At 44.3% G+C, this 72089-nt stretch overlaps 3 protein-coding genes across 3 annotated transcripts; 2 read left to right on the forward strand and 1 right to left on the reverse strand.

The window, feature by feature from the left end:
* Positions 1-3238: 3238 nt before the first annotated feature.
* SMIM14 (small integral membrane protein 14) lies at positions 3239-53582 on the forward strand. The gene is made up of 5 exons (XM_040335113.1): positions 3239-3371; positions 21490-21591; positions 29629-29677; positions 48797-48951; positions 53149-53582. The coding sequence occupies exons 2-5, from the start codon at positions 21517-21519 to the stop codon at positions 53185-53187; spliced, it is 318 nt and encodes a 105-aa protein (XP_040191047.1). The 5' UTR covers positions 3239-3371; positions 21490-21516; the 3' UTR covers positions 53188-53582.
* Positions 53583-65669: 12087 nt separating this feature from the next.
* LOC120924255 (protein ALP1-like) lies at positions 65670-69789 on the forward strand. Its single transcript, XM_040335114.1, has 3 exons — positions 65670-66079; positions 66164-66265; positions 68461-69789. The coding sequence occupies exons 1-3, from the start codon at positions 65865-65867 to the stop codon at positions 69338-69340; spliced, it is 1197 nt and encodes a 398-aa protein (XP_040191048.1). The 5' UTR covers positions 65670-65864; the 3' UTR covers positions 69341-69789.
* Positions 67129-68469, reverse strand: LOC120924264 (pollen-specific leucine-rich repeat extensin-like protein 1). Its single transcript, XM_040335116.1, has 2 exons — positions 68257-68469; positions 67129-68180 (listed from the first exon to the last, which is right to left on the reverse strand). The coding sequence occupies exons 1-2, from the start codon at positions 68361-68363 to the stop codon at positions 67190-67192; spliced, it is 1098 nt and encodes a 365-aa protein (XP_040191050.1). The 5' UTR covers positions 68364-68469; the 3' UTR covers positions 67129-67189.
* Positions 69790-72089: the final 2300 nt, after the last annotated feature.

Consider the following 72089-nt stretch of genomic DNA (forward strand, 5'->3'; position numbering starts at 1 on the left):
CAAATCCCTTGCGCTGTACCTCAGAAAAGGAAAGAAGGGGCCAGAAATTTGAAGTCCAGCAGCCTCAGATACATCTGGATGAGAGATGCTGACTGCCAAGGGGTGAGTGAGCTCACCATCCATCCCAGTCTGTGACTGTCTCCCCCCTTCTCTCTCCTGCCTCTGAGTCAGTACACTAATGTAAATCAGGGTTCACAGAGCACCCCTTACATTAGAGTTTCCCTTTTTTTTACCAGAAGCCACAGTGTTCCCCCTTACAGCAGAGTTCTCTCCGTGCATCAGAGTTCTCAGTGTTCCCCCTTAAATCAGGGTTCCCAGAGCATCCTTTATGTTAGGCCCCGTTCACACTGGGGCGGGAGCAGCGTCGGCGGTAAAGCGCTGCTATTTTTAGCGGTGCTTTACCTCCAATTTTGCGGCGCTATTCAGCCGCAATGCGAACTATGAGGATTCAGATGTAAAAGGGGAACTCTGGGGATTCAGATGTAAAAGAGGAACTCTGCGGATTCGGATGTAAAAGGGGAACTCTGAGGATTCAGATGTAAAAGGGGAACTCTGAGGATTCAGATGTAAAAGGGGAACTCTGCTGATTCAGATGTAAAAGGGGAACTCTGCTGATTCAGACATAAAAGGGGAACTCTATTGATTTAGATGTAAAAGGGGAACTCTGCGGATTCGGATGTAAAAGGGGAACTGTGGGGATTCAGATGTAAAAAGGGAACTCTGAGGATTCAGATGTAAAAGGGGAACACTGCTGATTTAGATGTAAAAGGGGAACTCTATTGATTCAGATGTAAAAGGGGAACTCTGCGGATTCGGATGTAAAAGGGGAACTGTGGGGATTCAGGTGTAAAAGGCAAACTCTGCGGATTCAGACATAAAAGGGGAACTATATTGATTCAGATGTAAAAGGGGAACTCTGCGGATTCGGATGTAAAAGGGGAACTGTGGGGATTCAGATGTAAAAGGCGAACTCTGCTGATTCAGATGTAAAAGGGGAACTCTGCGGATTTAGATGTAAAAGGGGAACTCTGCGGATTTAGATGTAAAAGGGGAACTCTGCTGATTCAGATGTAAAAGGGGAACTGTGGGGATTCAGATGTAAAAGGGGAACTCTGCTGATTCAGATGTAAAAGGGGAACTCTGCTGATTCAGACATAAAAGGGGAACTATATTGATTCAGATGTAAAAGGGAAACTCTGCAGGGTTCGGATGTAAAAGGGGAACTCTGCGGATTCGGATGTAAAAGGGGAACTCTGCTGATTCAGACATAAAAGGGGAACTATATTGATTCAGATGTAAAAGGGAAACTCTGCGGATTCGGATGTAAAAGGGAAACTCTGCTGATTCAGATGTAAAAGGGGAACTCTGCGGATTCAGATGTAAAAGGGGAACTCTGCGGATTCGGATGTAAAAGGGGAACTGTGGGGATTCAGATGTAAAAGGGGAACTCTATTGATTCAGATGTAAAAGGGGAACTCTATTGATTCAGATGTAAAAGGGGAAGTCTTTTGATTCAGATGTAAAAGGGGAACTCTGCGGATTCAGATATAAAGGGGAACTCTGAGGATTCAGATGTAAAAGGGAAACTCTATTGATTCAGATGTAAAAGGAGAACTCTGCTGATTCAGACATAAAAGGGGAACTATATTGATTCAGACATAAAAGGGGAACTGTGGGGATTCAGATGTAAAAGGGGAACTCTGCGGATCCAGATGTAAAAGGGGAACTCTGAGGATCCAGATGTAAAAAGGGAACTCTGAGGATTCAGATGTAAAAGGGGAACTCTGAGGCCCCGTACTCACGACCAAACATGTCTGCTGAAACTGGTCGGCAGACCAATTTCAGCAGACATGTTCCCTCGTGTGTACAGCCGCGCGGACAGGATTCCAGCAAACAATTGTCTGACAGACCGTTTCTGAGCAGACAACTGTTTCCCGGACTTGCTTTAAAACAGTCCGCTGGAAACCTGTCCGCCCGGACATGTACGGTCGTCTGTACAGACCTACCGTACATGTCCTGCCGCCCGCCATCCCTCGCATGCGTCGAATGACTTCGACGCATGCGTGGAAGCATTTTCAAGGCAGGCCGCCCACGCCGGCGCGTCATTGTCGCGGCGACACCGCGTCATCGACGCGTCGACACCGCGGACACGCCCCGCGTATTGTTTACGCGCGGTCTTCTGTTCGATGGTGTGTATAGCCATCGAACAGAAGTCCCCGGGCAGTCCCCGGCCAGACATGTCCGATGGAAACGGTCTGCAGACCGTTTTCATCGGACATGTCCTGCCGTGAGTACTCGGCCTGAGGATTCAGATGTAAAAGGGAAACTCTATTGATTCAGATGTAAAAGGGGAACTCTGCGGATTCAGATATAAAGGGGAACTGTGGTGATTCAGATGTAAAAGGGGGAACTCTGTGGACTCTGATGTAAAGGGGGACTCCTGTGATTAACTTCATATGATTAGAAATGTTATTTAATTGCAAAATATATATATATATGGTGTATACTATAAAAGAGAATTGCTGTGTGCTGCTAAAGTGTTCAGGTTTGACTTAAAGCGGTTGTGCCATGAAAAAAAATATGAAAAGCCAGCAGCTACAAATACTGCAGCTGCTGACTTTTAATATTAGGACACTTACCTGTCCTGGAGTCCAGCGCCGATCGCAGCAGAAGACGAGCGATCGCTCGTCTCTCTGCTGCTCCCCCCGCCATCCACGGTGAGGGAACCAGGAAGTGAAGCGCTCCGGCTTCACTGCCCGGTTCCCTACGGCGCATGCGCGAGTCACGCTGCGCCTGCCTATTGGTGCACATTGGGGGGGGGCAGCGGGAGGTGACATCATGCCCGCAGTCTGCCCGAGACTGTTGTGGCCGGAAGTGGGTGCAAATACCTGTCTTTAGACAGGTATCTGCACCCCCCTCCCCCTGAAAGGTGTCAAATGTGACACCGGAGGGAGGGAGGGTTCCGATCAGTGTGAGTTCCACTTTAGGTTGGAGTTCCGCTTTAAAGAAAAGGTGGCAACCCCACGTACCAATGACAGCCCACACACATCAGGACAAGTTTCCTTTAAACATCCCAGAATACTGAACACATAGCAACACATAACCAAAACCATTCTGTCCCAGAGCCCCTCCTCCGGAGGTGAGTACACGGCGCTCAGCCGACTCTGGCAGCTGCTGATTGGCTAACCTTTGCTCCGCCCCGCTTGCCCCACTCATACATTTCCTTGGCTAATGTGAGCAGCGTGAGCGCGCTTGGGCTGGAACGGCCAGAGGGGAGATCCGGGTTCTGTGCACGAGCATGACGTGTACAGCCGAATCAAAACAGAGCAGGTGCTGCACACTGGAGGCTCCCAGCTGGATCGTGCACCGAGGTGAGGGGTCCGGGTACTCTGCACTGACACTACCGCTACCCCACTTCCCTATAGGAGTCTATGGAGGGCTGTGTGTCTGGCCTCTGGATGCATGGCGTTTACTCGGCTTGTTTGTTATTCTCTCTTCCTGTGTGGTCTTGTATTGTGTTGTGCAGACAGATTGTATGAGTGCATCTTCTTCCTATGTGTCCTTATCGCCCCTCATCTATAGAGACCCCCCCCCTACATCTGTATGATGTGTCATGATCCCCCCCCCCCCCTACATCTGTATGATGTGTCCTGATCACCTCTCATCTATACAGACCCCCCCCCCCTTACATCTGTATGATGTGTCCTGAGCACCCCTCATCTATAGATATCCCCCCCTACATCTGTATGTGTCCTGATCACCCCTCATCTATAGAGATCCCCCCCCCTACATCTGTATGTGTCCTGATCATCCCCTCATCTATAGAGATCCCCCCTACTGATCACCCCTCATCTATACAGATCCCCTCATCTATAGAGATCCCCCCCCCTACTGATCACCCCTCATCTATACAGATCCCCCCCATACATCTGTATGATGTGTCCTGATCACCCCTCATCTATAGAGATCCCCCCCTACATCTGTATGTGTCCTGATCACCCCTCATCTATAGAGATCCCCCCCCCTACATTTGTATGATGTGTCCTGATCACCCCTCATCTATAGAGGTGCCCCCCCTACATCTGGATGATGTGTCCTGATCCCCCCATCTATATAGAGACCCCCCTACATCTGTATGATGTGTCCTGATCACCCCTCATCTATAGAGCCCCCCCCCTACATCTGTATGATGTGTCCTGATCACCCCTCATCTATAGAGATCCCCCCCCTACATCTGTATGTGTCCTGATCACCCCTCATCTATAGAGCCCCCCCCTACATCTGTATGTGTCCTGATCACCCCTCATCTATATAGAGACCCCCCCTACATCTGTATGATGTGTCCTGAGCACCCCTCATCTATATAGAGACCCCCCCTACATCTGTATGATGTGTCCTGAGCACCCCTCATCTATATAGACCCCCCCATACATCTGTATGTGTCCTGAGCACCCCTCATCTATAGAGACCCCCCCCATACATCTGTATGATGTGTCCTGAGCACCCCTCATCTATATAGAGACCCCCCCATACATCTGTATGTGTCCTGAGCACCCCTCATCTATATAGAGACCCCCCCATACATCTGTATGTGTCCTGAGCACCCCTCATCTATAGAGACCCCCCCCCCCATACATCTGTATGATGTGTCCTGATCACCCCTCATCTATATAGAGACCCCCCCCCCACATCTGTATGATGTGTCCTGATCACCCCTAGTCTATAGAGATTCCCCCCAATACATCTGTATGATGTGTCCTGATCCCCCCCCCCCCTACATCTGTATGATGTGTCCTGATCACCCCTCATCTATAGAGATCCCCCCCCCCATATCTGTATGATGTGTCCTGAGCACCCCTCATCTATATAAAGATCCGCCCATACAGTTGTATGATGTACGCGGAGTGCTCAGCAGCTGTCATTCTTTATGATGCTGTTCCTGGTCATTCGATCCTATGGGCTCAATTCGCTAAGCGAACACCACCCATAGATACACATGTTTATTTACCAAACAAAGTCATTATTTTTCAGTTGGGTCCAAAGAATGTAAAAATTACAGTAATGTGATAAAAATAAAGATTTCAAATGCCTGTATGCTGATCTAAAATCTGAGGCCTCTACACCCCCCCCCCTTAAGCTGCAAATGGCAGCAGACACAGGAGGTTTTTAAATACCATGGTCACTGTGCTTCGCAGCTGTGGGCAAAGACTACCCAACAAGCTGCAAGGTAAACCGGGAAGCCTTTGGATGCTGGTCCTTTAAGTTGGCTGTGACAGGTGGGAGGAGCCATCAATCATGCAAGACTGTGATTGGCTGCACATTAATTTCTTCATTGACAGCTGAACATGAGCTGTTGGTGTGAAGCCAGCCATAGACTGCAATTTTCTTTCCTGCAACCACAGGTTGCAGGAAATAAATTCATTTTTGTTATTTTCCTCCCTCTTGTGAAGCCGTTGTGGCTATAGCCGCTAGCAATAATCATGTTAAAACTCTGGCAGGATGGTTGTACCCAAGTTGAGCCTGCCCATTCATGGTTTGAATCTCAGCTGGTCCCTGATGAATTGTCAAAGCTTTGAACCGTCTTAAAAGAGAAGTATTGTGTGTGTGTGTGTGTGTGTGTGTGTGTGTGTGTGTGTGTATATGTATGATAAAAAAAAAAAAACATCTTGCCTAGGTGGGTGCTGCTTCTGTCCCATGCCAGCTCTAACACTGAGAACCAAGCGACCAAGCCCTGCCAGACGCACTTGCGCTCTGCGCTGCCCTGTTCACGCTCACTGTATCGCTGGGCTGTGGAGGGAGCGGTCGGCTCAGGCTCTCAGTGGTTTGCTGAGAGGCTGAGCCGGGTACTGGCCCAGACATGTGGGCAACCATATGGTAGAGATCTTTCCTGGCTCTGACGTCAGCCCAAGTGTGCTGAAACTGGGACACAGGAGTGCAGAATGGACTGCACTCCTGTGATTCACAGGGAAGTACAGCCAAACTCCACTTTAAGTTTGCTCATGACTCTGGGTTGCTGATGGAGCACACCCTAAAACGGCGCATATAAGCAGTAGCTGAGCGTTGGGGCCCACCCACCGTGCTGCCTCATATATGCATACGGCTAAGCTGCTGTTCCTCTGAAAAGTGATCTGGATTGAAGTGATGCCTCCTCACCACCAGTTTTAACCCCATAATTGCCCCACAAATTTGCTGCAACCATGTACGTTGCAGGTTGTTTGTCGCTTCCTCATTCGCTTGAGTGGGTTACATCTGGCGAGTTTGTTGCCAGCCAAACGCAACACGGCCGTGGCATGTAAATACCTCTGTCTGCTGCCGTTGCAGCATAAAGGGGGCATTTGGAGCTGCTAAAAATGCAGCTCAGCCAAGCATTTTTTTTTAATGCCCCCCAACAGCAAGTTTAAACACGCTATAAGGGTATTGTAAAGGGAGTTGGGGATTTTTGCTGTTGCATACATTTGTGTCCTCACTTCCTGTTCTGTAGGCACTGAGGCTGCAGCCTTAACCCCATGTCACCAGTGCCCGCCAGGGAAATCTCATCCCCAACATATGGGCTTTTGTGACATCCTCTGAGATCTCACGTGAGGAGAAAGGTGGCTGACCTTGCGTATTCTTCTTGTAATTGTTTTATAGGTTGCCATAGTTTCAGCAACAATAATGCAGGAAGCCTAAGGCCTTGTACAAGCCAGTAGTGTCATTTTATTTTTTTTTCTCGTTGAACCCTGCAGGGCTGAACAGGAAAAAACCTGTACTAACTATCTGATTTTAGTACAGCGATCTCCCCTGCTTTTCTATTGTGTTCTAAAAATCCATTCAGCGCTCTCAGCCATTGACCACCTGTATGGCGTCATTAATGAGCCAGCAGAGACAATGTGGCAGAAGCTGGTCACCAATTATGTCTCCAGCACGGCAATGCAGGTTGGAAGGAGAACCGGCACATTGGGTATGTAGAAACAAATTTGGCAAGTACCCATTATTAAAGTTAGTATTAAACGTGTCAAGTTTCTTGCACGACTGCATTCTATTTAACCAAGGAAATGTTCCCTAGGACATTTAGAACATATGTTTGAAACGCCTACAATCTGTGCCCTTCAATGCCTCTGGCTCCAGATTGCAGAGCGTGGCTTCCCCCGAATGCCTGGATCAGGGAGCCTCCACTTTAGGCATGCATGCCACCTGCAGTGGGACTAAATGTCCCAGGATCCCTCGGGCCAGCCCATACTGTGCATGTGTGTCTGCTCTGTCAGCTTTGGGGGCCTCCTGTGTCCTCTCACCACACTGCGCATGCCTGACTAATCCTGGCCAGCGGAATGTACATCAGGGTGGCTCCAGGGAGACAATGCGTGGCAGCGAAGCCACCCTATAGGAAAATATTCCAGGGGCATAGACTTTAGTGTATAGTGCTAGATATTACATGCTTCAACAATGGTTTATTAACCCTTTAAATGTGGTTCATTTGCAATATGTATTACACTAATATTGACAGATTAAATTGAATTTTAGGGGGGAAGTTCACTTTGTGAATTGAGCCTTTTGCTTGGAAAGGGTTTTCAAAAAGTGTGAGATTTACATTTGTTTTAATATTCTTTGAGTGTTATGCAGACTTTTTATTTAAGAATTGGTTTACAATCGCTTTCTTGCTAGTACACAGTGTGCTTCAGACCCCATGAACACGAGACGCTGGTAAACGCGTGTTCAGAGGCATTTGGACAGCTTTTTCAACTGCCCCTGAACACATTCAATGTTATCCTATGTGTCCATGCACACAGTCACATTTTTCGGCAGTTGCGTTTATGCTAGTTTTTTCAGAAGCAAAAAAATGGGTTCAGACGCAAAAATTTTCGCGTTTCAGACGTTTTTCCATCATTCGTTTTGCCACGATTTCGTTTATAGGTGTTTTTAAAGGTGACCTTTTTTTTTTACATTAGAAATCTCAAAAATGACGGCAAATGATGAAAAACCATAAAAAAAACATAAAAAAAATGTAATTGCTTGCATTGTGGACAATCAACAACTTGTGGCAGGTGACGTGGCCAGTGGACAATCCACAACTTGTGGTAGGTGACGTGGCCAGGTGACATGGCAGGTAACATGGCAAGTGGACAATCCGCAGCTTGTGGCAGGTGACGTGGCAAGTGACACGCTAAATACACGTACACTGCTGCTCTCTCAGCTGCTACTTACTCTGGTCTCACAAAATGGCTGAAATGGTTAAATAATACTGTTTTTTTTTGAGCTTAGGGAGGGTCTTATGATGTTTCTTAACTAAACGCTTATAAATGCAAACGCGGTAAAACGCAGCGAAATTCGAGGCAAAAACAGGCGTTTTAAACGCTGGTTTTTGTGTTTAGATGAGTTTGCATCTGCGTCTCGTGTGCATGGGGCCTTAACATATGGGAAAGACTATGAAATGTTACAGGCAATGGATGTGTTGACATATACACTGTATTATGCCCAAATATTGCATAAAAGCTGAACTCTGGGTTTGTTAAAAATCAAAGGGGGGAAAAAAATAATAATAATTCACCGTGTTTGGTTAATTGTTACATCCCCGTGCTGCTGATCTCCTGTGGGCATGCACTTTAAACATTGATTGTATGTCACTTCTTGGCTTAGATTTACTGATGGGGCAACAATGGACTATCGTTGCATAATGTCTGTTTAAGACTATGGCTGAAACAACTTATTCGATTAATCGGCCAGTAACATAATGGGGTTAAAATAACTAAAATTGGCCCTTTATATTACAAAAAGCAAATAATCGCTACCTATAAAGGGCTAATTTTTTTTTTCTTTTTTTTTTTAACCCCATTATGTTACTAAACTTCTTAGGCCTGGTTCACACCTATGCGTTTTTTGCAGAAGCGCACTAAAGTTAATTTAACATGGTTTCCTATGGGACACATTCACATCTATGCTTTTTCCCGATGCTGGGTATTTGGAAAGGGTCAAGGACTTTTTTCAACGCAAAACGGTGCTTTTTTTTTTTTTTTTGGTTCAAGAATTGGCTCAGGTGAGGGCACTGCTGGATGCCTGGTCAGTTAAAGTGGAGTTCCACCCATTTTTTTTATGTTTGTCTGTGCTGCATGCCCTAATCTCATAGTGTTCAGAATGGACAATTTTTATTTATTTTGTTGCTTGTAAATACCTTTATTTTGTAGTCCTTCATTACTTCCTCCTCATTAGCCTAGCCCTAGGCTATTAAGTCACTAGACTTCATGTATCCCAGTAGTCCTTGAAAATAGCCTATTTGCATAGAGAAGGGGCGGCAACTTCCTCTGACACTCCCATTGCTATGGAAACCTGACTGAAACCTATTACATCGCTTGTGCAGCACTGAGCATGTGCAAGATCTGCAAGGCTGAAATCCAGGAAGTCATACAGTCTGGCTTCATGATGCCCACACTTAAGATGGCCACGGTCTATTTCTAGATTATAAACGAATTAAATGCTCTAACAACCTAACAAAACGGACCTTAGTTTACAGACTATCTTTACTAGACTACATTAAGCTTGTGTATTACAGGGGTATTTATATTTAAAAAGTGAAATTGTGGGTGGAACTCCCCTTAAGTGCCTTAATATTAAAAGTCAGCAGCTACAGTGTTTGTGCTGCTACTTTTTAGATTTTGATTGTGGGGGGTTGTGGAATGCCGTCAGCATAGGGTTCCACAAGAGACGCCTAGAATCATAGGTTATAGAAGTACTCCCCCCAAGCAAGTGATTGACATCAGAGAGGGCTTAAGTTGTCCCTAGTACATGCTTACTGTGATTTAGAAGTTTGGGGAAGCTGCTCTTCAGGAACAGAAGCCAGCAACGATAAACCAAATCATGAGGACCAAGAGGGATGAAAATTTTACAGGAGGTGGTTTTACAAGCTTCTTAGGATGCATTATGGTAAAGTAAAGCCATTAATACTACTTTAAGGTGTGTTGATGCATTTGTGGTGCATTCACTTTGCATCTCATGAATTGCTGCCAGGAAAGAATTTAGGCTAAGCAAAGCATAACAGGGTCTGGACATTTTGTACTTGACAAAGTACAATACAATGCCACCTATGCACCTATAATTCTTGTATGTCATGCCAGTAATGTGTGCATTTATCCTTGTAGAAAAAGTATATGGGGGGATGGAACATTTTTAAATTTGCAGAAACAAAAGTTTATTTTATTGTAGGAAGTTCTACTCATAAATGAAAGATGCCTGCAAGTGCGGTCACCTTGGTGGAGTGTGTGTGTGTCCATCGGACTAAAGTTCAAAGTACAAACACGCATGCTTAGAACCAGTGCTAAAGATCAGCCAACAATAGCAGAAGTTGCCCAAAGGGTGGCGGTAAAGAGCTGAAAAACCACATGATTTGGTTGAAGTTGGCTGAAATAGTCCTGCCGTGTGTATGTATACCAAGTTCATGGCCAATGCCCATTCAGAGAAAAATCCACGGAAAAGTCAGATGGAAGTCCGATCGTGTGTGAGGCTTTAGTGTGAAGAAATGGGTACGTTGAATTGCATGAGACCCTCATCATTACCCTGTAGGTAGTTCAGATGTGGCTTGATTGTCTTAAACTAGGAGCTGAGTGATTCTGCAGAAGTGTTTTTTTTTTTTTACGCTGAAGTTTAATTTTAAAATCGGACTTGGTGGAATTCAATTTAATAGGAGAGAGAGTACAGATAAGGAGGATGGTGTTGTGTAATAGAACATGCTGTGTGTGTGTTTTTTTTATTTTTTTATTTTCCCCTAGTGTTTTGGCAGGATATTTTATCTTCTATTCCTTTGTGTATTGCTGAAGTGGAGCCAAAGCCATATTTTCTTTAGTTGTCCATCAGTAATACATATATGAAAGGCTAGGAGTGCCAACATGCCTCAAGAACAGACAACTACCAAAAAGTAAACTTCTTCATACTTTTCATGCATTCCTTAAAGGGGTTGTAAAGGTTCATTTATTTTCTAAATGGGTTCCTATAAGCTAGTGCATTGTTGGTTCACTTACCTTTTCCTTTTGATTTCCCTTCTAAATGGTGTTTTTTTTTTTTCTGAATTTCTTACTTCCTGTTCCTCCTCCAGGCTGACTAAACACAGCTCGGATGATGGTGTGAAGTTTACTGAGGAGAAACGGGGAAGTAAGTGAGAAATTCGGACGGGGGGGGGGGGGGGGATGGAAGGAAAGGGTAAGTGAACCAACAATGCACTAGCTTAAAGGAACCTATTTAGAAAATAACAAACCAACCTTTACAACCCCTTTTTAAATTGAACACATATGAATACATTCTGAAGTTATTACAAAACTAGGGCCCCTCTCGCACATGAGGACAATTTGTCTATTTTTCATCTATCTGACGGATGAAATACGGATATCAATGCATCTCTATGGAAAAACGGAGGTAAATTGAACATCATCCATTTACACTTGCTTCATCAACATCATTATTTTTTTTGGAACACATCACATTTTTTTTTTTTTTTTTTTACTCATTTTAGTTTTTTCTAACCCCATTTATGTTACTAAACATCTCAGGCCTGGGTCACACCTCTGTGTGTTTTTTGGTGCATTTTGCAGAAACGTACTACAGTTACATGGTTTCCCACGTTCACATCCATGATTTTTTTCAGCTGCTGTGTATTTGCAAAGGCTAAGGACTTGTTTTTAACACAAAACGGTGCTATTTTGGTTCAATATACTGCCCAACAACAAATTGTCCAAAAACAAAAATACCATATATACTCTAGTATAAGCCGACCCTGAATATAAGTCGAGGCACCTAATTTTACCACAAAAAAACTAGGAAAACGTATTGACTCCAGTATAAGCCTAGGGTGTCCATCTGCATGCCTCACTGTGACCATGCCTCACTGTGCTCCTCGGCCGTAGGTCCCCCAGACAACAAACTGCACACACTTGTAGAGGAACAGTGGGGCTACATGTGTGCCAAGTTTGTGGTCCAGGGGACCTACGGCCGACTGGTACCGGGGTCCCCAAAGTCGGGGAGATCAGGTGCAAAAAGGTAACTTTTCCCGCAGATCCTTTGACAATTCTTTTGTTTTCCCCATGACTCAGAATCCAGAAAAATCAGTACAGTACTGGATCAAAGATGCAAGGGTCTGTCAGGAGTCCAGAAACTCATTGAATTTTTATATACACGCTGTTTACAAGCAAACGGATCACAGGTGAGGATGGTTACATTTTAATAGCCATTCAAACCCCTTTGTGTCAACTTGTGTGCATGTTATCGGCTAAAATCTACAGGGTATGTTAAAGTGGTTGTAAACCCACATTTTTGACCTTTGCCTACAGGTAAGCCTATAATAAGGCTTACCTGTAGGTACGGTTAAGGAGATATTCCCCTCGCAATGCGCTGCCGATTGCAGCGGCGCATGCGCAGGGGGGATCCTCGGCTGAAGGGCCGGCCCATGCCGGAATGAAATCTCCCGCGCGACGTCATCGCCGCTCCAGCCAATCACAGCGCTGGAGCGGCGATACCCGGAAGACATGCTCGGCTCGGACCAGGTAAGTTCCCTACACCTCGTTCCGAGGTAAGTATTTCATAATGAGCTAATATGCGGTGCATACTAGCTCATTATGGCTTTTGCCTTGCAGGTGTAAAAAAAAAATGTATATGTGGGTTTACAACCGCTTTAACTTTTTTGATCAGGGTCATTTGGGTAGTTTCTGTTGTGATTAGGATTTAAAGAGTAAACACAGTTGATTGATAATTGGCTTCAGCCAAACACTAACCATGAGTGGGAGAATTTTTTATTTTTTTGTGTGTTGTTCTTGTTCTCTTAAAAATGGCCAAGCAATCATAACTTCTGCCACAGTATGTAAACTTATGAGCACAACTGTATACAGCCCAAAATGGCTTGATCCCAAGGCAGACGCAAACAATAGAACAATGGGATACAGGCACTTAACAAACACATAGAAACCCTCACCTTAAACCAGCCAAGGATCCCATGCACATCGCTGGATCGAGAGGGGCTCAGGTGACTGTTAGGTTGGGCTGTTCTTCTTTTAACCCCTTTAAGAAAGAACTTTCTTGTTACCCTGTGTTCTTTGCAATCTTAGGTTTATTTTGTTATCTAACAACTTTTTGAGTTTAAGTAACGTTGCGGAATTGTGGGATTTAGCTGAAGTCTATCAGAAAAAAAAAATAAAAAAAATATTTACCTTATTTTTTTCGATATTAAAACAAATGCTGATCTGTTTTGTCTGATGTTTTAAAAGTTGCAGTTAAAACATGGTCCATCACGGATGAAAACCTCTCCATGCAAATAACTTTTATGGTACATTGACTTATGCAAGTCAAGAGTAAATATAATTATTGGTTTACATAACTTTGCCTAACCATGAATCCTTTGTGTGTGGTTGTTTTTTTTTTTTTAAACCTGTTTCTGAGCTTTGTTGGCTGATTTTAAATTGGAGCGAGCTAGTCCATAAAAGAGAACTTTGAAAGTGCTGCTAATCATATGGTAAAAGCTCATGTGGAGTTCTGATAATTTTTGCCCCTTTTTTTTTTTTTTTTTTTTTTTTTTTTTCCCCACCTATGCTTGACTTGGGTTATGTCAAGCATAATATACATCAATTACAACATCTGTTAGCCAGTAGTGTAGCACCCTCTAGTGTGCTACTAGTGTTAGTTTAGGTTTATGACTCATGGTGTGTGTGTGTGTGTGTGTGTGTGTGTGTGTCAGTCTGTAATTAGGTTGGGTTACTGCAGGCCAGTCTAGATGACTCTTCAGTGCAGGTCTCTGGTTCTAGAAGTTTGGAGAAGCTTCTGAAAGTTAGTGGGCCGAGGCAGGAGGTCCTGATCTGCATACCTAAGGGAATTTGGCTAATCCCCAAGCAAAGGGCTTGGCAGGGTGGCTGGGTCAGCCCTTAACCACTTCGTTACCGGGCCTATTTTGGCACTGTTCTCCTTTATGTAAAAATCACAATTTTTTTTTGCTAGAAAATTAATCAGAACCCCCAAACATTATATATAATTTTTTTTTAGCAGACACCCTAGGGAATAAAATGGCGGTCATTGCAACTTTTTTTTCTCGCACGGTATTTGCGCAATAATTTTTCAAACGCCTTTTTTTAGGGAAAAAAACAGTTTCATGAATTAAAAAATAACAAAACAGTAAAGTTAGCCCAATTTTTTTGTATAATGTGAAAGACGATGTTACGCCGAGTAAATAGATACCTAACATGTCACGCTTTAAAATTGCGCACACTCATGTAATGGCGCCAAACTTCGGTACTTAAAAATCTCCATAGGCGACGCTTTAAAATTTTTTACAGGTTACTATTTTTGAGTTACAGAGTAGCTCTAGTGATAGAATTGTTGCACACGCTCTAACGCACGCGATGATACCTCACATGTGGGGTTTGAACGGTGTTTACATATGTGGGCGGGACTTGCATGCGCGTTCGCTTCTGCGAGCGACCGGGACAGGGGCGTTTTAAATTTTTTTTTTTTTTTTTTTTTTTACTTCATTTTTTTTTATTTTTACACTTTTTTTTGACTTTTTTTAACACTTTTATTCCTATTACAAGGAATGTACACATCCCTTGTAATAGGAATCACTGTGACAGGTCCTCCTTTATGGAGAGATGTGGGGTCAATAAGACCCCACATCTCTCCTACAGGCTTACAAGCATGAAATCGGTGAAAAACATTTCACCGATTACATGCCGACAGGCGCGATTGCGGCTTTGTTTACTTCCGGGTACCGGGCGTGACGTCATAACGTCGCGCCCGGCCTCCGACGGTCATAGAGATGACTGTGACCGTCTGGTCACCAGTCATCTCTATGGTTCAGCAACGCGCGCCGGCCGATTCGCTCTCCGGGCCCCCGATGGCACGGGAGAGCCCGGAGAAGCACCGGATGGCAGCGGGAGGGGCGGGGGGACGTCCCCTCCCGCTGCCTAGAAGAACGATCGAGCGGCGGAACCGCCGCTTTGATCGTTCTTCTGGTGCACAGAATCGCCGGCTGAAGACTGCAGGCATCATTCAGATATCACCACTCAAAGTCCAGGACGTCCTACGGATCTGAAGTGGTTAAATATGGTGGAGACTGGCCAGCAGGGGAGTTGGCCGGAAGATGGAGTGATGAGTCTCTTGGTGGCCTAGGAGAGACCCCTGGGTCTAGGCTAGGGCTCCGGCTGGCTGGGAAGAATCCCTTCAGTGTCCAAGAGCAGTAGGAAGCAAGGAGGACAGAGTGAGTACATCAGCATACCCAGGGTTTGGGTTTTAACATTTCACAGATATTTTGGGGTGAATGGGTACAAAGTACCCAATCACATAGTAAGGGCTGGGATCTGGGACCCCCTTGTTAATAGGGGGCTTCCAGATTCCAATAAGCCCACCCGCAGACCCAGACAACCACCGACCAGGGTTGTCGAAGAGGCCATTGTCCCCATCAACCTGGGGGGCTAGGTGCTTTGGGAGTGCTGAGCCCCCCCTCATGTTGAGGGCATGTGGCCTGGTATGGTTCAGAAGGGGGGTGCTCACTAGTCCTCCCTTTCCTGGGCTGCATGCTCTGATAAGGGTCTGGTATTCCATGCTATTTAAAAAAAATTGCTGTGAGTTCCCCTCCGAATCCATACTAGAGCCAAAGGGCCTGGTATGGACTAGGGGGGTCCCCACGCTATTTGTAAAAAATTGCAGTCAGCTGTCAGCATCCCATAATCCCTATACCCTATCCAAGTTTTCCCCTATAAAACGACAAACGAGCACATCGACTATTATTATTATTATTTTCGTGTCTGGATGCAAGTTGGAAATGCATGTTGCCTGGCTGTGCAGGAATAGAGGGAAACGGTAACTGCAGCTCCTGCGGGGGTATTGCCACAGTAAATTACTAAAAACAATGCTGCCCACAAGATGTGACATTTGATGACTGTCTAAAAGGGGGTGACAGGGATTAATCCCGGACTTTGAAAGGAGTTGGCAGTACACTATCCAGCTTGTATGGTCTCCTGGATCATCCATGCGCATGATCCACAAAGACCATTGCTTTGGGGCCACTGGGGGCTGCAGACTTGTGTAGACACACTCCCTCTGGGATGGGTATGCATAGTAGCTACCCTATCGATTGATGGCCTAAATCTAGGAAATCTATGATGCAACCATGGACTGGGGACGTTGTGTGAAGAGGCTCTGCGGAGTACATGGTAACTCCTTAGTGTTTCTATGGATCGAGGATGGGCAATAGAGGGCTTATCTAGGGAGAGGAAAGTGTGTGTGTTTGTGTGTGTGTGTGTGTGTGTATAAGTATATATGTATATATATGTGTGTGTGTGTGTGTGTGTGTGTGTGTATATATATATATATATGTGTGTGTGTGTGTGTATATATATATATATATACTTATACTTATACTTATACTTATACTTATACTTATACTTTTTTTTTTTTTTTTGGCCTGGTGTTGGACTTTTTTTTATAGTAATGTCAAAGTTCGAAAATTCTGTGTACTATATATCAATTCTATCATAACAAACAGGGATGAAGCGCTAGTTCATGCACTGTAATCTGCAGAGGAAAGTCTTCGTAATGGTAAACTTTCTCCATCATAAAGTAGAATTCTTGTAGATCAGCTGTGAGGCGTGTCTCTTCATTGCTGTAAGTTAGTCATATGAGATGACATTAACCTTGGCCAGTTGGTTGTTTGTTTTAAACAATGACTGGTTCATCCACGTATCCATTCCTCATTGGGAGAGCCTGTTATATCTGCTCAATCGTTTCCTTGTAATATTCTACTGCAGTTGAGGGATCGTCTTAAAGGAACCTTTTTCATATAGTTTCATACATAAATAAAAGTACCAAAACCACTGTATAGGGTGGTGCGTAATCTGTATCGGGTACTCTGACATACTAATGTGCCTGCTGTAAACTTGAGTTGATTACCGCTTTTGAAAGATGATTGCAAATTCTACGATTCTTGTCTTTTTCTTGTTTTTGAGCAATTGGTATACACGCTGCTTGAAAGATTTTGGTCTTCTGTTCCTCCTCCTTCTCTTTTATTTATTTCCCTGTGCATTAGGATGAGACTACCTGCTATAAATTGGTGAAGAGCTTTTGACTTTTTCAGCCCTGAACCATTTTGGTGGTCAATGACCGGGCCTCTTTTTGTGATTCGGCACTGCGTCACTTTAACGGACAATTCGTGCATCGAGGCCTATGGGTAACTGACTGCGTTTTGTACTTTTAAGAATTTTAATAAATAAATTAAATAAATAAATTGTGCCACGTGGCTTCCAAACAAATGACTTCCCTTTTTATTTTTTTTTTCACAAATAGAGCTTTCTTTTGGTGCTATTTGATCATCTGTCCTTTTTTTTTTGCGCTATAAACAAAGGGCGCCAATTTTGAGAGAAATCCAATATTTTTTGCTATAATAATAAATATCCCTAAAAAACATATAAAATGTTATTTTATTTTTTTTCCCCACAGTTTAAGCCGTAGTTTGAAGAACCATGGTTTAAGCCGATACGTATTCTACATATTTTTGGTTTGCACAAAAGTTATAGCGTCTACAAAAATAGGGGACTGTTTTTTATGGCATTTTTACTAGTTATGGCAGCGATACGCTTTTATGTTTTTTTTTTTTATTTTTTTTTATTTTTTGTGACTGTGACATTATGGTGGACACTTTTGACACCATTTTGGGACCATTGTCATTTTTACAGTGATCGGTGCTATAAAAATGAGACTGGCAGTGAAGGGGTTAACCACTAGGTGGCGCTGCAGGGGTTAAGTTTTCCCTAGGGAGTAATTCCTACCCTTAGGGGGCATGGCTACACCTGACATGTCACTGATGACGGTTCCAGGGAAACGGTCATCGGTGTCACTAGGCAGAATAGGGGAATGCCTTGTTTGCCAGGCATTCCCCTGTTCTGCCCCCTTGCCGACAGCAATCGCGGGCCTCCCCAGGAACATCGAGTTCCCAGGACCCGCAGCCGCGAGGCACGAGACACGAGACACCCCCCCCCGCTGGGTGGGAGATACCTTATGCCATTCTGTCGACGTACATAATTGTGCAGTGGATGGCAAGTGGTTAAAGTGACACTCAACGTGTGTGTTTTTTTTTTTTTTTAATTTTAATTTTTTTTTTTTGCTGCTGCGATCCAAGTTTGTTATGGTGGCTGCATTTGTTCTCCATGGTCCTACTGTATATAGGAACATAGCCACCCACGCGTACTCCCGAGAGGACTATGGAATTTGCAGTGCACAAGACCCCAACAAATGGGTACCCACTTGTTCCAAACAAACTGAAGAGTGAAGTTAAAACGAGAGGTTTGGGGGGGCTCATTAAGGATGTTAAAAGGAGGCAGACGTACGCAGTATGAAATGATGCAATAACAAGTAGATTAGACGGCTAGCGAATGTTTATGGATTATTGTGGACGATGGGGGATCTCCTTTGTGTCACTCTACGGGAGTAATTGGGACATAAGGGCGCTGTATGTGAATGGAGGAAAAAGTTTATACGGAAGGGGTTCTTTATAATGAGGGTACTTTTACACTGAGGCATTTTATCGGGTGTTTCGGAACTTAAAATAGCACCTGAAAACTGCCTCTCCTACCTCCCCCCAGTGTGACTTTCACACTGGGACGGTGCGCTTGCAAGCAGCATCTTTGGGGTGGTGTAGGAGCGCTGTATATACCACTCCTGCACTGCCCCTGCCTATTGGAATGAGTGGGCAGAGCTTTCAAAGGTGTGTGTGTGTGTGTGTGTGTGTGTCGGTTTCTAGCTGTCAAGTTAAAGGGTCACTAAAGGAAATTTTTTTTCCAGCTAAATAGCTTCCTTTACCTTACTGCAGTCCTGGTTTTATGTCCTCATTGTTCGTTTTTGCTCTGATGTTGCTGTAATCCTTCTCTGTTCTGGACACTTCCTGGTTGTCTGTTTCCTAATGACCACAGTACTGGGAGATTCTAGTTTCATTTTCCAAACCATCACTGCTCTATGGCTTTGTACATGCACACAGGCAGGATAACATGCAAAAACGAAACTAGAGGTACATTATATGATTGTTTTTTTTTTATCAATTTTGAAAGGAATCGGTTAACTATTATGTCTATATACCCTGTAAACGGTAATTTCAGCATTTTTTTTTCCTTTAAATTGTATAGGGGAGGTTAAACAACGTCCTGTGTACATGAAGCCTCTTCTCTGGTTAGTGTTGGAAGCCATGATTCTCATAGTAGCAAAGCTGTATGTTTATAAAACATTTGTTGGACAAATGTCCGAAAAAATAATGCAGGTTGGAGGAAAGATTCTCATATATTCTCTGTAATGGATCAATTTCTGTATTGTCGGCTCCATCTAGTGGCCAAAATGTGGTATCGTTTTCTGAAATGCCCCAATGAGAAAATATATAGCCGCTAAATGGAGCTCACTATACAGGAATTCATCTTTTTTACAAAAAAGATAGCACACTTTTGTCCAGGTTGCAAGAATGCTTCATGTTCATCCAATTTTTATTTTTAAATAGACCCCTTAGTGTTGGGTATTGGAGTTTTATTTGCTGGTTAACTCAAAGTGTTACTTTGCATTGAGGTGGGCTGCCCACTTATTTTATATGGGTTAGAACATTTTCTTGCTGTACTTGTCCCAGTTGGCGAGGTTTCTCCTCTTCCTGCCCTGTTGATTTGTGGTCATTGTATCTGGTAGGTAGGTAAGCTAATGACCCAACAAAGACCCAGTAAGCTGTAAGAGCCCAATAGATGTTCTAACCCTTCCCCACTGCACCCAAGAATGGTTGTTGTCGGAGTTGAATATAAATCAGAAACTCCAGGCAGAGGAATTTGTTAAACATTTATGGTGTGTAAATATTATCTTTGTATGGCATATTGGGGATCTATCGCTCAAAATCTTCACTTTTAATCATGTCTGATGGTACAGCTGTCCTGCTGTGGATATGAGGGCTGAATCTCATACAGGAAAGTACTGGTGCCATCTCCCCCGCAGTCACAAAATACAAGATGTTCTGTAAATGTCTGGAGGGGGGAACATGCTGGTTTTCATATGTGATACAGCGCAATGGAAGGAATATCGGGAGCTTTGTTATCTGGCATGATTAAAAGGTTTGATTTCATGGACAACAGAGTCCTTTAATTCTTTCAGTTGTGCAAGTCTGGTAAACTGTAGACTTAAGTGTCTGCCACTAGGGGGTGCCCACACACCAACATTCATGTCACACTGTACTTTGGTCCAAGCAGAAACTTCTTCTAGCGGGGTGTTCAGATCTCTAAATGTAATTTCTGTCTCTGGTTTGGTGCCAATTTTACAAACGTAAAGAATGCTGTATTTTGTGTCTGCTGACCCTGTATGAAGATTGTTGGAAGCCAGTGAAAGTTGAGCTGGGTTTTCTTAAGACAACTCTAACTTTAGTGTAGTTGACATTTCATGAGCATCCCATCCTTTAAAATACTCGCGTCTCTCTCTCCATTCCAGTGATTTTTCACTGCATGGCTTTGCCCAGAACCACACAACTGTTTTAAACAAAGTCCAGGCTGAGCCCTGATCCCTATGGGGCTCAGTGATGGGAAGGAACGGGGCAGCAATGCACTGGAGAAGGGCCAGGACATTTCCTTGTCAAAGGAAGTACTGGTTGGGACTGCACAGCTGAAGTCCAACTCTAGTAGAAATAAAAATTCCTTGTAGTGGGGTTGCACTGGAAGGGTTAAATGATCACTTTTACTTGCCTTCTCTTCTGCCCACCCGCAGGCGGTGCCCCCCTATGCTCTGGCAGTAGACTGTTCCTCAGATTCCTCCTGTCCAGTACAGGGGTGTTGGCTCTGCATCATTCTCGATGTCAGAGGACCTTTAGATAGATGGAGTGCAAGGGATAATCCCTGCTGGGACCAGACTAGCAGTGCAGAGGAACCTGCAGGGGTGTACTCACTTTTGTTGCCAGCGGTTTAGACATTAATGGCTGTGTGTTGAGTTATTTTGAGGGTACAACAAATTTACACTGTTATACAAGCTGTACACTCACTACTTTACATTGTAGCAAAGTGTCATTTCTTCAGTGTTGTCACATGAAATGATATACCGTATTTATGGGTGTATAACACGCACCCTAACTTTAAGAGGGAAGTTTCAGGGGAAAAAACTTTCCATAGCCCCCTGCGTATAACACACAGGCACAGTTTACCCTCTATTTTCAGGGTAAAAATTTGAGTGTTATACGCCAATAAATACAGTAATGAACAATTTACAAAAATGTGAGGGGTGTACTCCTTTTTGTGAGAAACTGTGTGTGTGTGTGTGTGTGTGTCTCTGTCTGTCTGTCTCTATCCCATCAGGTTATTGCTATCTGTGTTCCCAATGGGGAGGTACACCCACTCTGTTTTTGGTTACCATATACAGAAAGTGATTGGGGGGGGGGGGGGATGACACATTTTTATGTTGCCATGGGAACAAGAGGCTCTCTAGTGTGTTTCTTTTGTGTGTTCCCCATTTATGACCAGGAGCTGTATCTTATTTATTTTTTCCTTTATCTAGATTACTATACATATATGAACAGTGAACATGGCGGAGGGCAATTTTGATCCCTGTGAATGTATCTGCTCCCATAACTATGCAATGCGAAGACTGATTTATCTGGTACGTATTTCCCAGGCTGATTTTGTTGTCATGATTTATTTCCTACAGGTTCATCCACAATGTATGGTAAGTGATGTGTGTATTTTGCTGCTTCAGATTACATGTCTTCAGGATTCCTACACTATCGGTGCCTAGGCATAAGTCTTTGACCTTTTAACCTTTTTTTAAATAACCCCCCCCAAACATTAGATACACTATTGCCAAAAGTATTGGGACACCTGCCTTTACCCGCACATTAACTTTAATGGCATCCCAGCCTTGGTCCATAGGGTTCAATATTGAGTTGGCCCACCCTTTGCAGCTATAAAAGTTTCAACTCTTCTGGGAAGGCTGTCCACAAGGTTTAGTAGTGTGTCTATGGGAAGGTTTAACCATTCTTCCAGAAGTGCATTTGTGAGGACAGACACTGATGTGGACAAAAAGGCTTGACTTGCAGTCTCTGCTCTAATTCATCCTAAGGCCCCATTCACACCTGAGCATAGCGTTTTCAGGCAAAGTCGCGCGATTTTGTAGTGTTTTTGCCACGATTTTGTACAGGTCAAAAGGTCACCAATGTAAAAAGCAGAAAAACACCCAGATCTGCCTAAAAAATAAAAAAAGTCCCAGAACTTGTTTGAGCTTCAGGTGTTTTGGAGCTTCTGGCTTCAAGCATTTTCGAGTGGAGATGTGAACCATCTCCATAGAGAATAATAGATTTTTTTGCCCTCCGGCGTTTTGTAGCTTTAAGCTACAAAATGCCCAGGTGTGAATGGCGTCTTAAGGTGTTCTATCGGGTTGGGTCAGGACTCTGTGCAGGTCATTCAAGTTCCTCAACCCCAAACTCGCTCATCCATGTCTTTATGGACCTTGCTTTTTGCACTGGTTGGCAGTCATGTTGGAACAGGAAGGGGCCATCCCCAAACTCTTCCCACAAAGTTAGGAGCATGAAATTGTCTTGGTATGCTGACACCTTATAAGTTCCTTTCACTTGAACTAAGGGGCCAAAATAAACCCCTGAAAAACAGCCCCACATCATAATCCCCCTCCACCAAATGATTTGAACCAGTGTACAAAGAAACCTCTATAAAGACATGGGTGAGCGAGTTTGGGGTGGAGAAACATGACTGGCCTGCATGGATTCCTGGCCTCAACCCGATGGAATACTTTTGGGATGAATTGGAGCACAGACTGCGAGCCCGGCCTTCTCGTCCAACTTTAGTGCCTGACGTCACAAATGCCTTTCTTCTTGCACGTAAACACGGAGAGATGGGGGTGCTAAAAAAAGAAAGTCTTATTTCATCTTTACACTGTGTGTGTGTGTGTGTGTGTGTGTGTATATTTATTATTATTTCACTTTTATTCCTATTACAAGGAATGTAAGCTTCTTTTTATTGGGAGATCTGGGGTCAAAGATACCCCAAATCCCTTACTTACTTTTTTGCTTTTAAAAAAAAAAAAAAAATCTCTATCTTTTGCTTTAAGAAAAACTAGTTTACTTCTGGACCGGAAGTGACATCATGACGTCCCTCTGGTCCTCCAAGGCCATAGAGGACATTGGAGACAATCTAGTCTTATCGCTTTTGTGACCAACTGGCTGCACTGTCGGATCACGTTTCATGCGTGCCGGTACACGGTAAATTCTTTCTGCATCGGTGTCCCCTCCTACTGCGTCTGAACGCGTTCCAGCGGCTCATGAGCCATTCAGAATGATTTCAAGAGAAAGCCAGCCACCAGCTGAAAACGATACTGGAGATATGGCTGACAGCCTCAGTTATAATCTTTGCAAACGTGTGTGTGTGTGTGTGTGTGTGTGTGTGTGTGTGTGTGTGTGTATATGTAATATAAAGTCAACACACCCCTGTTAAAATTTAAAGTTTCTGTGATTTGTTAAAAAAAAAGCGACTTTTTTTTAATTTTTTTTTTTTATGTGACCTATAAACTGTAGAACTCGGTTGAACAACAAACTGAAATCTTATCTGGGGGGGGGAAGTAAAAAAAAAAAAAAACTTAACCACTTAAAGACCTCAGGTGTTTTTCAGATTTGGTGTTTGCAAGACTAAAACAGTTTTTTCTGCTAGAAAATTACTTAAAACCCCCAAACATTATATATTTTTTTTTCTAACACCCTAGAGAATAAAATGGCGGTCATCGCAATACTTTTTGTCACACCGTATTTGCGCAGCAGTCTTACAAGCGCACTTTTTTTGGAAAAAATTCACTTTTTTGAATTAAAAAATAAGACAACAATAAATTTGGCCCAATTTTTTTATATATTGTGAAAGATAATGTTACGCCGAGTAAAATGATACCCAACATGTCACGCTTTAAAATTGCGCCCGCTCGTGGCATGGCGTCAAACTTTTACCCTTAAAAATCTAGATAGGCGACGTTTAAAAAATTCTATAAGTTGCATTTTTTGAGCTACAGAGTAGCTCTAGGGCTATAATTATTGCTCTCGCTCTAACGATCGCGGCGATACCTCACTTGTGTGATTTGAACACCGTTTTCATATGCGGGCGCTACTTGCGTATGCGTTCGCTTCTGCGCGCGAGCTCGTCAGGACGGGGCGCTTTAAAAAAAAAAAATTTTTGTTTTCTTATTTAATTTTATTGATTTTATAATTTTTTACACTAAAATATATAAAAAAAAAAAATGATCACTTTTATTCCTATTACAAGGAATGTAAACATCCCTTGTAATAGAAAAAAGCATGACAGGTCCTCTTAAATATGAGATCTGGGGTCAAAAAGACCTCAGATCTCATATTTAGGCTTAAATGCAAAAAAAAAAAGGAAAATTTGTCATTTAAAAAAATGACAGAAAAAAAATTGTCTCTTTAAGAGGCTGGGCGGGACTGACGTTTTGACGTCACTTCCGCCCAGCAGAGCTATGAGGACGGGTGGGGGCCATCTTCCCCTCACTACAGTCCTCACTCTCCAGGCGGCAGCATCGGATCTCCTCCGCCGCTACCGACGGCTCCGGTAAGCGGCGGAGGGCGCGGAAAAGCGGCGGGAGGGGGGGGGGCCCCTCTCCCGCCACCGATAACGGCGATCTCGCGGCGGAGACCGTCATCGTTTACACGGCCGCCCGCTGAAAACATGGATATCTCAGTTGTGGCAGCAGCTGCTGCCGTTACTGAGATATCCATGTTTAAAAAGAGGACGTATATATACAGTGGGGGGTCCTTAAGTGGTTAAGGACAGAAGGTGTTTTTCAGATTCGGCGTTTACAAGACTAAAACAGTTTTTTTTGCTAGAAAATTACTTAAAACCCCCAAAAATTATATATATTTTTTTCTAACACCCTAGAGAATAAAATGGCGGTCATTGCAATTTTTTTATATATTGTGAAAGATAATGTTACGCCGAGTAAAATGATACCCAACATGTCACGCTTAAAAATTGCGCCCGCTCGTGGCATGGTGTCAAACTTTTACCCATAAAAATCTTGATAGGCAATGTTTAAAAAATTCTATAGGTTGCATTTTTTGAGCTACAGAGTAGGGCTAGAATTATTGCTCTCGCTCCAACGATCGCGGCGCTACCTCACTTGTGTGGTTTGAACACCGTTTTCATATGCGGGCGCTACTCGCGTATGCTTCTGCGCGCGAGCTTGTTGGGACAGGGCGCTTTAAAAAAAATGTTTTTCTTATTTATTATTGATTTTATAATTTTTTTTTTTTTTACACTAAAATATATAAAAAAAAAAAAATGATCACTTTTATTCCTATTACAAGGAATGTAAACATCCCTTGTAATAGAAAAAAGCATGACAGGTCCTCTTAAATATGAGATCTGGGGTCAAAAAGACCTCAGATCTCATATTTAGACGCAAGAAAAAAAAAAAAGGAAAATGTCATTTAAAAAAAATTACAACAAAAAAATTGTCTCTTTAAGACGCTGGGCGGGACTGACGTTTTGACGTCACTTCCGCCCAGCAAAGCTATGAGGACGGGTGGGGGCCATCTTGCCCTCACTCGAGTCCTCACTGAAGAGCCAGCAGCATCCGATCTCCTCCGCCGCTATCGGCGGCGGAGGGCGCGGAAGAGCGGCGGGAGGGGGGGCCCCTCTCCCGCCACCGATAACGGCGAATCCGCCGCGGAGACCGCCGTTATCGTTTACACGCTCGCCCACAAAAGAGATGGATACCTCGGTTGTAGCAGCAGCTGCCGTTACCGAGATATCCATCTTTAAAAAGAGGACGTATATATACAGTGGGTGGGCGTTAAGTGGTTAATATGGTTGCATAGGTGTGCATTTTGATTTTATTACAGCACTTGGTCTTTTTGAGTGAGTCTTTCTGTGTGTGTGTGTGTGTGTGTGTGTTGTGTGTTTTTTTTTTTTTTTTTTTTACAAATATTGACTTATTTGGATCTGTTCATAATTCCCTCTGCCTTGATTAAGGCCCCTGTTCCAGCTGAAGAAAACCAATCCCCAAAGCATGATGCTGCCACCACCATGCTTCACTGTGGGTATGGTTTTCTTTTGATGTGCAGTGATGTATTTGCGCCAAACATACCTTTTGAAATTATGGCCAAAAAGTTCAACCTTGGTTTCATCAGACCATAACACATTTTCCCACATGCTTTTGGGAGACTTCAGATGTGTTTGCAAAATTTAGCCGACCATGGTGGTTTTTCTGAAAGTGGAGGCCTGCCTAGGTAAAAAAAAAAAAAAATACTGAAGCTGCTGACTTTTTTAATATATGGACACTTAACTGTCCAGGGAGCCCGCGATGTCGGCATCCCAAGCCGACCCGTCCCTTGGTTTCCGGGTGCACGCATCAGCATCCTCCCTAAGGGAAACAGGAAGTGGCGCCATACGGCTTCACAGCCTGTTTCATACTGTGCATGCGTGAGTCGTGTTGTGCTTTCTGAATGATCCCTGCTGTATTCTGGGACCTGTGTGTGTGTGTGTGTGTGTGTGTGTGTGTGTCTCCCAGGGGGCAGCAGGGGGAAAGGAGAAGGGGCTGGACATTGCGTATTTTGCTGCAGAAGATTGCGGCGGTCTTTCCCCGGAAGTGGGAGCAGATACCTGGATTTGACAGTTATCCGCTCCCACCCCTCCTGAAAGGTGCCAAATGTGGCACCATAGGGGGAGGGGGGAAGCCGATCGACGGAAGGTCCATATCTAGGTGTAACTTCTCTTTAAGAAAGGCTTCCATCTTGCCATTCTACCCTACAGCCCAGACATATGAGATTGTTGTCAAATGTACCACGCAGCCAGTACTTGCCAGATATTCCTGCAGCTCCTTTAATGTTCCTGTAGGCCTCTTTGGAGGGACGTCCAGTTCTGTGATTGTGTCATTTTCTCCACTTGATGACCACCTTTGCTGTGTTCCATGGTGTATCTAACGCCTTGGAAATTATTTTGTACCCTTCTAACTGATAACTTTTTAACAATGAGATCCCTCTAATGCTTTGGAAGCTCTCTGCGGACCATGGCTTTTGCTGTAGGATGAAAAAGAAAATGTCAGGAAAGACCTACTAGAACAGTTGCACTTTAAATGATGGCAGGTGTGCCCTGACTATTTTTAACATGAGTTTGAATGTGATTGCTTAATTCTGAACACGGCTACATCCCCAGTTATAAGAGGGTGTGCACACTTATGCAACCACTTTATTTTTACTCCCCCCCCCCCCCCCCCCTAAAATATTTCAGTTTTTTTTTTCAATTGAGTTGTACAGTTTATAGGTCACATTAAAGGTGGAGAAAATGTTAAAATGATTTACCCATGTCTCATATTTTTTTTTTTTTACAAGAAACCTGACCACCGTATGTATTATGGTTGGCAAGTGGGTAGTAGGGTGTAAGTAGAGCTGCTGACTGAAGGGCTTGCCCTGAACTTTACCTTTTGCAAAGACTATTAGTCACATGACCTTTTTAGTGTGGTGTGTGTGTGTGTGTGTGTGTGTTTTTTTTTTTTTTTCCTCTATAGAAGTCTGTAGGGACTAACTGTATGGGTTCAGCAAGACAATTCAACTAGAGGGTCTAAAGTTACTGAAGGCTGCAGCAGTTAGATTACTGTCTGGTGGGGGTGGAGGGGGGGGGGGGGTTAACTTTTACCCGTTTTTGTGAGCTGCTGCAATAAACTGACATGGAAGACTATTACTTCTCCCTTCTGCTACCAACTTCTGATGGTTATTTTCTATGGGTTTGTTCACACCATGAGTTTTTTTGCACCTGTTTCTGAAAGGGCACAGAGAAAACAATTGATTTTTATGTGCCCTGTTCAAACCACAACACTGGTATCCTATGCATATCTTTTCTGCATAGATAAAATGAAAAACTCACATGACGCCAACACTGTGGTGTGAATAGGACACCCTACATATATACAACTTATTTCCCTTGAATATTTGCAGAGAAAATTGTTAAGGGGGGAAATGGTGTGAACAAGCTCTAAATGCTGATGTATGGGGTGGTTCGCTGCTGAACTGAACTATATTTGATGGCTGGAATTCACACCGAATAGTCAGACAGGCCTCCTTTTCATCTACAAAACATTTGTTATTCTTCCACATTGTGTGTCTAATAAGAAGCAAATTCAAGTAAAGGATTTCTTTTTACATATTTATTGCTTCGGTGAGTGTTTCAGAGATGCCCTTTATGCCTTCTAAATTTGACATCCCTTTAAAAAAAAAAAAGTAATTGATAAGGTCAGGAGGTAGGAGAGGCTCACCGCATCACTGGCTTTTCAGGGAAGAAAACAAATAGAGATTAGATAAAATATGTAATGTAGATCTAGATCCCCCCCCCTCCCCCTCCTTCCCTGAGAAGCCTTGGCTGATGGTGTTAACCACTTTCTGACCGCCGCACGCCGATACACGTCGGTAGAATGGCATGGGCAGGCAAATGGGTGGACTAGTACATCACTTTAAATTTGCCGCCAGTGAGTGCGCCCACAGGTCCCGGGAACTCGATATTACTGGGCGGCCCGCAATTGAGGTCGGAAAAGGCAGGACAGGGGGATGCCTTTTGTAAACGGTGATCGCTGATGGGTCACTGGTAGCTCCTCCTCTAACAGTTAGAATCACTCCCTAGGACACACTTAACCCTTTCAGTGCCTCCCAGTGGTTAACCCCTTCACTGCCAATGTTGTTTTTACAGTAATCTCTTTTTTTGTTTATTGCATTGATCGCTGTATAAATGACCATGATCCCAAAAAGTCAGTCACGATAAAATAAATAAATAATGAAGCAAAATCACTGCCATTACTAGTAAAAAAAATGCCATAAAACTATCCCCTATTTTGTAGACGCTATAACTTTTGCGCAAACCACAAAATATACCCTTATTGCGATCATTTATTTTTTTAACCCCCCCATAAATACATGTCGGCCTAAACCAGTGTTTCTCAATTCCAGTCCTCAGGCCCCCCCAACAGGTCAGGTTTTCAGGATTTCCATTATTTTGCACAGGTGATTTGATCAGTTTCACTGCCTTGGTAATCACCACAGCCTTTTCATCTGAGGAAAATCCTGAAGACCTGTTGGGGGGGGGGGGGGGGGGGCGGCCTGAGGACTGGAATTGAGAAACACTGGCCTAAACTGAGAAAAAAAAATGCTTTTAAAAAAAAAAAAAAAAAATTGAGGATATTTATTATAGCAAAAAGTACAAAATATTGCTTTTTTTTTTTAGGCAGAGGTGATCAAATGCCACCAAAAGAACGCTCTATTTGTGGGGGGGAAAAGATGTTTGCTTGGGAGCCACATCGCACGACCACTCAATTGTCTGCTAAAACGACACGGTGCCGAATCGCAAAACGTGGCCCGGTCATTTGGCAGCCAAATGGTCCGGGGCTGAAGTGGATAAGCTTGTCAGCAAATATACTGTGAGCACAGCTCTCCTTCGGATGTGATCTTAGTTTTGGGGGTGCAGCTGCTAGCTCCAGTCCTACACTAGGCTTCCAAGAATATTTTAGCCCCTAATTGAAACTTTCTCATCATTTATCAATGGAATGAGTGTCCTAGCCAAGTGATGTTATATTTATGAAATAACAAAGCTTCTGCAGTAACTTATTTTACTACAATATTTTTTTTTTTTTTTTTTTTAACAGCTTAGGCAGTCTCAGTCTTATTGCACAGACACCGAATGCTTGCAAGAAAGTGAGTATACATGTTTGCTGTTGTGTCTTTTTTATGATATTTTTTTTTTTTTTTTTTTATTTATAGCTTCATTTATTTTCTTAGGCACTTTTTTAGAATGCTTAATCTTTTCAAATCATGTTTAATTTGCCTAAAGTGAACCTTGTATAATTATAAAGTAAAGAATAATGTGCTGTACATGTAATAAAAATAAATAAAAAAAAAAACGCTTTGGGAGCACCAGATTGGTTCCGCTAATGGCATAAATCCACTGGCCACTCGGGAAGGGACTAGAATGTAAAAAATGACTCCACAGAATAAAAGTCTTAGTGTAGTAATTTTTTTTTTTTTTTTAACAAAGTAAAAACAGCAGCAATGGTGGCATTTTCACTCACATGTAATAGGGCCTGGCACTAGGTGTAAATGGCGTGTGTGAGTCAGCTGATCCCTGGGGGTGGTGTGCGTTCCACGTCTCGCTTCGAAGGGCAAAGTCTGATATGGAATATCGAATATGGACCTGGAAATGACTGATCCCTGCTGACATATTGCAGTGATTGGCTCTTCAAGAAGTGCAAAGCAACAGGTTCTCTTTAATTCCCCACAGTAGGACACAGTAAATTATTTTTGCTCCCCTATTGCTCTGTTCAGCTGCCCATAGCAGAAGACCCTGACATGTAATTCAGGAGTCCCTTATATTGACATTCGTTCCCATATGACGGCACTGTTTTTTTGTGATTGCCTAGCCCTATCACAAGCTCTTCTGTACCTGGAATTATTGGTATTTTCTTCACTCCTGTTGGCTGAACAGAGTGGCAGTGGAGTTCTCAGGTATGTACCTCTGGGCAGGCCTGTTGGAACCAGACAGGCAAAGCAAGCATTTGCCTGGGGCCCCCGAGCTGGCCAGGGGCCCCAGCAGGGAGGGCCCTTGCCGCACAGCTGAGTCCTCCTGCAGTCCGGTCGGCTGTGTACCATAACCGCGCGGTACAGGAGAATCAGATTCCTGTTCCCGGCCGGACTGACAGGAAGTGCACACACCGAGTGTTCACTTCCTTTCAGTCCGGCCCCGGGAACAGCAAACTGAATCTCCTGTACCGTGCGGTTATGGTACACGGCCGACCGGACTGCAGGAGGACGCAGCGATGCGGCAAGGGCCCTCCCTGCTGGGGCCCCTGTGCGGACACCAACATATGCTGGCGTGTGAGGCGGAGGATAGAGGTAAGACGCCAAACCCCCCCCCCCCCCCCCCTTCTCAACTGGAAATGTCACACTTTTTTTTTTTTGTGCTTGGGGGGGGGCCCCAAATGTCTTCGACTGGCCCTGCCTCTGGGAAAGACGCATACCAACACCCTCTTTTGTAGCACATTAGTGGTGGTGGTTATTAGGCTTCTTGTGCAGTGTCTGAAAAATACAGTAGTCTGAGTTTACATTGTGTAAAGAGATGTTTTGATGAATAACTGAACAGTTTTTACAGGACCTTTTTGTGTCTGTACGGATGTTTATATAGGCTAGACATGTGCATTAGTTTTCGTTCGAATTCATTTTCATACGATTTTTGGCTATTTTTGTTATCGCTTTTAACAAACGAAAACTAACGCACAGAATCCGAAACATCCGACCTAAAAGAATGCTTTGTTTTTGTTGCTACAACAGTTCAATATAGATAGGCGATTCGACATGATGCTGACGATAGCAATCTGTGTCTATCGAATGTGCGCAACATTGACTCTATTAGTCAAAGATTATTCTACATAGAGAGAAGATTCAACATTCTAGAGACTGTTGGGGGTAGACCATTCGACATGAACGACGAAGATTCGACGAAGCAGCAAAAAACATACAAACGTTGAATCTGTCATTGAAGGCTTATGGTGTCTGTCGAAATTTCTAAGCAGCTTCAACAAGCAGCTAAACTGTTGGTTGCTGCAATCGTACATTTCCGGTCAAATGCTCGGCCCGTAGGCTATAGAAGAATTCGAATGTTTGTTGACTAGCATTAATTTATTAATATAATTTATGTACTAGTGTCATACAACATTAGAATTCTACTATAGCTTGTAGGCGGAACATTCGACTGGAAATGTACGATTGCAGCGTCGTACAGTTTAGCTGGTCCGTCAAATATTTTTAGAACATTCCACAGACGCCATAAGTCTTCAATGACAGATTCGACCTTAATTATTTTGGATGAATGCATTTTTTTTAACTAAACAAAATTAAACAAATTTCAAGAGTAACAACATTTTTTTATTTTTCGGACGAAAACTAAATTCCGAAACTAAATATTTCAGTGTGCACATGTCCAATATAGGCAGCATTTGCACAAACTGCTGTTACATAGAGCAAAATCTGATCATGTAGTATGACTTTACATGGTCTGTAAAAACTCCTGCCCCAGCCTTCTCAATGTGAAAGCCTGAGGGCTTTCACACTGAGACGATGCGCTGGCAGGAGAGAAAAAAAAATCTCCTGCCAGCAGCATCTTTTGAGCGGTATGTATACCACTCCTTCCCATTTAAAACAATGGGAAACCGTTGTAATACCGCCCGCAATGCGCCTCTGCAGAGGTGCATTGTGGGCGGTATTAACCCTTTATCGGCCGCTAGCAGGCAAATCACACGTCAATTACGACGGTATAGCGCCGAAATATCGGTGCTATACCACCACCTGCCCCAGTGTGAAAGGGGCCTTAGTGGCTTCACTGCTCCCCTGAATGGTATTCTCCTGACCATCCAGTAGGAAGTCTAGAGGTATTGCCTTTTTTTTTTTTTTTTTTTTGTGTTCAATACATTTTTATTGAAAAATAAATAAATAAATGTAACAGTCCTTTTACAAAATGGTGCATCATACATACAGTCTGTAAGGAAGGCCACCAAAAAATAAAATGTGTACAGTTGTCCAGGCAATACTAGACAAATCGGTAAGATAACAACCAGATAGTATGAATGAGGGGGTTACATTAACTATAACTGTATGATAACAAATCTCCAAGAACGAATTGGAGAGTAGAAGTCGGGTAAGAGGAAGAAAGGAACCAGAAAAAAAAGGGGGTGTAGTAATTGTGGTGCTCCATTTTTCGACATAGGCGATATTTGACCTGAAATATATGATATATAAAATGTGGATTAATTGGGTATTTTGAGACATTATCTCAGAGTAGGCTGAAGAAAAGGTGAACCAGCAGGCCCATATTGTGTGCACGATGGTTGCTAAATCTGAGTTCAAGTGTAAGGTCTTTCATATGGTAACTTTGGTCCATCTCTTGGAACCATTGTTGGATAGTAGGGACAGTGGATTGTTTCCAGTGGAGCGATGGAGTGCCCTGATCGGCCTACTGGTTCCACTGTACAGTGGAATAGGAGTACCCATGAATCATAAGATATGGGAAAACCTTGAATTATTTCAATCCAGTGGGCGTTTGTTCCTTTTATACATATAAATGTATAAGCTGTGATTGCTTCCTGGTTTTGAAGAAACATTCTCTAGGACTGCTAACCATTATTCTTATTTATTTTTTTATAGATTTTATTTTTATATGACATATAATGCATTCAAAAGTAGAGGTATATCCTCTAGAGCAGCCTTTTTCAACCAGGGTGCCTTGACAAAATCCCTAAAAATTGTAATGCAAGCCAGCAGGTGGATCAAGCCTGCCCTTTAGTTGCACAAAGCCACGGGTTTTCATTATGCACCATTATGACTAGACACTGACATCATAACAACGTCATCAGTTGACGAAGATGTCTGTTGCCTCCACAGCATTCTTGTTTGACCCTCCTGTGCCCCCTCAGCACTGGGGTCTTGTTAGTTTGACTGATGGGAAGAAATTGAGGGAGAAAAGAACTTTGGAATACTAGCCATTATCAATGTGCAAAAGTGTATTTGCTTTGGACGTTTTTAGAATGGGGGGTGTCTTGACTGAAAGGTTAAACTCTGTGTTCTAGAGGGCTATCCAAATTCAAAACGGTTCCAGTGCAGTTGTGTGACCATGTCGGTAGAGAAGGAAATTACAAAAGTGGAGCATTAGATTGGAGAAATTTAATAGGAAGGGTCGTCTGCTGATTTAGCAGGACAGCACACCACAGTCTGCGCAGTGCATAGGGCAGGCCTGGACAAATCTCAGGGACCTGGTACCATGCTGAAACATTTAGGAGCCAGCAAACTACAGCTGACCACCATGGGGATCACCAATTCCGAATGTTATTTTACCGACATATTTACACAAATACAAAGGTGTGTGCGCGCTCACATGTATATGACTATATTGATAAAATCAACAAATCCTGATTGTCATTGCCCCTGCAGACAGTACTGACTCGCATGCTTTCACTCTCCCAGTACTGACCCAGTTGTTGTCTTGCAATACTGAACTGTATAATCTCAGTGCTGACCCATATGCTTTCTTAAGGCCCATACACACGATCCAATTTTATGGCCATAATTGTCTGATGGACGTGTTGCGTCGGATAATCCGACCATGTGTATGTTCCCTCAGACAATTGTTGGCTGAATTAACGACAACAAATGTTGGCTGTTCATGCTCGCCAACTGTCTGGCAATAAATCTGTTATGTCGGTTTATCCGATCGTTTGTACACAAATCCATCCAACTAAAATCCAAAGTACAAACGCGCATGCTCAGGACCAATGTTAAACATCAGACAACAATAGCAGAAGTTGCCCAAAGGGTGGCGGGTAAAGAGCTAAAAACCACGTGGTTTGGTAAATGTTTGTTAAAATTTTGTGCCGTGTGTATGCAGAACAAGTTCACGGCCAAGGCCCTTCGGACCAAAATCCACAGAAAAGTCTGCTGGAAGTCCGATCGTGTTTAATAGGCTTAAGAATGCTTTCAAAAATTATACTGTGTCTACGGTCCTCAACATTTCCCATCAATGGTGTCCTTCATGCTGAGAAATACAGGTGAAACTCGAAAAATTAGAATATTGTGCAAAAGTTCATTTATTTCACTAATGCAACTTAAAAGGCGAAACTAATATGAGACTTCTTATATGCAAAGCAAGATAGTTCAAGCCGTGATTTGTCATAATTGTGATGGTTATGGCTTACAGTTCATGAAAACCCTAAATCCACAATCTCGGAAAATTTGAATATTGTGAAAAGGTGCAATATTCTAGGCTCAAATTGTCCCATTCTAATCGGCTAATTCAGCCATAACACCTGCAAAGGGTTTCTGAGCTTTTAAATGGTCTCTCAGTCCGGTTCAGTAGGAATCGCAATCATGGGAAAGACTGCTGACCCGACAGTTGTGCAGAAAACCATCATTGACACCCTCCATAAGGAGGGAAAGTCTCAAAAGGTAATTACAACAAATGAAGTTGGATGTTCACAAAGTGCTGTATCAAAGCACATTAATAGAAAGTTATGTGGAAGGGAAAAGTGTGGAAGAAAAAGGTGCACAAGCAGCAGGGATGACCTCAGCCTGGAGAAGATTGTGAGGAAAAGGCCATTCAAAAGTATTGGACTTTCACAAGGAGTGGACTGAGGCTGGAGTCAGTGCATCAAGAACCACCACCACACACAGACGGATCCTGGACATGGGCTTCAAATGTCGTATTCCTCTTGTCAAGCCACTCCTGAACAACAAACAACGTCAGAAGCGTCTTACCTGGGCTAAAGAAAAACACACCTGGTCTGTTGCTCAGTGGTAAAAAGTCCTCTCTTCTGATGAGAGCAAATTTTGCATCTCATTTGGAAACCAAGGACACAGAGTATGGAGGAAGAATGGAGAGGAACACACTGCAAGATGCTTGAAGTCCTGTGTGAAGTTTCCACAGTCTGTGATGATTTGGGGAGCCTTGTCGCCTGCCCACACTGCCAAAAGCACCAAAACCTGGTTCAATGATCGTGGGATTACTGTGCTTGATTGGCTAGCAAACTTGCCTGACCTGAACCCCATAGAGAATCTGTGGGGCATTGCCAAGAGAAAGATGCGAGACATGAGACCGAACAATGCAGAAGAGCTGAAGGCCGCTATTGAAGCACCCTGGTCTTCCATAACACCTCAGCAGTGTCACAGGCTGTTAGCTTCCATGCCATGCCGCATTGATGCAGAAATTGCTGCAAAAGGGGCCCAACCAAGTACTGAGTACATATGCATGCTTATACTTTTTCAGAGGTTGGATATTGTTCTATTTACAATCCTTGTTTTATTGATTGCATGTAATATTCTACGTTTCTGAGATTGTGGATTTGGGGGTTTTCATGCTGTAAACCGTAATCCTCACAATTATGACAACTCACGGCTTGAACTATCTTGCTTTGCATGTAATAAATCTATCTCATATATTGGTTTCACCTTTTAAAGTTGCATTAGTGAAATTAACTTTTGCGAGATATTTAAATTTTTCGAGTTTCACCCATAGAGGCAAGGTACTCATCCATATCATCAGGGAGGTGTGTAATGGGCCCAAATTGTATTCTGAAGCAGGACAATGACCAACATGCAGCCAACGTCATTGAGAACCATCTTCAGGGTAAAGAACAACAAGGAGTCCTGGAAGTGATGTTTTGGCCATTGTAGATCCCTCATCTCCCCGTCGAGTCTGCCTGGGATTGCATGAAAAAACAGATTTGAGGCAGCTTTGCAACCACAGAGAATGAACCACAGATCTTCTAAGATGTTTAGAAATACCTACCGAGTTCATTCAAAAACTGTGCAAATGTACCAAGAATTTGATGCTGTTTTGAAGCCAAAGGGTGGTCGCACAATATTGAAGTGATTTGTATTTCTCTTCTGTTCATTTACTTTCCATTTTGTTAATTGATAAAAATAAACTATTAAAATAATAGTGCAGCGCTGTATGGTGAAGCAAATGACACCGTACAATAAACAAGTATTAATGCAATAGATGTGGCATAGATAATTGTTACTATGCCCGCAATTGGCAAGACATGAAATTCAGCAAATTCAGATGTGAATAACGTGCTATGATCAAAAAAAGCAAAAATGCTAATAAATGTATAACATTTAATGACTTCAAAGTTAAAGTCCATTCAAAGTGAAAAATGATTAATGAAAAAATAATCCACCGATCGAAAAAAAAATGCTGCTCACTGGTTTGTGCAATCCACCACAAGGAGTAAAATGAGCACACTTGCCAGGAATTGTGGACTCTATTGGAGTAGGTGACTTGGTAGAAGTGTAAAGCAGCAATAACTAGGGCCTTCCAGGCCTGTAAGTTCAGTACTGTGGTCTTTTTCCAGGATAAAATGGTAAGCTTTCTATCGCAGAGAAAAACAATAAGGTAAGTAGGATATGGGATGCTACAGTGGGCGCTAAAGTATCCACCAAAGGGCAAACACTTTAATAAGAGGTATGGTGGTAAGAATTAAATGCAGGATAAAACATCCCTCCAGTACAGTTGAATAGCTGGGCATTCTTAGAAATTGTGTATAAAGTTTACGTGTACCATTGTGTGAAAAAGTATTTGCCCCCTTCTTGATGTATTCTTATTATTTTAGTTTTTGCATATTTCTCACATTTAAGTGATTCAGATCATCAAACAAATTGTAATATTACACAAAGGTAGCCCAAGTAAATCCAAGATGCAGTTTCTAAATTATTTCATTTATTAAAGGGGTTGTAAAGGTACATTTTTTTATTTTTCCCCTAAATAGCTTTCTTTACCTTAGTGCAGTCCTCCTTCACTTACCTCATCCTTCCATTTTGCTTTTAAATGTCCTTATTTCTTCAGAGAAATCCTCACTTCCCGTTCTTCTGTCTGTAACTACACACAGTAAAACGACACTTTCTCCCTGTTGTGGAGAAATCCTCTTGAGGGGGGAGGGGGCAAGCAGGAGTGTCAGGACGCCCACTAACACACAGCTCCTTTCTCTATCTGCAAAGTAGAGAGTGTCCTGACTTGCCTGCTTGCCCCCTCCCCCCTCGAGGCTTTCTCCACACCAGGGAGAAAGCCTTGCATTACTGTGTGTAGTTACAGACCGAAGAACAGGAAGTGAGGATTTCTCAGAAGAAATAAGGACTTTTTAAAAGCAAAATCGAAGGATGAGGTAAGTGCAGAAGGACTGCACTATGGTAAAGGAAGCTGTTTGTTTTTTTGTTTTGTTTTTTACTTCACAACCCCTTTAAGGGAAATAAGCTGTTCAAACCTGCCTGGCCCTATGTCAAAAAGTAATTGCCCCCCTCCCATGCTCAATCATGAATGAACTGTGATTAACCACAATTTTTGGAAAAAGGCAAGTTCAATTTCACTTGCCACACCCAGGCCTGATTACTTCCAAACCTTTTGGATCAAGAAATTGCATAAATAGAAGTTGTCAGACAAAGTGAAGCACGCTAACAGATCACAAAAAGCCACATGTCATGCCACAATCTAAAATTCGAGAACAGTTTACAAAAAAACATGTATCTGTCTAGGAAGGGTTTCAAAGCCATTTCTAAGGTTTTGGTACTCCAGTGAACCATGTGGCGAGCCATTTTCCACAAATAGAGGTAACTTGGAACAGTGGTGAACCTTCCCAGGAGTGGCCGGCCTACATAAATTACTCCAAGAGCATGAAGACGACTCATCCATGAGTTCATAAAAGAACCCAAAACATCTAAAGAACTGCAGGCCTCACTCGCCTCAGGTAAGATCAGTGTTCATGATTCAACAATAAGAAAGAGACTGGGCACAAATGACATCCATGGGAGAGTTCCAAAGCCACTGTTGACCAAAAAGAACACAAAGACTCATCTCACATTTACCAAAAAAACATCTTGATTATCCCCAAGACTTTTAGGCAAATGTTCTGTGGACTGATGAGACAAAAATTTTACTTTTTTTGGAAGGTGTGCATCCCATTACATCTGGCATAAAACGAATACAGCATTTCATAACTAGAACATCATACCAACAGTGAGACATGATGGTGGTAGCGTGATGGTCTGGGGCTGCTTTGCAGCTCCAAGACCTGGACCTGGAAGACCTGAGCTCTACCAGAAAATCCTAAAGGAGAATGTCCGCCCATCAGTTTGTGACCCCAAGCTCAACTGCACTTTGGTTATGCAGCAGGACAGTGTTCCGAAAACACAATGGCAAGTCCACGTCCAAATGGTTCAAACAAAGCAAAATTGAGGTGTTGGAGTGGCCTAGTCAAAGCCCAGATTTAAGTCCCATTGAGATGCTGTATCATGACCATACACAGGCCGTTCATGCTGGAAAACCCTCCAATGTAGCTGAATTAAAACAATTCTGCAAAAGAAGAGTGGGCCAAAATTGCTCCACAGCAGTGTGAAAGACTCATTGCCAGTTATCGTAAAACACATGCGTTTTACAGTTGTTGCCACCAAGGGTGGCACAACCAGTTATATGGTTTAGGGGGAAATTACTTTTTCACATAAAGCCAGGTAGGTTTGGACACTTTTTTTTTTTTTTTTGCCTTTTAATAAATGAAACCATCATTTTAAAGCAGAGGTCCACCTGAAATGTATTATTTTTTATATATATATATATATATATATTTGTATTTATTTTTTTAAAGCCAGCAGCTACAAATACTGCAGCTGCTGACTTTTAAAAAAAATTGACACTTCCCTGTCCAGCATGCCCGCGATGTCGGCAGCCAAGGCTGAGCAATCACTCGTCTCTCGGCTGCCCCTGCCGCCATCCTCGGTGAGGGAATTGGGAAGTGAAGCGTTGCGGCTTCACTGCCCGATTCCCTACTGCGCATGCGTGTGTAGCGTGTTGCACCCTCACTGTTCCCCGCTCTCTCCTGGGACCAGTGTGTTTCCCAGGAGACAGCGAGGGGGACAGGAAGTAGTGTGACTCCATGGGAGTCTATGCCCGGAAGTGGGTGCAAATGCCTGTCTTAGACTGGTATCTGCTGCCAAATGTGACACCGGGGGAGGGTTCCGAAAAGCGGAAGTTTCATTTTTGGGTGGAACTCCGCTTTAAAAACTGCATTTTGTATTTACTCGGGTTATCTTTGTGTGTTAATAAAATGTGTTTGATCTGAGTCATTTAAGTGTGCCAAGTGTGCAGAAAAATCAGAAAGTGGCCAATACTTTTTCACACAACTGTATGTCACCAAATGGATGACTGATCTCTCTATATACACTTAATTACCAAGTATTGGGACACCTGTCTTTATACACACATGAACTTTCACTGACATCCCAGTCTTCCGTAGGGTTCAATATGTCTATGGGAATGTTTGACCATCCTTCCAGGAGCGCATTTGTGAGGTCAGACACTGATGTGGGTGTTCTATTGAGGTCAGGGATCTGTGTAGGCCAGTTAAGTTCCTCCACCCCAAACTCTCTCATGTATGTCTTTATGGACCTTGCTTTGTAAACTGGTCTCAATCATTTGGTGGAGGGGGGATTATGGTTTGATATGGTGTTTTTTTTTTTTATTATTTTTTTTTTTTTCAGGGGTTGGGCTTGTCCCCTTGGTTCCAGTGTATGGAACGCTTAAAGTGGATGTAAGATGTCACATGACTCCCCGCCCACGGCTACACTTCTCATGGCCAGGCAGCGTCCCAAACCTTGCGCCTGTAGAGTTTAGGAGAGCGTGCACCCAGCAGAAGGAGAGCGTGCCCATGGCCCCCTGTCATATACACTCCTTCCTGTGCATGTCATACACTTGGAGCCATAGACTCTTGCTAGTGCATGAGATAAAGAAATGGGATGTCAGTCACAGCCGTGGGGGAAGTGGCCACACTCTGTGTCGTCTCATATTTTTTATTTATTTTTGCGCCTTAAAAAAAAAAAGGACAAGAGGATTGCTCAGAGCTGGATTAACTCTTCGTGGCAAGACTGGGTACAGATGACTTGACATCCTCTACTCTACTAGGTAGAAGTCTTCATTAAAACAAATAATAATAATTCGGGTTTACATCCACTTTAAGGTGTCAGCATACCAAGACAATTTGGACGATTTCATGCTCCCTATTTTAGGGATGGCACCTTCCTGTTCCAAAATGACTACGTACCAGTGAACAAAGCAAGGTCCATAAAGACATGGATGAGCGAGTTTGGGGTGGAGGAACTTGGCCTGCACAGAGTTCTGACCTCAACCTGATGGAACACCTTTTGGGATGAATTGGGGTGTAGACTGCGAGCCAGGCCTTCTTGTCCAACATTCGTGCCTGACCTCAAATGCACTTCTGGAAGAATGGTCAAACATTCCCATAGACACACTCCTAAACCTTGTGGACAGCCTTCCCAGAAGAGTTGAAGCTGTTATAGCTGCAAAGGGTGGGCCAACTCAATATTGAACCCTACGGACTAAGACTGGGATGCCATCAAAGTTGATGTGCGTGTAAAGGCAGGTGTCCCAATACTTTTGGTAATAGTGTATTTTAGCAAGTTTAGGTGGAGTCAGATATACTTCTATGCTTGCAGGTGTGACCTCTCCCTATGTGTGGCTACCTCATCTCTGCTACATTTTCTCAGACCTCTTTTGAATTGAATATAATTGTAGTCGGATTTAATAAACTTTGTTAGCCACTAGATATAAATCTTTTCAAGGTGTGCTCAGGAATGTGGAAAGTTCTTGGTGAAGAAGCCAAAACTAGCTATTCCTGTTTTAAAGTGAGTACCTGGTTTTAAATAGAAAGGAGCACCTTTTTTTTATTAGTAATAACGCTTACATAGCTCTGAGAAAGCAGATTGGTAAATAAATCTTGCTCACGTATTAATTCCTCGCCACCTCAGGCTTCATTGCTGGGTTCTTCACCTGTAGCAAGCAGGATCCCAAAACAAACAAAACCTGACCATTTTATACCGTTTGTGTCTCATATTCGATGCAACCAAGTGCATTGCTAGTATTGTAAAAGAGCTGGGTTACCTCTTGGAAATCCAGGGATTTGTAGCTCACTGTGGCAAATGGTGGGTGTGGCCACACTGCCCTGCTAGTGGGAAGGGCTTTAAAGTCGGCCATAGATGGTTTGAGTCAGCCAGTTCAGCAGGGATCGGCTGTGATTCGAACCATGTATGATCCATGGTACAACCAGCCATTTGGATTTTACTAGCGATTATTGCTAGAGGTTATTATAGCCGCTAGCAGTAATCACTGTATTCTCCCAGTGGGGATGGCTTCCTCTTTGCTCCCGACTCCTTGAGCTTTCGGCACACCAACAGAGCTGTCAAGAACGGCTCTTGGTAAAGGCTTCTAATTGGCCAGTCAGTGCTCACAGGATACAGAAGCTGCACTACCTCCCAAGCTGTAAAGGGGTTTCATGCACAGATTTTTTTTTTATTGCATTTTTTTTCCTACTGAAATCCATGTGCGTTTACGTTTACAGAAAGGTGAACTTTAATGCATCATACAGCATTGAGCACAGAGTATAGTCATCAGGAGTATTCACTGCATACACTGTATGTTACAAATATTCTGACCACTGCAGTTTTATATGCTGTGCAATAAATCATACGCCTGAGAACTAAAGTTTGTTGGGCCATTTGTTACATTCTATTTACCCGTACTTTTCTCATTCTGGGCTGTATATTGCATATTATTGACCCCTGTACTCGACAGCTCGCACAGGGGAGCCAGCATGCCGCAGTATAACTGCAGCGGCTGGTCCAGAAGTGGTTAAGGAAGTTGTAAGATATGTTGACGACTCCTTCCTTCCTTTTTTTTCCACCCAGGCTTTAGCAGGTGGTCAGACATACAGGTATGAACCGACCACCCTTAGTCTTCTTTCACTTCTGAGTGTAGCGATTTTTACTGGTGTTTTTGCAGCCTTTTTTATTTTTTGTTTTTAAAGGGGTTGTAAAGGTAATTTTGTATTTATTTTTTTTCTCCCCTAAATCGCTTCCTTTTTACTTTTAGTGCAGTCCTCCTTCACTTACCTCATCCTTCGGTTTTGCCTTTAAATGTCCTAATTTCTTCGAGAAATCCTCACTTCCTGTTCTTCTGTCTGTAACTCCACACAGTAATGGGAGGCCTTCTCCCTGGTGTAGAGAAAGCCTCTTAAAGGGGGCGAGCAGGAGTGTCAGGACGCCCACTAACACACAGCTCCTTTCTCTATCTGCAAAGTAGAGAGTGTACTGGCTTGCCTGCTTGCCCCCTCCCCCCTCAAGAGGCTTTCTCCACACCAGGGAGAAAGCCTTGCATTACTGTGTGGAGTTAGACAGAAGAACAGGAAGTGAGGATTTCTCAGAGGATAGAAGGACACTTAAAAGCAAAATCGAAGGATGAGGTAAGTGCAGGAGGACTGCACTAAGGTAAAGGAAGCTATTTAGGGAACATTTTTATTACCTTTTCAACCCCTTTAAGAATTTTTGCAGCTTTTTACAAGTTTTACAGCTTTAGGCATTTTTTTTGTTTAGCCAATAAAAAGCACTAGAGGGAGGAGAGGGAGAGTAAATTGGGGTAGACATGTACGATGTTGGTCTGGTCAACATGTGATTGACCGATTCAAATTCTGTGTGGAGAATAGCGGTTGTTAATCAGCAGGCCGGGAAGCCGGTCCCTGCGTCCTTAACAACTGATGAGTTAACAGCTGTCAGCAGGCTTCCCCACTGACAGATGAATTTAACCATAAGTGGGGAAAAAAACAAGGTTTTTAGGGAGAACCCCACACCAATATAAAAAAAAAACGGCCCCCTCCACAATCCATACTAGACCCTTTTATCTGAGCATGCAGGTCAGGAATGAGCCACCGCCAATCGCTGACTGCCTGCTCCTCCGTTATACATTTTCTTGAATGGCTAAGAGGTAGAGTCACTCGAAGTCCACCAGTGGGGCGTGAGATGGATCTTCATCGATATATATCTCCCACCTATTCTGAGTGGTGAGGACCAAATCCTCCATCTTGTTGACATCCTCAACTTTGTTGAGCGGCCAGACATTGGAAGCGCTAAAGTGGAATGCCATCCTTTTTCATTTATCATTTTAGATTTTTACTGTGGTCCAGGACAATGTTTTGAATAATCGTGCATACAGTAGATTACAAGGTCCTGACTAGTAGATTGCAATCCATTTGTCGGAGTTCTGTCACTGGAAGGAGTTGGTTAACCATATAGATTAGTACTGTATATTCCATTAAAAGAATGGCACAGTTCATTGTCTGCATAGCTAAAACAGATGCAGTATTTCCATTATAGCTGATAGAAATAGGGGTGTTGGCATGGGTATGGACATTCTGATGTGCTGATCAATGATATGAAGTGTGTGTGAGGTATTCGGTGAGTTTACTGTGATGTTCTTTCCCTGACACAATGTACATTGTCCATGTCAGTGCTGACGTATACCATGTTCTGCTTACACATTTTGTGTTGGCAGGTGTGTTTTTTGCAATGTAGGTGTGTACATATTTGGAAGAACGTTGCTGTATCTGTGTCAATGTTTATTAAACTCTTGTGAGATGCCTAAGGCAAAAAGGCACAATCGCTGCACTTCAGGCATTCAACAGGTTTCTCCACCCAGCTATAGACTTCTTTTTTTTTGTGTGTATTTAAACCACTGCAAGAATTAATTTTTTGGAGATATTGACAAAACTCCATGTTTTTTATGACTTTTCTTCAGAAGTAGGTGGTTGAAATAATCGCAAAACCGTAATGGATTTATTACTTTTTACTCGGTAGCGCTGTAAAATGTTTTTTTTATCTTGATTATAGTATCTCACTGTAAGGCTAGCGGAATGATTTGTGTAGCTGAGAACAATATCTTTGCGTTCGTTTACACATATGGAGAATTACTAAATCTGGTGCGGCTGTATGTTGTAACCAATCAGCTTCTATCATCAGCTTGTGCAATTAAGGGCACTTTCACACTGGGGCGTCGGCAGTAAAGCCCGCCCCCCCCTTTTTTTTGCAGCGCATTAACTTCACTAGCAGGGTGCTTTAACTCCACTAGTGGCCGAATAAAGGGTTAAAAGTGTTTGGCGCTTCGGTGGCGCTGCCCATTGATTTCAATGGGCAGGGGTGCTTTAGGAGCCTCACCACAGCTCACTAAAAAAAAAATTAACAGCTACCTGAAAGCTAAAACTGTGTATTATGCATTTTGCATGCAGATAGTGTGAACAAGCCCTTAGAAAAAAAAAAAACATCTGCTCCTGGGGCTCCAAAGTGGCAGCATGCGCTGCTATGGTTTCGGTTTCTCAGTTGTATAGAATACTAGCATTCTGACACACACACACACATACACACACAAGTGACACGCCTCCAAAAAAAGCCATTTCAGACTGCTGTGGTACTTCAACCATTTTACATTTTATTTATTACATTTTTTTTTTTTGCTTTTCTTTTTCCCATGTTTTTCTTTTCTTCATTTTTAACTGGGCTATTGATTAAACTAAAGCTCATTTGCCAGTATGGAAAAGTTTATTCAGTTACAAAGTCCAGGTCTCTGCGCTTACAACATGCAACTCGGTCAATAGTTTTGCCAGTTTTTTTCTTTTTTTCTTTACCCTTACATGACACACTGCAAACAACATTCTGCTTGCACATGGAGAGCAAGCATTAATTTTCCATTTGTCACTCTGCTACCCTTAATACATACTTCACATGGTACTAAAGTCTTGTATGTGTATTAAAAAAAAAAAAAAAAAAAAAAAACTCTTGCCGGCTCTGTGTGTAATGGTTTTGCACGGTGCAGCCCAGATCCTCCTTTTCTTGGGTCCCTCACTGGCACTCCTGGCCCCTCCCTCCTGCCCCCACAGCAAGAAGTTTGCTATGAGGGCACCGAGCCGTTCCATTCAGACATGGAACTGGCTCCACCCTCTCGCTCTCTCTCCTCATTGGTTCACTGACCATTTGACTGCAACAGAAGCCAATGGTGCCCGCTGTGTGTGCCAATCGGGAAGGAGGGCCCCGGACAGCAGAGTCTCTCGTGCATCAAGATAGGGCTCTGGTAAGTTTTAGGGGGGCTTCTGCATAGAATGCATTAAAGAGGAGGTCCAGCCCCCTCACAAAAAGGTCAGCAGCTACAAATACTACAGTTGCTGACTTTTAGGCTCCATGCACACTGGAAGCTAAAAAAAAGCTATAAAAAACGCCAATAGCTTTGCATGGCTTTTCATTCCATGTTTTTTAGCGTTTTTGCAATAGCGTTTTTCAGTGTAGCGTTTTTAGCTTTTTTTTTTTTTTTTTTTCCAATGGATAAAAACGTTAAGTGTGCATGGAGCCTCAATATATGGACACTTACCTCTCCAGGGAGCCCGTGATGTTGACACCCCCATTACCGGGATTGGACTGGTGATCTGTCTATCAAAGTTTCCCGGACAAGGGGGAGGGGCTGTATATGACGTTCGCGGCGGGGAACACAGCTATTGAATTGAAAGCTGTTATGTTCACCGCACTTTGAACAACCAGGCGTCGGCATCTCCTGCTCCTCTTACCCAGCACAGGTAGGCTGCGATGTGGGGACATTTGACTTCAATGGGGACACTGGCTCCACTGGGGACATTCTGCTGTATTGGGGACACGTGGCTGCAATATGGGGACACATGGCTGCACTGGGGACACGTGCTGCATTGGTAGATATGGACAGGCTGCATTTTTAGGCACGGATAAAATTGTTAATATTGTTTTTTATAATTTAATTCTGCATAAAACATTTAAGTGTCATTTCATGAGATAATTTGTACTTCAGTCTGCAGTGCACACACTTACCCACGGTCCAGGCTAGAATCTCAGGCATCATTCACACACAGCCAGGAATGCTGCTGATTTTCATATTTCCCGCCCACACATCCCCTCTCTTCAGATACAGTACACTGGGATAGTGGCGGTGGGACTGGAGGGTGGAGAAGGAGCTGTATTCCTCCCTGCTTGTATGTGGGGGGGGGGGGGGGGGGGCGGGGGTGGCTGGCCTCCCTGGGCTGTGAAAGAGTGTTATAGACTGACACTCGGCTCAGCTTGCAGTCACCACTCTCGGAATTTCAGGCTGGTTCTCCTGTCCTAAGGATGGGAGAAATCAGTCTGTTTTCTCAGTAACTGGGATGAAGTTACCCCCCCCCCCCCCCGCCACAGTGCTCGTGAAGTCCTTCCTGCAACTCGCTCTTCTCCGTGCCAATGAGGATGCAGGGGAAGGAGCAGATCGGGTGGCTGTGGTTTTGTGAGCGCTCGCATTATGCAGTGTCAGTGAGCAGAGGGAGGGGGGAGGAATCCCCCGCAGGGGCTGACTGGGGAAGCTCTCCCTCTCAGGAGAGACTGTTACTCCAGCGGCGGCCCGAGCAAAATGCAAAAAAAAATTAATAATTTTTATAATGTTGGGGGGGGGGGGGGGGGGGTCAGGGCCCCCTCTGCCCCCCCCCCCCCCCCAGGGATGCCATTTCTCTCCATAGGCTATCCCCTCTTCAGTCTATCATGAATGCTGCTGCCAGACTTATCCACCTTACCAACTGCTCAGTGTCTGCCAAACCTCTCCTCCAATCCCTACACTGGCTCCCGATCCCCCAGTGAATTAAATTCAAAATACTAACCACAACCTACAAAGCCATCCACAACTCTGCCCTGAGCTACATCACCAATCTTGTCTCCAAACATATCCCAAACCTTCCTCTCCGCTCTTCTCAAGACCTCCTACTGTCAAGCTCTCTCGTCTACTCCTCCCATGCTCGTCTCCAGGATTTCTCCAGAGCCTCTCCCATCCTCTGGAACTCACAACCTCAACCTGTCCGGCTATTACCTACTCTTGCTACCTTCAGGCGATCCCTGAAAACTCACCTCTTCAGGGAAGCCTATCACATCTCCAACTAATCTTTTACCACTTCCATCAGCTCATTCCCCACAGTTACAACCTTTTGTACCACCTGTCCCACCCTATTAGATTGTAAGCTCTTCTGAGCAGGACCCTCTTAATCCTCTTGTATTTTATTGTATTGTAACTGTATTGTCTCCCTTTTATATTGTATAGTGCTGCGTAAACTGTTGGCGCTATATAAATCCTGTATAATAATAATCCAGAAATGCATTGTCTCACCATGCTCTGCACATGCTCAGTTGCTCTTCTTTTCTTTTTTGACACTACCAAAAATGTAGAGGCCAACCTGCTGACAGCCTTAAGGGCCCTTTCACACGGGGCGGATCAGTAATAATCCGCCTCCGTGTGTCTGTAAGCTCAGCAGGGATCGCTCCGTATATCCCCGCCGAGCCGGCGGCTGACAGGGCGGTCCCCGCACACTGTGCAGGGACCGCCCTGTCTTTTCTCCGCTCTCCCCTATGGGGGATCAGATGAACCCGGACCGTGTGTCCGTGTTCATCCGATCCGCAGACGGAAGAAAAAATAGGGTTTTCTTCCGTCCGCAAAATCGGATCTTTGCGGAGGCGGGTGATTACGGGTGTCAGCGGATGTTTATCCGCAATCGCATAGGGACCAATGTATGTCCTGTTTTCATCCGCAAACGGATGGATGAAAATGTGGACATATGGTCCGCACATGTGAAATGGGCCTAAAGCGTAATTAAACCCTCCTTTACAGCCAAGGAAGCTTCTGTTTGTATCTGCAACTGCCATGATGCTGCACATGTGATCATTTAAGACACCAGCCATTTGATGGTTTGACTGTTTGGTCTCAAGCAAATGTGACCGTTGGCAATCTTGGCATTCCAGGAATGTAACCCTTCTTTTTTTTTTTTATGAATGTGTTTAGTTCTACTTTATGATTTACTACGTTCGGGGCTTTGGGGTTCAGCAAAATGTAAGCCTCCAGCAAGAAGAAACCAGAGAAATGCCAGAGGCAATTTACAGCACACACTCATTTTGGTAGCATAATTATATAGTTATGGATAAATAAAGTTCTGTTTTAACAGAGACTAGTCACCGAGCACTATGTCTTCGTAGCTGGGATTAGGGCTTTATGCACATGGACATCTAGAGGCTGCGAAGTCCTGTAATGCAAAATCCTCAGAGCTCTTCCCTGCTTGGGGAGCTGTAGTTGTGTACATACAAGTGAGTAGCAGTACACAGCTGTGCTCTTGTAAACACCAGTGGCTTGTGCATCAGATTTTATGTTTTATATGTGAAAGGGACCTAATAAAGACATGTTCTATATCTGTATAGTTCCAGGTAGCTTCTTTTTTTTTTTTTATTTACTACAGAAATGTGAAAAATCTAAAGCTTAAAAAATTGTGTATATTTATGTTTACCCGCTGAACGCAGCAAATGTACAAGATGCTAAAGCATACAGTTGAGAAACCAATTGTAAAATTTGTTTCTATTCCTTATCAGTGCCTGGACCCAATTCATCATCTTCTTCTGATGGTGGCTTGAACGTTGCTATGATTGTCATGGCCTGGCTCGTCATTGGCTTTACTCTATACCTACTCAGACCCAGGAGTCTCCGAGGAGCCAGGGCAACTGGAAAGCCAACTAGCCCACACAACGTGAGTGCTGTACTTTTTACCTATCTGTCTTCTTTTGCCTCTACTGCACCACTCTGTCCTGTTTATTTCAGTAAACTTTAGCCGAGCAAGTATATTTAATATTACAGGAGCATTAAAAAAAATTATGAAGAGGCAGCTTTCTCAGATTTCAGCAGTTATCGGCACTAAACCATTGTTCATCTGGTTTTAATTTGTGTTTTTGACATTTATTTTTAAACTGTATACATAAGGACGGCCAACATACAACATTTGATGAGATTATTACTGTTGCTATTTTAATAATACTGTATAAAAACGTGTAGATATAATACTGTAGCTTCCCTTTAACCATACTGAAATGTTATGGGGCTTTGGGATCCTGTGTGTGTGTGTGTGTGTGTGTGTGTGTGTGTGTATTCCTTGTGCCTGAGGGTTGTTCCAAAGTGACCCCTATGTAAACTTGTTCTGAAAACACCCAATGTCTGTCAGATCTAATAAGAGAACGCACCGATTTGTGGAAAGGTCAAAAGGGGTGCATATTCAGCTTTGTGGGTTCATTACTGCATACTACTGTGCCCAACTGCCCATACACCCTATCGCACAGGGAGTGATTGGTATGGCCCAGGAATGACCTGTGAATTCTAGACACATCAATACCTACAACCCTACACCAGTTGCCGGGAAAAATGCCCAGTAATGCCCTGTACACACAATCGGATATTATCCCATCGTCGGAATTACGTTCAAGCTGTCTTGCATATACACTGTCAGACAAAATTCCAACCGTCCAAAACGCGGTGACGTAAAACACTACGTCAAGCCCAGAAAAATGAAGTTCAATGCTTCCGAGCATCTGTCGACTTGATTCTGAGCATGCTTGTTTTTTTTTCTCTGTCCGAGTTCCACACAGTCGATCAGAATTTCCGATGGGATTTTTTTCCATCGGGAAAATAAAACCTGTTCTATTTCTAAACTCCGGCGGAAAAAAGTCAGATGGGGCCCACGCACGGTCAGAATATCCGATGAGAAAATTCCATCTTGACTTTTTCGTCGGAAATTCCGATCGTGTGTACAAGGCATTAGTGTAATCACATTTCATTCCTACTGGGCTTTTAAAGCATGAGCGTGAATGTAACCCCTTTGCTGTGCTGGTGTAGTAATTTTGGAGGTACTCTTCATTATTCATTTAAACAAAGCACTTGCACCAGTCTGAGGACTGGATAGGCAGAGTGTTGGGCAGACCAACTCACTGGGATTGTCTGTTCTATCACAGACCCTTTAACCCCATCATCAGTTTGCTCCCACCCCTTTAAACTGGTATAAAGTGCTAAAAAAAAGTAAATGGTCGTTAAATAATAATCTAAGAATAATACTGGGCTGACCCATAGGTGTATAGACCCCTTCCTGTAACTAATTTCCTTCTCTTTTAATTACATTTTGTAGACAATTGGCACAAATCATTTAACTGTAGCAGGCCTGTAAACTAGGGTTGTCCCGATACCACTTTTTTAGGACTGAGTACAAGTACCGATACTTTTTTTATCAAGTAGTCGCCGATACCGAATACCGATACTTTTTTAAATGTGTCCCCAAATGCAGCCATGTCCCTCTAGCCATGTCCCCTCACAGATGCAGCCATGTCCCTCTAGCCATGTCTCCCCCCCATTATCCAGCCATGTCTCCCCCCATTATCCAGCCATGTCTCCCCCCATTATCCAGCCATGTCTCCCCCCCCCCCCCATTATCCAGCCATGTCTCCCCCCCCCCCCATTATCCAGCCATGTCTCCCCCCCCCCCCATTATCCAGCCATGTCTCCCTCCCCCCCATTATCCAGCCATGTCTCCCCCCCCATTATCCAGCCATGTCTCCCCCCCCCCATTATCCAGCCATGTCTCTCCCCCCCATTATCCAGCCATGTCTCTCCCCCCCATTATCCAGCCATGTCTCCCCCCCCCATTATCCAGCCATGTCTCCCCCCCCCCATTATCCAGCCATGTCTCCCCCCCCCCATTATCCAGCCATGTCTCCCCCCCCCATTATCCAGCCATGTCTCCCCCCCCCATTATCCAGCCATGTCTCCCCCCCCCCATTATCCAGCCATGTCTCCCCCCCCCCCCCCATTATCCAGCCATGTCTCCCCCCCCCCCCCCATTATCCAGCCATGTCTCCCCCCCCCCCCCCATTATCCAGCCATGTCTCCCCCCCCCCATTATCCAGCCATGTCTCCCCCCCCCATTATCCAGCCATGTCTCCCCCCCCCATTATCCAGCCATGTCTCCCCCCCCCCATTATCCAGCCATGTCTCCCCCCCCATTATCCAGCCATGTCTCCCCCCCCCCCATTATCCAGCCATGTCTCCCCCCCCCCCCATTATCCAGCCATGTCCCCCCCCCCCATTATCCAGCCATGTCTCCCCCCCCCCATTATCCAGCCATGTCTCCCCCCCCCCCCATTATCCAGCCATGTCTCCCCCCCATTATCCAGCCATGTCTCCCCCCCCCCCCCATTATCCAGCCATGTCTCCCCCCCCCCCCCCATTATCCAGCCATATGTCTCCCCCCCCCATTATCCAGCCATATGTCTCCCCCCATTATCCAGCCATGTTTCCCCCCCCCCCATTAGCCAGCCATGTCTCTCCCCCCCCCATTATCCAGCCATGTCTCTCCCCCCCCCATTATCCAGCCATGTCTCCCCCCCCCCCCCCATTATCCAGCCATGTCTCCCCCCCCCATTATCCAGCCATGTCTCCCCCCCATTATCCAGCCATGTCTCCCCCCTCCCCCCATTATCCAGCCATGTCTCCCCCCCCCCATTATCCAGCCATGTCTCCCCCCCCCCATTATCCAGCCATGTCTCCCCCCCCCATTATCCAGCCATGTCTCCCCCCCCCATTATCCAGCCATGTCTCCCCCCCCCCCCCCATTATCCAGCCATGTCTCCCCCCCCCCCCCATTATCCAGCCATGTCTCCCCCCCCCATTATCCAGCCATGTCTCCCCCCCCCATTATCCAGCCATGTCTCCCCCCCCCCATTATCCAGCCCTGTCCCCCCCCCCCCCCATTATCCAGCCATGTCTCCCCCCCCCCCCCATTATCCAGCCATGTCTCCCCCCCCCCCATTATCCAGCCATGTCTCCCCCCCCCCATTATCCAGCCATGTCTCCCCCCCCCCATTATCCAGCCATGTCTCCCCCCCCCCCCCCCATTATCCAGCCATGTCTCCCCCCCATTATCCAGCCATGTCTCCCCCCCCCCCCATTATCCAGCCATGTCTCCCCCCCCCATTATCCAGCCATATGTCTCCCCCCCATTATCCAGCCATATGTCTCCCCCCATTATCCAGCCATATGTTTCCCCCCCCCCATTATCCAGCCATGTCCCCCCCCCCCCCCATTATCCAGCCATGTCTCTCCCCCCCCCATTATCCAGCCATGTCTCCCCCCCCCCCCATTATCCAGCCATGTCTCCCCCCCCCATTATCCAGCCATGTCTCCCCCCCATTATCCAGCCATGTCTCCCCCCCCCCCCCCCATTATCCAGCCATGTCTCCCCCCCCCTATTATCCAGCCATGTCTCCCCCCCCCCCCATTATGCAGCCATGTCTCCCCCCCCCATTATGCAGCCATGTCTCCCCCCCCCATATCCCGCTTACCTGCATCCCCGCTACCGCCGACTGTGTAATACGTGCCGGGAACATTACAGCTTAGAATAGCTGTAATGATTGGCGCCGCGCATACACTCCCCCTCGCTCGGGATTGGACAGTTCACCCGAGCAAGGGGGAGTGTCTATGCGCGGCGCCAATCATTACAGCTATTCAAAGCTGTAATGTTCCCGGCGCGTATTACACAGTCGGCGGTAGCGGGGATGCGGCGAACGGCGGCGGGAATGCAGCGTGACGGTGACGGCGGGGGGGGGGGGGGGAGTATTCTATTTGGGTATCGGGGGTATTTGCGGGAGTACGAGTACTCCCGCAAATACTCGGAATCGGTACCGATACTAGTATCGGTATCGGGACAACCCTACTGTAAACATTAACAAAGTAGGCCCCCTGCCTAGGAGTGTCTGAAAGAATGATTCATGTTGACCTTGGCATCCAATTAATTTTTTTGTTACTTTTAAGGCTCTTTATGTTTTTGGCATAAATGTATTTCAGTACGGTATAATTGTAATAAGAGAAGAATAACCCATGAACACTGTATCGTCTTTTTTATCTGCAGGATCGCAGTCATGAACCTCCAGCCCCTCCAGTGGACTAGCACCTTCGGAGGCTTTCAAAATGCTACAATTTTGCACGACCAAATGAAACCAGAATGACCAGACTATTCTTTCTTTTCTTTGATGCCGGCAATGGTGTCAAACAGTCTTGAGTTGCCAAACCGATCTAGAGTCTTCTTCTTCCTCCTTTTTTTTTTTTTTTCAAAACTGAACAGGTTTTTTCCCTCTTTCTTTTATATTTCTTTCCTTGGAAAGCAAAGCAGATTACAACACTGTTTAACTCCTTGTATTGCTTATGTCTTTTACTGGACTTTTCAGCCTTAATATATGTCTTCAGACTCTCTATATTTTGTCATACTTTGTACAATGGTAAATTGTATATGCACATTTATTTACTATACAATGTAAACACGTCACCTTAAAAAAAATAATTACATATGGTGTTGGTTATTAGCATTCAAAGAGATCATACTAAGCAATTCTTTCATATGATCAATGCAACTGCAGACCTCATCTGATTCAGGCTGCATTTAAGTGTATAGGAGATTTAGGTGGTTGAACAGGTCTTTACAGAAAATGTATACTTGTACAAATATTTGTTTTTACATGCTCTTCATTTTATTTTCCAGATTTAGAAACGGGATCAGTAACCTTTTTGGGTTTTCTTTCTTTCTTTTTTTCGTGTAAATTTTTCTTCAAAATATGCTCTAGTTGTGTTTTTTTCTATGCTGTAGTTGTGTTTTCAGGAGTGGTTGACACCAAGTCAGAAGGTAGATATGACACATAAGCTTATTCACAATGGAAGCTGTGCGCCGCATAACGATATACCTGAACTTGAACTCAACCCATATTTTGATGGCCTTTAAGCCAAGTAAACAACAGTCCTGTCCCCTTTACAGTTGCCTACAACTGTATAGTGCAAAGGCCTTCCTGATTAGATATAACCTACAAAAAAATGTTGTTAGATTGTCAAACTACCTACTTGGTAGTTAACCTAGAGGAGATTGTCTAGTTGGTTTGTGTGGCCATCTTTACATCTAGTTGTAGGTGTCCTCCTGCACATTGAAAACATAAAGTCTGGTACACACGATCGGATTTTCCACGGACAAAGCGTATGCCCTTTGTCTGAAGGGCGTTGGCTGTGAACTTGTATTGCATACAAAGGGCAAAGAATTGTCCGCCATCAAACGCAAAACCTACGTGGTTTTTCAGCTCTTTAGCACCACCCTTTGGGCAACTTCTGCTAATGTTGTGGTTAACTTTGCTTCTGAGCATGCCTGTTTGTACTTTGGAGTTTAGACCAAAGGACTTTTGTACACACGATCGGATAATCCGACAACACACATTTGTTTTCGTAAAATTTTAAAGCGTGCTATCCAACTTTTGTTGGTGGAAAATCCGACGGACGGATAATCAGACAGTCGGATTTTTCGACAACAGCCATCACACAATTCCCGTCGGAAAATCCGATCGTGTGTACGGGCCTTAAGGGTTTGTTTTACTGGTGGTTTTCAATGTTCAGATGTTAACCAGACCCATAAGAATGTACAGATGTATATCCTCCTTTCATTTTTTTTTTCTTGATATTTAAAAAACTACAGGTCATATAGATGTTATCGTCTTAAAATATAAACTTAAAGGACTAAATGAAATGATTACATTTGCTGTGCATTTTTTTTTCTTTTTTTTTTTTCTTTCGTCACGCTGCGTCTAGTAATTATACATTCCCTTTTCATAAATTTTATTATGAATGTTTAATTATAAGTGTAACCAAGTTATGAGATGTCTGAAATCCTCATCCTAGCTGCCTGATCACCACCATCAGGAATGTCCAGATATATTATAATCGGTGATCTGTTTTTACTGTGCATCAAGTAGCTGATAACCGATACATAGCCGATAGATATAGATAAGTGGCTAACTTTTAATGTACATTTATATGCAATCAAAAAAATTGAAAAAAAAAAAATGTAGCAACATATGTAGATGCAACTCTTCATGCATTTTCTTTTAAAAAATGCAGCCTAAATTTTGGGCTTTTCGGCATTTGGGCTGATTTAGTACAGAAATAAAGACTGCTCACTGAGCAAAGTGAATGTTAACTGAGCCAAGTAAAGAAACTAAGCTGTGTTCATTTTGAATAGCCAGTAATGTATAAGGAAAATTTAGATGTGCGTTGGGATACCACTCGCAATTAATTGCACCAGTGCACATAGCATGTGCATTACTGTAGAACAGTGGGGTGAATGGACCTTTCAACAGTTTTTCTAATTCTTCAGTAAATCATCTTATTGTGTTTTAATGCATTGAAGTCTAACTTTTTTTATATATATATATATATATATATATATATATATATATATATATATATATATATATATATATATATATATATATATATATATATATATATATATATATATATATATATATATATATATATATATATATATATATATATATATATATATATATATATAAATTATTCAAAACTCCTGGCCTTTACTTGGCATCTCGATCTCATTTTACATTCCTTTTCTGTGTACTTATAGGTAATGTAATGAGAAATTCTCATTATCTTATGTTTGCAGAAATTAATAACTTGATACTATATACTGAAAATCCTAATTGCACTATTATTTACTGAAAATCTTTAGAACTGCTGCTTAACATGATTGCTTCTTTAGCTAATGGTATAATATGGTCAATTGAAATCCCAGTAAGATTTGTTTAACACGATGTAGGAGCCACCATTAATAAACTTTTTAAATTCAGTGACATTTCACATCTGTGTATACCACTGTGTGACATCTGATTCTAATTTTAAGATTTGTAAACCACTGTATGCTGCTGCATCGCATTCTACAAAGCTGTAGAAGATATTTGTACAAGTAAAGCAAAACATGCAAAAAATAAGTCTGTTTCAAACATTTTATACAATTTGTAACGCAACAACTCTATCCTTCTTCTATTTTTTTTTTTTTTTTTTTTGATGATTCTATAGGAGGCAGTGGAGATTGTAATAATACATTTTCCTGGTGCCTCCATGGCAGCATACCAATGGTCATGGCTCCGCCCCCGACCGACCCACAGGACCACATAACTCTCTTAATAAAAGGAGTTGCTCCCCCCTGTTTAGGCATTCTTTTTTCTGTCCTCATCCCGCAGGATCATACGTCAGCTCTACCTCACCATCCCATGGTGTGACCGTTGCAGGTTCATGCTCTCCTGCAGGACGGAGTCCTATGGCTTGGGCTGCTAAAGGCGCCAGATAAGTATAGGAGCCCTTTTTTTCTGTGGATCTTTTTTTCAGGGCACTTATTTTAAACCTCCAGGAGCCTGTCTTCTCTCCTCGCTAGGTAACACAGGCTGACTGTCCCAAGGAGCAGGCCATCTAGCGCACCCCACTTACCGCCAGTGTTTGTATCACTCTGCGGCTGGATGTCGGAGCATCGCGCCACATGACTTCGCGCGCGTCACATGACTCAGGCTTGTCATCTCGGTGGGCGGAGTCGCGTCGGCACGGCCGCGCATGCGCACTGCGCATCCGGCGGCCATCTTGGTACTCCCAAGCTATTTAAACAGCCTGTGTCTCTCATTTGGGAGCAGACTGTCTGTGGGATAGCATCTCCATTGCTCTTCTCTTGCTTGCTCCCCCTGCAGCAAGCACTATGGATCACTGCCAAGGTACATCTATTTTATGGGTCTTAAAAAAAAAAAAAAAAAAAGTGTTTTTTTTTGGTTTTAAAAAAAAAAAAAAAAGGAGGAATGTTTTCCTTTTGTTTGTGATTATCCTTTATGGGCATGTGTATGGATATATATATATATATATATATATATGTATGTATATATATATGTATATATATGTAGGTGTGGATGTATACTGCTATTATTCCTTTTTCTTCACAAGAAACGAATGCTTATGTAATACTTTATCTAAGGCAGGTTAGTAATCAGCGTAAATTCTGTAATTTGCCCTTAGCTGTCCTGGACATAGTCACGCCAAAACAAAAAGATCCTCAACAATCCACTAGGTAAGGGCTGCTACAGTCAGGTAAGTTTTTTTAAAAGAGCACTGCAGCAGGCATACAATATAGCCTTTTCTGTGGTTTTGTCTCCGCAGCCCGCAACGAGACTCATCTCACAGATCATCCCGCGACAGAGGCTCAGGGAGCCATAGAAGTTCGGGTCACCACCACACTTCAACCCGTAACTCAAGTAGTCAGTGGAGTTCTTCCCACCGCTCCTCATCCAAACCAAGAGGGGAGGACTGCTGGGTTTGTGGTAAGAAAGCCTTACCAGGGAAGCTAGCCTGCGGCCAGTGTTTTTCAGAGGCTACAGCAGAAGAGCGGAGCTCCTCAAGCTCCATAAAAGAGCTCATCAAGGAATCAATCAGGGAATTGGCTTCTGCACAAAGTACCCCTTCTTCTCCCTCTGCTGATCAAGAGGTCGCAGGCCCGTCCACCCCATACCCCGGGGAAGGTGGCTCGGAGGAAGAGCCAGTCTCAAATGAGGAGGAGTTTTCATCATTTGACTTTAGTTTAGTGGAACCTTTTGTGGTGGCAGTCAAGGACGCTATTCAATGGGAGGAAGAATGCCCCGAACCCCCGTCCAAAACAAAAAAGTATTTTCCTCATTTGATAAAAAAGGTCTCTAATTTCCCGCTTATGGAGGAAATTAAAGGGATCATCTTAGGGGAATGGCAAAGGGTAGAGAAGAGGCCAGTCGCCTTCAATCGTCTCCAAAAACTGTATCCATTGGCCGAGTCAGATGCCAAACTCTTTGACTCCATTCCGGCTGTAGATGCTTCAGTCATGAGGCTGGCAAAAAATACGACCCTACCACTAGAAGACTCGGTCTCCTTTAAAGACGCCTTGGATCGGAGGATCGACGCAGACCTTAAAAAGGTGTACCAAGCGACTGGAGGGGCTTGCAAGCCAGCAGTGGCCTTGTCATCCGTCTCCAGGGCCACCCGAGTGTGGTCTGACAACATCGAGACAGCTCTCAGGGCAGGTATAGACACTGAAGAAATTATTAAGGCATTAGATGAGCTAAAGCTTGCATCAGATTTCATGGCAGAAGCGGCTATAGATGTCTTAAGAAGTTCATCCAGGGCCATGCTGTATTCGATCACGGCCAGAAGAGCCCTGTGGTTAAAACCATGGGCAGCAGACCCATCTTCTAAACAATCTTGGTGTCGCATTCCGTACGATGGGAAAGCACTATTTGGAGAGAAGATGGACTCCGCGATTTCAAGAGTCACAGGGGGAAAGAGTGGTTTAATCCCTCAAGACAGAAGCAGGAGGAAGAGATTCGCTCCCAGGCCAGGAGCCCAACAGAGAGGGAGGGACTCAAGGTCCTACCGCCCAGGCAGAGAGTACAGACGGGGCTGGAAAGGGTCTCAAGCTTCTTTCCTTAAACTAGGAAAACCAAAGCCCACAACCTCCGCTGGGGATACCCAGAAGTCTTTTTGACTTCCCTACCACCCAGACCGGCTTAGTGGGAGCAAGACTCAAATCCTATGCGCAGGTCTGGGTGGAGGGGTGCACTGATCTATGGGCAGTGTCCACCGTCCTCCGGGGACATTTTTGGAGATTCAAAACCCGACCCCCACCCTTTTCTTTTCAAGATACCAAGATCCCGGCCTCCAAGGAGAAAAGGGAAGTATTATTTCAGTACATCCAAATACTTCTACAACAGAAGGCAGTATCGCCAGTACCAGCGTCAGAGATAAAATCGGGATTCTACTCTCCCGTCTTTTTAGTTCCCAAGAAGACGGGAGGGTGGAGGCCCGTACTGGATTTAAAGAGATTAAACAAGTATATCAGATTGGAACGTTTCAAGATGGAGTCTCTGAACACAGTAATCTTATCAGTTCAACCAGGGGACTGGATGGTCTCCATAGACCTTCAAGATGCGTATCTGCACATTCCAGTACACGACCAGTTCCAGCATTTCTTACGGTTCAAGATAGGCAGTCTACATCTACAATTCCAATGCCTCCCGTTTGGAATCTCGTCAGCCCCCAGAACATTTACAAAAGTGTTAGGGGCAATCCTGGCACCCCTTCGGGAAGAAGGGATTCGAGTACTATATTATCTGGACGATATTCTAATCTTGTCTCAGCGCAAGTGCACCCTAGAGGAGCACACTCAAACAGTACTAAACACCTTGGTCAGGTTTGGCTGGTTGATCAACCTGGAAAAAAGCCAACTAACGCCAACACAGAAAATGACTTATTTGGGGGCCTTATTCAATACCCCGGAAAGGTCGGTCTCTCTTCCACCCGAGAAGATTCCGAATCTGATCCAGAAGGTGAAACGAGCAATGGGTTCCCGCAACATGCCAGCTTCAGACTGTCTGAGTCTAGTAGGCTCCCTCGCTTCATGCATTCCTATGATAAAATGGGCCAGATGGCACCTACGGGAATTCCAACTAGGTTTCCTAGCACAGTGGGGGAAAGAACATCTCAAACAGAAAATAAGTGTTACCTCTTCAATGAAATCCAGCCTGTGGTGGTGGACGAGGCCCTCCAATCTACTAGTTCCTCGGTTCCTTGGCCCAGTTACCTGGACAGTCCTTACATCAGACGCCAGTCAGCTTGGTTGGGGAGCACACACCCAAGGCAGGCTAGTTCAAGGGAGGTGGCCGTTCAATGCGGAGGGGGTGATTTCCAATATCCTGGAACTAAGAGCAGCGTGGATGGCGGTTCTGCATCTAGCTCCTCTCCTCAGAGACAAACCTGTCCTTCTCCAAATGGACAACCGTGCAGCAGTAGCCTACGTCCAGAACCAAGGGGGTACACACAGCGGGTCACTGCTCAGCGAGGTAACTCCGATAATCTCTTGGGCAGAAAAGAATCTATACGACCTACGAGCATCCTATATTCCGGGACCAGAGAACCAGCTAGCCGATCACCTTTCCAGGTCATTTTACAACAACAACGAGTGGTCTCTAGACCAAGAGGTTTTCAACAGGATCTGCCAACAGTGGGGGACTCCCCAAATAGATCTCTTTGCCTCACCCCTCAACGCGAAAACTCCTCTGTTTTTCTCGAGGACACCATGTCCGACCTCAGCGGGTACGGATGCCTTGATCCAGCCTTGGACATTCCAGTTGGGATATGCATTCCCCCCAACCCCCTTAATTCTGAGATTACTCCAACGTCTGACGAAAGAAGATGTCACCATTCTGGCGGTCATTCCATATTGGCCGAGGAGGCCGTGGTTCCCGCTCTTGGTCAGTCTATCACTGTGCAGTCCGACTCCTCTACCTCACAGGAGCAGCCTGCTGTCTCAGGGCAACTTCCTTCATCCTCATCCAGGGATACTGGACTTGAGGGTCTGGAAATTGAAAGGAGGAGGCTGGGGGACTTAGGGTGTTCACATAAAGTTATTCAAACCCTTTTGCTTGCAAGGAAATCTTCCACAAACACCACTTACTACAGAATATGGAAGAAGTTTGTGGCTCTGGCGGAAGCCAACCAATTCAACCCACTATTGCCTGAAGTCCACAATGTTCTATCTTTTCTGCAGTCAGGCTTAGACCTAGGTTTGGGCCACAGCACCCTAAAGGTCCAGGTGTCTGCCATCTCAGCTCTAACAGATGTTCGATGGGCTCATAATCCGTTGGTGGACCGATTTCTGAAAGCGGTTCTGAGACTACGCCCGCCTAGAAAATCTCTATACCCCAAGTGGGATCTAACAATAGTTCTGGAAGCTCTAGCACGTTCCCCCTTCGCTCCTACAGAAGATTGCTCACTGGAAGACATTACCTGGAAAACAGCCTTCCTAATTGCCATCACATCGGGGCGCAGGATATCGGAAATTCAGGCCCTAGGAGCCCAAGAGCCTTATATCACCTTCTTCCCAGACAGGGTGGTATTACAGCCTATTCATCAATTCATTCCTAAAGTACCTTCGGTCTTTCATCTAAATCAGGAATGGGTCCTTCCAACATTTGAAGTAGAACAAGCATCCTCAAACTTACATGAGCTGGATGTAGCCAGATCCTTAAAACACTATCTTAAGTTAACTCAGGAGTTCCGGAAGGACCAACGTCTCTTCATCATCCCTAGAGGAGCAAGGAAGGGAAAAGCAGCTTCCAAAGTAACAGTGGCAAGTTGGATTGTTAAACTCATTCAGAAAACTTATCGGGCTAGTGGTCTTCCTATTCCCAAGGCAGTGAACGCCCATTCAACAAGAGGAGTCGCCGCATCTTGGGCAGCTTTGGCACGGGTCTCCCCAGAGACAATCTGCAGGGCAGCAAGCTGGTCTTCCTTCAGCACCTTTATGGCACACTATAGCCTGGATCCGGCAGCTCTCACCTCCCGTGACTTTGGGAGAAAAATGCTAGAATGCTCCACTCTGTAGTTTATTAAATATATATTTTTGAGCAGTACCCTCCCTGTAAGCGAGTTATTTGACCATTGGTATGCTGCCATGGAGGCACCAGGAAAACGGAAAATTGAATACTTACCTTTCTGTAATTTTCCTTTCCTGGTGCCTACCCATGGCAGCATACACCCTCCCTTTCGGACTGCTCTGCGGTCTGAGGTCTAGTTACTAAGAATGCCTAAACAGGGGGGAGCAACTCCTTTTATTAAGAGAGTTATGTGGTCCTGTGGGTCGGTCGGGGGCGGAGCCATGACCATTGGTATGCTGCCATGGGTAGGCACCAGGAAAGGAAAATTACAGAAAGGTAAGTATTCAATTTTCCGTTTTCTCTCACTGTTCCTTATCTAAGTTCATACTTAAGCCTAGTACACACTCCTTTGTTCTTTTTAGTTGTTCAACCCAACAGGGCCATTGGCTGAGAGGGCTGACCAGAAGCCGGTCAGCATAACTTTTTTGGTCTTCCACAGAAGCCTTATTGGCTGCAGTACACATGGGCCAAATGTTAGGGGGGGGGTTTCCTATTGAACCGCCCAACATTCGTGCTGTGTGTACGGGGCTCAAGGGTGCTTTAACCGCTTTCAGCCTGCCTGTGCCTGAGCAGTCAGTTGGTGCCCCTGCTGCACATGAAATCTCCCACTCCCCGGCTGTGCTTTTTTCAGGAAAAAGAGGTCCTAGTAATCTGAAAAATGTCTGACCTTTTTCGAGAGGAAAATGTTGCAGCCTTTAGTAATTCGTTCATTTTGGGGAACAGCAGAAGGGAGTGGACATGGCCAAACTTTAGTTTCAAATTAAGACCCCCACCCCTCCCTTACAGCTTTGTTTTTTGGGACACATGGTTATTTTTTTAAACTTGACTGTTCTGTTAAGCAATTCCTTTCCAAAGGCTTTAGAAACTGTTTCCTTAAGCCCTCCAAGCATCCTTCAGGTCTAGTCTGGGATTGTTGAATATACAGGGTTGGCCAAAAGCATTTCTACATTTATAATGGGGGCCTTGCTTTTTTTGCTTTGTGGATATGGGGTTATCTTGACTGCACCCACAGAATTCAATTGGGTGACTTGGTAGTATTGAGTGGATGGCTGCTCATTCACCTGTTCTGACACCTATGGACTTTTTTTTTTTAGCATAGTGGCCAGGGCTGTCTTTTCCATTGGGCACACTGGGCACTTGCCTGGGGGCCCCCCCATCGGCTGCCCAACAACCCCAGTAAAAAAAATGGTGGAGAGCAGCGGGTCAGAACTGTAGAACTGTATCGTGTCTACAGTCTCTCTGAGGAAGAGTCTGAAGAAGAGTCAAGAGTGGGAGCGCCTCCGGGATGGGGGTCACGGGAGAAGTCACACATGAGGAGACAGTAGGATAAAACCAGAGCAGCCAAGCTGGAGCCATCTGACTGAGCCGTGCATGTTGCACCTGAGAGGAGATCAGTGATAGCGCCGCCAGGGCAGTCTAAGGGGCAGGTGGTTACTCATGTAAGGGGGGAGTGAATACAAAAATATTAGTGACCCCCCCTTACCTTAGTGTATTTACTCTACGGAAGGTGTACTCTGGTCACCAGAGTGCCCCACACATCAGAGTTCCTGGTGTTCCCCTTTAGATCAGAGTCTGCAGGATTCCCCCTTACAGTGCAAGGACCCTGATGTAAGTGGGAACTCTGATGTAAAGAGAAAGCAGTGAACTCTGATATAAGGTAGTCTCTGGTCACCAGAGTCCCCCTCCACATCAGAGTTCCCCCTTACATCATGATCTGCAGCATTCCCCTTTACATAAGAGTTCCCTTTCACTGTAAGGGGGAATCCTGCAGACTCTGATGTAAGAGGAAACTCTGAGAAAGCTGGGTTATAGTAACCTAACCTTCATGTCAATGAAGAAATTTGTAAAACTGTAATTTTAGGTACTTTTTTTTGCAGTGCCAGTAAAATAAATGTGGTTCTGCCAGTAAATTTCATGATTTTTGTCAGTAAATTCTCGTGCACGATTGTGTAGACAGGGCCCCAGTGCACTGTATTGCCCGGGGGCCTATAATTCTCTTAAGATGCCACTGATAGTGGCACAGTGAAGGATAGGGTTTTTGAGAGGAATGTATGGACATTGAAGATGAGCAGAATTTGTGTTACCCTGTCAGTGTCAGGATCGAGGAATGTTGCAATATTGATGAAAGACCTTTCAAACACCTAGTAGACCAATACTTCATGTACACTAGCAGCTCCCTAACTTGAGTTTAGGGCGTTTTTTTGCCAAGGCTCCTAAACTCCAACTCCATAAAAGCCTATGTGTGCATAGACCCTCTTAGCAGAGTTTAGGTGCTGCCGTGTTTGTTGGGTTAAACCTTCTTCTCTTGAACGCAGAAGAATCGCGTGCAGGATAGGAATGTTTTGTGGTAAAAATACGGTTTCAGGCTTTCTGTGGCTGTAGTCAGGAGCTCCCAGTGTACATGACGCTGAAACTGTGTCAGGAACAGGTTCTAAGGATGTTGCACCTAAGACTAAACATGTCCAGGTTGGTACTGTATACCTATTTTTGGCCACATTGGTATCAATTCCTGTTAAATAAAAGAATAACTAAATTTTGATCCACTCTAAAGACTTTGATGGAAGTGTTGCGTGTATTTTTAAGTAGAATATATCCAGATAGAAATAAGGGAGTTGCTGCCTCCTTTTGTACGTGCATGGTTTGAGCTGGGCCGCTGATGTTTGCTGCACTACTTGCTGAGTAGGGATGAACTCCGGCATGTTCACACACTCCACCTGCAGAGCCCGCCAGGAAGTCGGCTCTGCATTGCACTAATCACAGGCAGGGAGACTTCTCCCGATCTCTGCAGCCGCGCATCGGGAAATGGCTCCCTGCCTGTGAATAGCGCAGCGCCGAGCCGACTTCCTGTTGGGCGCCTATTGCTGAGACTCTGACTTACTACACCCAGACCAGGTTGATATACTAAAATTGGAGAGTGCAAAATCTGATGCAGCTGTGCATAGAAACCAATCGGCTTCCAGATCAATTATTCAAAATTGATTTTCCTTTGTGATTGCTATTAGTTACCCAAGAATCATTTTAGTGCATGCGTGGGTAGTATCATTTGTGGTTCTGTAGCTATTTTGGTGGTTGAACTTTCCTATGGCTAGCCTGAATTTTTTTTGAAGTATGCAGTACTCTGGTGTCACACATGACTCCACCCCTGGTGACACAATCGCCAGCATGAATCGACTTCCCTTAATGGCTGACACTCCTGTGCTGGGCTGAAATGCTTCAGATCTTACTCACCAGAAAGTGAGGGACTCTATAGTAGAAAGCAACTTTGCCTGTTACTGAGTTGTCATCAGTGATGGAATTGCTTGTTTTGAAATGACCTTTAGGGTCGCCATACACAAATTGCAGTATCCTAGAAGAAGAATGCACAAGAAGATCGTCTATCCTTCCTCTAATTGCCAACAATGAGGGCTTGTTCTGGTTTCCCTTCTTTAATTTAATAAATGCAGGAGGTATATATACAGTATGTTGAAAGATAGATGTGTCATGTGGAGAAAAGGGATTGTATGGCCACGATGAAGAATCCTTACTGCCTCTTTTAGAGTTCCCAGGGCAACAAATACTTCAATATCCTAGCATGAATATTACTAAGCATGAGTAGGTTTTTACTAAAGCTCTTCAGCTTTATTATCCAGGCTCGCCCATTGTGTTATGTTACTAATACAGGTACTATGACAAAGCGGAACAAATCTACACGGACTATACACAAGGGAATGAACACACGTAGCCAAGTCAAACCTTTTTATGGTTTTGTTACCTTTTATGCAATAGACATGTCAAAAGTCCCTGGGTGCGTTCCAGTCTAGCCACTGCCAGCTGCTTTAACCAAAAGGTTAATCAAATATTGCTATCTTATTAAACATACTGAAGAGCATTCAGATAATGTGTGTTTTTTTTTTTTATTATTATTTAAATTATATTCCTGCTCTAAGCCAGGCACTTGGTTACAGTAGAGTTTTTATATATAATTTAACTTGTAACTCTTTGATTAGCCCTAATAAGCTTCTGGTTATCTCCATCTTTATCAGTAAGGCTGCATTCACACCTAGGCGTAGGCAATAGCGGCGTTTTCAGGCGTTTTTTTCAGCGGTTTTTTCGGCGTTTTGTCGCGCGAATATGCGCGTATGCGCGCGTTTGCATACAGCGTTTACCGACGTTTTTGTTCCTCGTATTTTTTCTTATAATCCAATAGGAAAAATGATAATCCCTGACATCACTTGTTGCTATCCTAGGATTTTTATTTTCCTCTTCCTGTGTGAATATACCTCTTCCGGGTCATCATTGTGCTTCCCATTCCAAAATGAACGACGATGAGATGGCATGTATGATGGCAGCAGTCACTGCCACCTCGTATATGCTATACCAGGGACAGAGGAGAAGGAAGAGGGCACGGAGATATTGGATCCACCCTGTTATTGCCGGTCGGGAAGAAACAGGACAGTTTTGGGTCCTTTATAAAGATCTCCGAGAGCACGAGGAGAAATTCCTGGACTACACCAGAATGTCTATGAAAAGGTTTGTAAAAATTATCTGTATTCATTGTTTTTGACATTGTACCTTTCCATGTCCACTAAAAAACGTTTTTATTTTTATTAACAGTTTTGATGAGTTGCTAGAACTGCTCAGCGGTAGATTACAGAGGATGGACACCTATTTCCGCAATTCCATACCCCCTGTGGAGCGACTTATCATCACACTGAGGTAAAAAGTTCCAAAATGATGCTCTAGTGCCCATAACAAAATTCTATACTCACCGTATAACTACCTACCCCCTTCCTACTATTCATGACTCGCATCACGGTGCCACCATTACATGACAGACTGTGCCCCATTACATGACAGACTGTGCCCCATTACATGACAGAATGTGCCCCATTACATGACAGACTGTGCCCCATTACATGACAGACTGTGCCCCATTACATAACAGAATGTGCCCCATTACATGACAGACTGTGCCCCATTACATGTCCTGACCTGACCCATTCAGACTGTGCCCCATTACATGACAGACTGTGCCCCATTACATAACAGAATGTGCCCCATTACATGACAGACTGTGCCCCATTACATGTCCTGACCTGACCCATTCAGACTGTGCCCCATTACATGACAGACTGTGCCCCATTACATAACAGAATGTGCCCCATTACATGACAGACTGTGCCCCATTACATGTCCTGACCTGACCCATTCAGACTGTGCCCTTACCTTTGCGAATCTTGCCCGTATGTGTCTTCAAAAAGACGTGCCATCTACATCTTCTGTTCCGTGACAGGCGGAACATTCAGCGTCCTATGAGGCACTGTGTTCAGTGTTCGTCCATCACGGGGGCCCTCTCGTCCTCGGACGAGAGGGCCTCCGTGATAGGCAGAAAGCAAACACTACAAACACTATTGCATACATTACCCAATAATATTATATTTGTATATGCATCTAATATTAAAAAACACACGTTTTACAAGGTCCAATTTTTTTTATTTTTTTAGGAAGTATATTATAAACTATATTCATCCTATTTTTATTTTTTTTTATTTTTTGGTCAAAAAACAAACTTTAAGCTAACGTAGCTCATAGAAAACAAATAATTTGACTGCAGTTGAACTAGAGTCTGATAACACAACATTACAGTTTTTGGAAACTTGGGGATTCCCCTGGGTCATCCACCGATATGCCAGCGTCTATGGCTTTGCCAAAACTAGACCAATCTGATCTAGATGTTGTACCATGCGGCCAACGTGATGGTGGTGTTGCTGGTGGTTGTGGTGGTGGTGGTGTTGGTGTAGGTTGAGGATTGTAAGGTGGGAGTGTAGGCAGGTGTGTGTAATCGGAAGGGTATGTCGTGCGAGAAGGGTAAGTAGGAGGTTGTGGAGGTAGATGAAATGTTTGTGAAGTCGTGGGATGGTAGGCAGAAGGTGTCGTCTGTGGGCGTCTGTAAGGTGACATTGTCGAAGTGTGCGTATGCAGGTAAGGCGGATCAGGGAGTGTTGAGGAAGTGTATGCAGAAGGTGGTGTTGGTAGTTGAGGGTGGGTAGAAAGTGTGGGCGTCTGAGTCGGGTAAGGTGGTGCGTGTTGAGGTAGGTGGCTGTGAAAAGGTGGTGCTGTGAAGTGACGAAGTGTTGGTGCTGACAGATGTTGCGGGTGTTGGTTAGCATAGGGGCCATACGGTGGTGGTGGTTCTGGGGATAGGTAGGGTTCTTCAGGTGGAATAAATGTGTTGATGTACCGTATGGTACCTGCCAGCATATCGGCTTGTAGGCTTTTGGGAACCCTGTCCATTAACTCCGCCAAACATTGGGCCGACTTGTTTCCGTATGAAGGGGTATTAGTATTAGTACCCATTCTGTCCTTCATTTCTGACATGATCTGTAGCATCATTGTCACATTGGGGTCTGATTCCGGAGCTTTTCTTTTGGTCCCCCTCGCAGCTACACGCGGCACCGGCCTTGGCGTTGTCTGCAGCTCTCCCAGAGGTGTTGCCGGCGTAGATTGAGATGAACTGGCCAACTGGCTTTCCGGCTCCAGACCCTCCAGTGTCTCATCACACGAATTTCGGCTGCTGTTATCCATCGCGACAGGGGCGGTCGGAGCAGCTTCCTCCCAGCTGTTTTCAGTCCTGAAAATATAAATGAATTATTATAACTTTCGTATACCAATTGCGCTCACTGTCCTTAGTACAGATAATAGTTTACCTCGCCAAACTCAATGAAGGTCTCAAGAATTCCAATTCCTTAGCATGAATGTATTCTTTGATGTGACATGCCGCCGATCCACTCCTGTTACTTGTTACCAGTCTCATGTATCTTGCATAGGCGTCACGAAAGCTCTTCCATTTGTCTTTTATCAGTTTCACTGTCAAAAACAAAATAAAATAATATATATTATTTTCTTTGTAGATATTTATCAACTGGACAGTCTCTTGGAAGTCTACATTATGCCTTCCGTATAGGCAAGTCGACAGCGAGTTATATTATACGTGACACCTGCTCTGCTATATGGGAGGTTCTCCAGGAGGTAGTGTTCAAGAAACCTACTGCACAGGAATGGGCACAGATTGCGGAGGTATTCTGGCAACGCTGCAACTTTCCTAATTGTGTCGGAGCAATAGATGGGAAGCACATTAGGATTGTGAAGCCCATGAGAAGTGGAAGTGAATTCTTCAATTACAAGAAATATTTCTCTTTTGTATTGATGGCTGTAGCAGATGCAAACTACTGTTTTACTTACATAGACATTGGGTCATATGGGAGCAGCGCGGACTCAACCATCTTTGGAAACTCGAACTTTGGTCAAATGCTGCGATCAGATGATCTTGACCTACCACAATGCCGTCCTCTCCCAGGCACAAATGGCCCTCCACTACCAAGTGTTTTTGTGGGTGATGAGGCCTTTTCTTTGGGGACAAACCTCCTGCGGCCTTATTCGGGGCATAGTTTGACAGAGGAGAGAAGGGTATTCAACTACCGCCTAACCCGGGCACGGCGAGTAGTTGAATGCACTTTTGGAATACTTGCCAATAAGTGGCGGCTTCTGCACACTCCCATAGTGTTAAACATGCAGAATGCCGTCACGGCTGTCAAAGCTGCGTGCGCCTTGCACAATTTTGTGAGGCAGCGCGATGGCTTCGATTTCGAAGAACCGGTTACTGAGACTCTGGAAAGAGCTCAGTGGACTGGTGTCCGTGGGAACAGGCAGGGCTCCCATGTACGGGATCAGTATGCCGCATATTTTATGTCTCCTGAAGGACAGGTGCCATGGCAGCTGGATTCCATTTAATTATTAATATTATTCTTTTTCTGTGAGACTGTCAATGCTTGACGTACTTTTTTGAAGAATACATCATATGCTGTTGTAATAAAATAAAATAAAAATATGTTATTAATGTATTAAGAAGTCTCATGTTTGTTTTATTTTGAGGTTTTTTTTAAATCGGTGTCATGGTGTCAGGATGGGAACAATAACTCACAGGTCCTGCCTCAGTGGTAACATAGGGTTGTTGGTTACTAGGAAGGGGAGTATCCCCCCAATGGGGGCACTGTACTGTATACATAACTGATGTACTGATGCACTGATAACAATGATGGTATACTAATCCTCCTAGGTGGAATAGTATACCATCATTGTTATCATTGAATAATACAGTGCAGTGCCCCATTGTTTGTGTCAATGGGGGGCATAGTGCGTCAGGACATTGGAAGGCTAGCAAACGGCCAAATCTGAGGCCCCGTACACACGACCAAACATGTATGCTGAAACTGGTCCGCGTGCCAGTTTCAGCATACATGTTCGGTCGTGTGTGGGCGCGAGCGGGCCGAATTCCAGCAAACATTTGCCCGCCGGGCCTTTTCCCAGCCGGCAAATATTCCTGGACGTGTTTTAAAACCGTCTGCTGGAATCCTGCCCGCTCGCACATGTACGGTCGTCAGTACAGACCTACCGTACATGTCCAGGCGCCCGCTGTCCCTCGCATGCGTCGAATGACTTTGACGCATGCGTGGAAGCCTTTAAATGGCAGGCCCGCCCACGTCTCCGCGTCAACGCCGTGTCATCGTCGCGGCGACGACGCGGACACGCCCCGCGTATTGTTTACGCGCGGACTTCTGTACGATGGTGTGTACAACCATCGTACAGAAGCCCTCTGGCAGACATGTACGGTGAAAACGGTCTGACGGACCGCTTTCACCGTACATGTTTGTTCGTGTGTACCCGGCCTGACACTCGTGCAGCAGCATAGGTTCTTACAAAAGGTGGTGTCACTAGATATTTTATTTAACCACTTCAAGACGGCAGTCAGCACAAATATTATACGGGCACATTTTGTCTCTTGCAGATAGTGACACAGGTCTGTCACCTCCACCAGTCTACCCTCTTCCCACACGGTTAGAACACTATATTGAGGACACATTCCCTTCCTCACCCCCCTAGTATGACTATACAAACATTGAATTTCCAAAAAAAACAAATATAATATCTACTTATGTTCATTTTACTTTTCGCCGGAGTTTACCTTTTTTGTCTTTATTTTCCATTTCGGTCCAGTTAGGATATATCTGAGAGGCAATTTTGTCCCATGCCCTCCTCCGCACTGTTCTCAAACTGTAGGATGGATCCTTGATGTCATACAGGCAGGTGTGCTCCTTCACCATGCTAATAAATTTCTCTGTCTCCAGGACAGAAAGTGTATCACCGAGGTCTGATGCCATGCTTGCTGCTGGGATACTGATAGGCAAAATGGTGATTTTGGGACTTCCTGTTTGAGATTATGTACTTTCTTTTTCATTTTCAGTATTCAAATATGAGCAGCAAAGGCGCAAAAACGCGTGTACATACGCTTGTTGTCGCGCAATACGCGCGTATCCGGCGTTTTACATTGCTTTCAATGGAAAACAAAAAACGCGCTAATACGCGCAAATCGCGCGTATTGCGCGACAAAAAAGGGTCCGGAACTTCTTTTGACTACAGGCGATGCGCGTTAGGCGCATCAGCGTGCAGATGTGAACCGTCCCCATTGACTAACATTGTATTTTGTCCCTCTGGCGTTTGTTCGCGTCGCGCTACATGCGACAAAACGCGAAGGTGTGAATGGGGTCTAAATGCAGCAGCTTGTGTATAAAATTCAGGGAAATGCAGGGCTCTTTTTAACTAATAGCCAGATTCATAGAGATGGCCGCAACTTTTCGGCGGCGGCGTAGCTTAGCGTATTTAGGCTACGCCGCCGTAAGTTAGCGTGGCAAGTACTTGATTCTCAAAATACTTGCCTGCTAAGTTACGGCGGCGTAGCCTAAAGCGGGCGGGCGTAAGGGCGCCTAATTCAAATTTGTCTGAGGGTGGCGTGTTTTATGGTAATAAGGCTTGACCTGATGTGATTGACGTTTTTTTCGAACTGGGCATGCGCCGGGCGCTTACATTTCCCAGTGTGCATTGCGGCTAAGTCCGCCGCACGGGCCTATTGATTTCGACGTAGACGTAAACGACGTAAATCCCTATTCACGGACGACTTACGCAAACGATGTAAAATTTTCGAATTTCGAAGCCGGAACGGCAGCCATACTTTAACATTGGCTACGCCACGTAGGGTGCAGCGTTAACTTTAGGCGGCCTATCTCTTACGTAAACGGCGTAAATGTACTGCGGTGGCCGGGCGTACGTTCGTGAATAGGCGTATCTACTGATTTACATATTCTACGCCGACCGCAATGGAAGCGCCACCTAGCGGCCAGCCGAAATATTGCAACCTAAGATAGGACGGCGCAAGCCGTCGTATCTTGGATATGTTTCAGCGTATCTCTGTTTGAGAATACATTTAAACACAGGTCGGCGCAGATTCTGAGTTAGGTCGGTGTATCTACTGATACGCCGACCTAACTCTACCTGAATCTAGCTATAAGTGTCTGAGGAAAGAACTGTCTCAAACTGGCTGTGTACCCAATGGATACCAATCGGAAACCTCACTTTATTGTAAGTATAGACTGGAAACAGTCACGGTCAGAACACAATAGCGCAGCGGGGGCGATCGCTGTACTAG

This window comes from Rana temporaria, chromosome 1 (genome assembly GCF_905171775.1).
Source record: "Rana temporaria chromosome 1, aRanTem1.1, whole genome shotgun sequence".
NCBI classification, from domain to species: domain Eukaryota; kingdom Metazoa; phylum Chordata; class Amphibia; order Anura; family Ranidae; genus Rana; species Rana temporaria.

Bases quoted from the DNA above. Each gene is read 5' to 3' on its own strand.
- LOC120924255 (XM_040335114.1), top strand. From the start codon at position 65,865: ATGAACGACGATGAGATGGCATGTATGATGGCAGCAGTCACTGCCACC. The intron at 66,080-66,163 runs GTTTGTAAAAAT...TTTTATTAACAG, and splicing joins ACCAGAATGTCTATGAAAAG to TTTTGATGAGTTGCTAGAAC. The intron at 66,266-68,460 runs GTAAAAAGTTCC...TTTTCTTTGTAG, and splicing joins CGACTTATCATCACACTGAG to ATATTTATCAACTGGACAGT.
- LOC120924264 (XM_040335116.1), bottom strand. From the start codon at position 68,363: ATGAGACTGGTAACAAGTAACAGGAGTGGATCGGCGGCATGTCACATC. The intron at 68,181-68,256 runs GTAAACTATTAT...TTATATTTTCAG, and splicing joins CCTTCATTGAGTTTGGCGAG to GACTGAAAACAGCTGGGAGG.
- SMIM14 (XM_040335113.1), top strand. From the start codon at position 21,517: ATGGCGGAGGGCAATTTTGATCCCTGTGAATGTATCTGCTCCCATAAC. The intron at 29,678-48,796 runs GTGAGTATACAT...ATTCCTTATCAG, and splicing joins CACCGAATGCTTGCAAGAAA to TGCCTGGACCCAATTCATCA. The intron at 48,952-53,148 runs GTGAGTGCTGTA...TTTTATCTGCAG, and splicing joins AGCCAACTAGCCCACACAAC to GATCGCAGTCATGAACCTCC.